We start from the raw sequence: 72,089 nt of genomic DNA on the forward strand, positions 1-72,089 counted from the left end.
TGTCCTATTGTGTTACATCTTGGGGTCAAGCTGCAGAAAACCACAATTAAACCACTAGGGTGTTTGTTGCAAAGGAGCCATACATAATCTGGATAAAAAGACAATTCAGTATCATCACTGCAGGATACTAGAGAAACATCATCTTTGGAGATTTGAGGATTTGAGATTGTACTCAGATGTATGCTTTGAGTATTACATTTTAAACAACAGAATATAAGGATACATTTGCTTGTCACAGCAGCAATACAGGAACAAACCACACGGTACAAAAAATAGTGTTAAGTACACTTTGCCAAAAGTTACAGAAATGTAACTGTACGTCCAGTTATCAAGTCTTTGCGTTACTTTTGGATGGACCGGAGAAGACGTGTCAATCTACGCTCGTTACATGCATAGTGTCCTTTCAAAATAAACTTATATTTTCACAGAAAGTTAGGTTTAGGCAACACAACCACTTAAATAGGGTTAGGAAACCGTCGTGGTTGATGTTAACTTCACTGACTAATGTCTCACATGATTCACGGGAGTGACGATACTGACGAGTCACGTGACTAAAGACTGATATGGTCTCCTGGTTCAAAGTCTTGTGTTTATTTGACCCAGTCAACGACCCTCCCACTCGTCCTCAGCAGATTCTAAAGCTATTAATACTACGTCTCTTTGCTCTGACTGTCGAACTCTCGACCCACCAGTTGGGTTTACATTGGAGTTAGTTGAAAGCCCGGTTCATTCCATACTGTTGCTAAAGGGTGCCTCAGTGCGTCGGTTTTCGATGCCGAGGGGCACTGACCAAACAATGGTATTTTTAACGAGTTGGGAGTGAAAACGTTTTCCTCATTTCCTCCCGGTTTTACTTTTCATTGTTACTCTCCCCTCCCCTAGCCTTAAGTGGGTTCGTAACAGTTGGGGGCTCGTCCGGGATTTTGAAAAGAGGAAATGAGGAAAACGGAGGTTGATGAAACAGCAAAGAATGTTTATTTAATGTAACAGAACCAAAACTGACCACTACACAACTTAAAGTACTTAACTAAGAACAAGCTTAAATGGGTAGATAAATAGAAAAACACGTCCTCTTGCGAGGAGCGAGGAACGGTGCAAGTCGGTCCACACCCGCACAACCTTGGACTGCCGAACTGGCACACTGGCCCCGCTGTCTCCTCCTCCGCAGCCTTTTAAACTTCACCTCCGATTGCCAATTTGGAACACCGGTGCCGGAGAGGGGGGAAGGGTATCTGCAGGGGAAGAGAGGCAGAGGGCAGGATCACCTCAAATATACACAAAACGGCTCCACGGCCGTAACAGGATGCAACAACTACTGGATGAAGTGCCATAAAATTTGACCCAGACATTCATGCGAGAGTTTAAAAAGTTATGATAGCGAGGTAGAAGAGTGTTTTCTGTTCTCTCTTAGGCTGCATCACTGATGGATTTTACAACTTATGTTGCCAATGAAGCCTTAATGGCCGTTGTTGGTGCGAGGTACGCTTGCCCCCGCCTCTCGTAGTGAAACCACTGATACGTTTCCAGATCAGTTTCATCATTTAACATTATTAGAGAGCAAATTCCTAATTCCTGACACCTGTTTTACATTATCCGAAAGAGCACAAGCACTGAACTCGGGACGCTCACTTAATTCCCATTTGCTCACATGCTGTGTCTTGCTGGATATTAATTTATTGATCCAATTAGTTGGCATGAGTGAACATTGGAAAATACATGGAGAGATTGTTGGTCAGAGGATTCTTTAACCTCTTTTGTCCTAAGGGGAAAATAGCTTTTATAGATTTGTTTGTTTTTTTACATGATAAACTTTAACAGTGTTTCTCAGTTTATTAACCTGATTTTATGCATAAAAGACAATTCAGATAAAAAAAAAGTAACACAGTGATCTTAGAAGGCAGTACAAGGTGTGCATTTAATCTCTCTCTGCATCGTTTACGCTGTGCTGCTCTTGCCTTTATGTTAATCTGACGGCATTCAATTCAAATTTATGCCGTATTGAAAGTGATACAGAAATCTTACGCGGTCCGCCCTAGTGAGATTGCCGTCATTACCTTTACATAAAAGTGACCACGGTGCTTTTTCAGACATGACAAATGGGTGCATGTGATGTGTGTCAGTCCTGTGATAGTCTGGCGACCTGTCCAGGGTATACCCCGCCATCGCCAAATGTCAGCTGGGATCGGCTCCGGCCCCCCCCCCCGCAACACTGAACAGGATAAGTGGTTACAGATAATGGATGGATGTCTCAAAGGGCGTTAAGGCTAATACCTGCAAATGGCAGTCCCATCAGCTTCAGTTGTACTTTGGTTCAGTCCTAATTGGCAAATGTTAGCATGCTATCATGCTGAACTAAGATGGTAAACATTATATCTGCATAACATCGGCATGTTAACATGCTGGCATCTTGATGTAATTATTTAATTTACCTGCATTTGTTGTCCTTGCCTGGTGTTTTTTTTCAAGGTCTTTCCTCTCCATATGAAGCTCTTCTTTTTTTTAAATATATAAAAGAAAGCAACGTCAGAGTCCTAGTGCAATACAGTACTAAAACACCATAGCAATGACCACTTAGGAGCAGAGAAGTAGTTGGATGGATGAGCGAGTGTGTGTGGTAATTAGCCTCTGTGTGTTTTGTTGAATTGCGTTTAAATGAAGCCACCCTGCCATGAGTAGAGAGCTGATTGCATCTCTCCTCCTCATCACCCCTGCACTTCTTTCACTACATTAGTATGAATAGTGTTTGCTTATACTGGCAGAGGAAGCTAAACATGACCCATTTGAGGCCTTTCTATGGATGCAAAGCATAAACAATTCCTTCTGTTTCTTTCTCAGCGGAGACACATATGTTGGGGATGCAAAGGTTTTGGGAAACTCATTTCATGCTTATTGTTTACCCAATCAGAAATTCTAATTGCTCAGTGAGACTAATTAACTCGTGAAAAAGTAACAGAAGTATTATGTACCCCCATGTCATCCTGTTTGTTTACGTCCATGAAATATTCATACCATGACAAGCCAGTTTGGCAACTACTCTTTCGCTGTGATGTGATTTTGTTTGGTCTCAAGTCTCTTGACACTGTCACCATCAATTAGCCTGACAGGAAACGTGAAACAATGTCAAAGGCGCACGTCAACAACTGCTAAACAACACAGGGAGTTCATGCAACAAGAGAGAAACAGACAGAACATCCTGGAGCGGAGTTAGACTCTGCCATGTGGCAAAACATGAGGAGCTTTATCCAAGTGGCTGTTTTATCTATTAATTAATACATTTTCTGCAGAAAAAATGCTCATAATAAAGGATGAGGCTGGTATTATTCAGTATTTCCTACGGTCAACAAATTAAAAATGATAAGAGTAAAACCAAAAATGTGTTAGTCTGTCTCTCAGTACTGTCTGACTCCCCTACTCTGTCTGTGGCACTCAGCTCAAAGCCCATTGGTTCCTACTGAACTGACGTAAATCTTTAAAAACAACTCACAAATATATAGCTTCAATTTTTAAAAAGGGTCAGTCATTTCCTAAAACAGCTGGTCATTGTAGTTTTTAAGAAATGTAACTCAAACAGGAGGCGATAGTGCTTTTGTTAGGGACTATTTTTAGCGGCGGATTAATCGACATTTGGTGCTCTAGTGAGTATTTGTGGCAGCAGTATATGTAGGATTGTGTCAGAATAAAACGACACTACTGTGTGTGTGTTCATGGTAATGAAGGAACATGTCATCCAGTGACACAGTGAGGTGCATTGATATGTTTTTAATGGAGCTGTATGGCACAGAGGAAGAAAATATCAGGCTTTGAACACACCATACTTGTTAGTATGATACACTGACAGTCATTGAAAGTTTGATCTGCACATGGGATTTGTTGACAGTAACAACAACATAGGAAAATCACCAACTTCATCCTTTAGAAAGCTTGCTTCAAACATTTTAAAGGTACTTTTTTATGTCTTTATTCATTGTTTTTGTTGCATGTTTTACATTTGGTGAATTCTGGGTAAAAAAAAGTTTAATTCTTTCAGAGATAGTATATGTTCATTGTGCATTTGCATTAAAACTATTAATATGTCGTTCTCCTTACCAAGGATCATTGATGTAGCATTTGCAGCCATTTGCAGTTTTGCATCCAATCAAATTAAATCCAAAAGTGTCAGATGTTTATTAGTAATAATTAATGAATCAGTATTAATTAGGTTTAATCATACCAACCCCAGTTTTGATTCTACTCATAGCCATCATTGTTTCTGCAATAGTCTTTCATAGTCTCTATAGGGGAGGGCGGTATACCGGTTTCATCACTTTCACCGGATTCATGTATTTTGTAATACTGTCATTACCGTGATAAACACACACACACGTTTTGGTTTAGCGCACACACACGACGGAGATACAACACCCGATAAACTACGTCACACCCATACAGGATGTCTGTGGTTACGTACAGGCTACCGCCGTTCCGTTTCGTCGCAGAACCTTTTACTTTTCATTTCAGTGCCAACGTTAACAGGTTAGAGCAGCCACAAACACCAGGTGAGCAGCGCGTCTGCAGCCGCTCGTACGTGTGTGGCGTCCACACAGACAGAGTTGCTGCTGCTGAGCTGCCAGCCCTCAACAGATGTGTTCACCGTCTATTGTGGCTGAGAACTGCTCGCATCACTTGGAGAAATCCAGCAACACACGGTGGAATCTCTGGATGAACCGACCGCCTGCTCACGGTCCATGTGTCTTCTGTACAGGACCGGTCCAACAGCGTGACTCTACGCTGGATATTTTCAAACTCTTTCCTCATGTGGGTTAAGATGTAAAAGATTCAGTCAGCTTTCTGTTTCTTCAAAGATGTAAATTATATTAAATGTAATGTAATACCCAGTTTGGCTGTGGTGGAAAAACTTTGAAATAATAAAACAGCAGGCTAAATATGTGAAAAAACAACATTTTCTTTTCCAAATATTCTTTATTGCTGAGATCCAGGTTTCTACAGTTCACTTACAACTGAAAACAACAGCAGGACTCTTATTAATAACTCTGAATGAATCACATTACATTTATATTATGGGGCAGGCTACTCCTCCAAAAACACATGGAGGCTTATAACTCATTTTCAATTTGGAGCCAATGAACACATCGGTTATCTTTTCTTTCTTAAGATATGTCCCCTTACATTGCCAATAGAAAGAAAAGAGGTAGAATCATGTTTTCAGTGGAGTATCCCTTTTAATTTTGTAATTCCGTGACATAATACCATCACTGCAAAAACCAAAAGAAATACCGTGATATACATTTTCGGTCATATCGCCCACCCCTACTTTATAGTAATGTTGTTAACGATGATAACTTTTGAGCTGTATCTGGGGAAGCATGTTTTTTTTCAGTGACTACTCCTAAAACAGTGCAGTTCATTGTGTTCAAATCAAGGATTCCGTTATGTTAGAAATTGGGTACAGATATGTTCTCTACATTTCAGCCCTAGGTAAAGAGTGCAAAAGGCGGATAATGATCACCGACAACCAGCTCATGCTTACTGAAGATTAAAAAAAAAGATAGCACGCTGGCTTCCATTGTTACCCAGGAGAAAAGAAAAAAAACACACACAGTTCCACTTTGCTGACATTTCTCTTTTCATACTATCACAGGTGTTTTGGAAGAGGATGGTCACTGTTGGATGTCATACTCCAGATGTGACCTCTCCAGACCTCCCAGCAGGTGCGTGTTTCACTTTGTAGCATCATCGCTGCCTTTGACCACCCTCCACTATAAATTACAGCCCTGGAACTGCAGACCAAAGTGCCATGGTAACCGGAGCGTGTGATCCTTGTTGTTATTTCCCCTTCCCCTGCACTGTTCACCCCCCATTGCAGGCTATAAAGCGAGGCACAGCTGAGGACGCTATGCAAAAGGTCTTTATTAATATGAAAATTAAATCTGTGATGACATTGCTCGTGACTTTAAATTTAACTCACAGTGCCTAGAGGAAGGACGACGTTCTGCAGACTCAGGGAGATGAGCCTTTTGGAAAAAAGGGGCCATATAAATAATGACAGAATCACATAGTGAAATAGGTATTATGCAAAACTGTCATGATTCATAGAACACATAGGAGTTAGAACACGGAAGCCTCGCAGTCACTTTTTGTTTTCAACTCCTGATAAGACAAAACACTCTCTGAGCCAACTTAAAGCACCCATGCATTTGCTCTTGGGGTGTTTACTTACTTCCCTATTTGAAGCCCATCCCTCATTGTTGGGAGACAAATGTCACCTCCCTCCCTCCTCGCCCGCAAACGCTGTCTAGTAGCTGACAGATGTCTCGTATTCATGAATATTCTGTGCACCGCCAGGCCCCGACGATGCCGACGCAGCTTTGATCTTCATTTCAAAAGAAAGTTCTGTCTGTGCCACTGCCAGAGACTTTGTGACTCGCTGTGCATTTGCTGTTGTAACCTGTTTGTTTGAGTGCAGTAATAGAACGGCGACTCTGCGATCGTCAGGGTTGACAGTCCGAGGCGTGACCTCTTCACATCCGCCCGCTTCGAATGAAATCAGCTGATTGAATGGCCCTCTATTGACTGATCAGCTGTTCCTTCTGTTGGCGTCTTCCCGTATATTCCCGTAACGCGTGAATGCTTGTCTTCGTTTCCGGACAGCATGAAACATGGCCAATACTAGCTCATGTCGAAAGAACAATTTAAACCCGATTGAAACAAAGACCTCTCTCCATTTTTCTCTTGTAGATGATTAGATGGCCAAGACAACTTGTTATGTTTCCAGTTCGCAAGCTCTACTTCTTCTTCTACTCTGTTTACTGGCGGATAACAGCCACGCATAGTCTATAGCATCGACTTCTTCGGAAACACGGCTACAGTTAGCAACTGGCTAGTGAGCATAGTGGAGTATTTAACTGCTAAAGAGCCAGATCTTTTTCTCAGGAGTTGGTGGAGACCAAAACAGAGCTAAAAAGAGAGTGAATATTGGACTTATAGGTCCCCTATCTTCTATGACGTCGCAAAGCGGTGCACAGCGCAGCGCAACTGTCATTAGCTAGTTTCAGACCAACGCAGTTGTCATTTTTACGCCCACATTGTGTAAGTAGCAAAATATACTTGCGCCCATCTGTGCAGTAGCGCTCCTCCTCCTCAGTTAAACAAAGTATCGGCGCTAGAACAACCTTTTTATGTATGCTAAGGAAAACACAAAATTCAGGTGGCAGGTGACAATTCAAAATGTAATGGAATATAATGAAGCAAGGCTCTCAGACATTCTGTATTGCGCAACCTGCAGCGCGCTCTCAGCACTCCTCTGGTCATGGTGTGACCGCTGTGAGTAACCGTCTCTGAAATAGCGTGGCCGGATGAACTTGTCTGGGGGGGCCGCGGGTTAAGAATTTGTTGGCGGGTCCTTTAATTATTTACACATCAAGGACATATGCTGATTTTAAGAGTCATTTCTGTAGGTGAACTTGTAAAAACCTATACAGCTGTGATGGTCTGGTTTACAGGATCATGTCTAGAAGGTAACTTGCAAATTGCGAAATCTGATCTGGAATCTGAAAAAATCTCTTGCAAGACTTACCTTAACTATTCAAGGTCAATGCCTTAACCTTATATATTCAAGGCCAATGCCTAATTTTAACTATTCGAGGTCAATGTCTAACTTTAACTATTCAAGGTCAATGCCTAACTTTAAGCATCTCGCAAGAGTTTCCCAACTCCAGCTCCCTTCTAGACAGGACCGGTTTACGGTTGTGGCCATTTTTATGTTGCTATTTTTCCCCACGTAGGAAGACAACATCATCATTTGTAATTGTACTGATTGGTTGATGTTTCTCCATCTGAGAAAAACAGCTGTCAATGATCAAAACCCCAAATTTGAATTGCTGTATCTGTGTGTTCTGATTTAATTCCTCTCATTCCCATTCTGTCTGATGTAAGTTGTTTTTTTTAAACCTGTTTTCACCCTTTATCTTTTTAAACATTTTTGACTATATTAACCCAATATTTAACAAACCAACATGTCATCAAACTTTTATGGTTTATAATCCAACATTTATTTACTGTCCCACATTGATAGATTGTGAACGAGTACTCAAAGTCGTGATACACTTCACGTGGGAATATAAACCCTGTAAATAGACTGCTTTCAAACAAAAGCTATTCCCAGGCAGGTATTCATGTAGGTGAACAGCTTTATAGAAAAGAGAACCCGCATTCACACAATGTTATGAGAGTCTGGCTAAAACAAAGAGACGCCACCATCTGCAGTCTGCCAGCGTAGTTACAGCGCTGCCCCTCTTGACCTCGGTGAAAACCCATCGGGCTCCATTCACTGGCTGGCCTTTTCAGCGCACATACTCTTGCATTGCCAGTAATGATATTGGTTTCTCTCAACGCGCCTTTTGAGTGGTGGCCGGGTCTCAGGACTCTTTTGTTGCATGGCCTGGATGGAGAAGTATCTCTTTCCCAGTCTCCAGCCACATACAGAGGGAGAGTACAGAGAGCGCAGAGCCCCCTGTAGACTCTAGCATTCTCTTTATAGACCACTGCAGCTCCACTTCCTCCAGAGACAGGCGCAGTGGGCTTGCTCTTTCAAGCAGATGATTAATCTTCTCATTATCTGACATCACACTTAAAGCAGCACTCCAAACAGGATGCTGCTCCTGCTGCTGCTGGTGTGCTAAAATTCAGGGATATCTGAATGTGCGGAGCATCTGGGAATTTGCGAACATGAACGTGTTTTGCTTAACTAAGCCCCAGTTGATTTAGAGAGCATTGGACTTCATCCATGTACATATACCGGTAATAGAAAGAAAAAAAGATATATGCAGCATTTCAGCACTGAGAGTAACCTACATTGAAATAAGGCTTCTCTACAGTATGTGACGAAATGATCTCAATTCAAGAACTGCATCACATGCACCAACTGCATCTTCATCAGCCGATGGAACTGGTGTCATCATGTGATACAGAAATTAAATGTAAGTCTTATGGTAGCAGGTTACCAGGAATACACAGGAAATCATTTTTAAAAAGGATTTTCTTTTTAAAATGAAGATGTGATAAGTTGGTTGGGCAAAAATGTTGGACCAGCCAAAAGGGTAGTTTAAGTGTTTTGTCCCGATGACCTAACTTGCAGATCCATGACCATTTCTTCTAGAGATTTGAGGTCTGCGCGGTTCACAGCAAGACAGTGAAAGTGACAGTATATTGACATCATACCAGCCTACATACATACATTACCACAGTTTCAATGTCTATAACTGTAGAAAAGTAAAAATTTATTTTTAAATCAACACTTCCTGATTTTGTTTCAAAATAAAAGCCTTCAAGCATGTTTTCTGCGGACAGAATTCCTTAATTTGTCAACAGGAGGCTTTTATTCTGAAATATTTACAGGACAAAGTTGTAGAAAATGCAGTGACTTGCAGAGCTCCATGGATTAATAAAGTACCTTGTTTTAATTGTGGATTATTACTATTATTTACAAGTGAACCAATGCTTCTTAACATTTTCTGTCAAAAATACATATAAATGACATTTATAATGAAGTGAATTGGCCATTATGAAAGGCAAACTCAATGTAGAAAGAAAGGGCTGGCATCAGCAGCAGAAACGCTGCAAGTGTGGACACCAAACGTGTGAGAGACGCAGCAGATCAGCGAGGCAGCCGTCACGCACTGCTCACGCACCCTGTCTGTCCCGGCATTTAGTTTAAAATGCAAAAAGACACAAGGTAATAATAATAATAAGGGTTAATAACACAGTCATTAACTTGTCTGGCAGTACGTTTTCCTATTCATTTTTATGGAGTGGCTGGTTCGAAGAACAACTTTGCACAAACGCCTTCCTGGAGAAACATAACTCCATTTAATAAAATGCATATACTCTGCTGGTGAAGTGTGTATGGACAAAGATGATATACTGTATAAGTATACAGTGCAGAGTGAGGAGGTGGAAGAGAATGTGAGAGCCGACAGCCTTCCTGCTGAGTCTCAGCTGCAGCACCCATGGGGAGATCAAGTGCTCTTACTTACAGAAACCCCTTCAACTTAGGTGCTTTAGCGAAGGCCATTTGTAAACCTCCACAAATGTATGGTATGTGAAATATCACAATATGCCATGCACAAGGCCAGTTTAGTTGTCGTGGTGATCTCACAAAGGGAAAAAAAGGTACCAAGACCCTTTAGATCCCTTTTCTGTCAGTGAATATGATGACATACTTTTGTGGGCAGAGCATCGGTGGAGGCAGAATAACGGATATTGATTTTTTTTTAGGTGATCTTTTCTTTTAGGTGTCTAAAATCCGTTTTTTCTGTTGCCCCTGTCCACAGATGTACATTGCTTTGTTACTGTGCTGGTACTCCAGTCTGTTTCTCCAAACTGGCCGATCATCATCTTCGGTAGGTAATACACTGAGTATGGATAAGTACTTCCAAACAGCCGAACTATTCCTTTAATATGTGCCCCCCTAATGTTGAAACAAAACCTACGCTCTTGCTGTTACATAACTGTGAGCCATAAGCTGTCTGTAGGAGGGTGAGCTATTTAAATTCTCACTCTGTGCATTTAGCCGAAGCTCTTGTTCAGTGTGACCTAGAACGAACACAGATTGCAATTAAAGTTCAACCAGTCGACCAACACTACTTGTCACGTAATCTGCAGTCACCTACGAAGGAACCAATGCATCGGTTTGTTCTTGTCCTTTCATCTTTATATTAGTCTAGTAGTATAATAGTTGGATATTTTGCAGGATGTCCTCCCTGAAAGCATGATGAAATTGTTCCCCAAGCAAAAAAAAATGACAAGCTCTTTGACATAAGCCTCAAAAATTGAAGCTTATATAATTAGGCTTGGCAGAGCCCCAGCCATCAAAGCGAAGGATGGTGCTGACTAATTGAGCAGACAGATTAGTGGTGGTCTGACACGGCCAAAGAGTACTAAAGGAGGAATGAGGTAAGACTGTTTGGAGGACAGCTGCCTGGCATGGACCTTAAAAGGGAAAAATCCATCCTCACATATTACTGCATATATATCATCAAGCTTCAATGTGTCATACATTCCGGGAGTTATTTTCCAGTGGAATCTTGGCAATTTACTTCCTTTTAACATAACTTTTCTTGTACATATAAATATATATTTTGATTGCATTCCTTACTGCTGAGGATACCGCTGATAAAATCTCAACATGAATCAGAAATGTTGGGCGGTATTAGGAAACTCTTGACACTCCTGACACAGATGATTTGTGAGATCACTATAAAATGTTATGCTATTAATTTTCACGTGATTTCTGTTTGACTAGAAGTTTAACGTAGATAAGAGTAAATGGACAGTTATAAACAATAAAATGGACCCAGAAATGGACAGATCCCACAAAAGCCAAATGAGCAGTCTTTGATGTGCTTCCAAATGGATCTCACTGGGACGATAAACTTTCGAGTGCACCAGAAAGCTTTTTTTTTGTGTGCAGAAGAAACTCTTTCTGGTAGAAACTGGCAAAACAGCATTATGCTTTTCTGAGATGGCAGCAGACCTGGATATTCTCACTGTCCTGACAGTAAAAAAACATCAACCAACTAATAGATGAGAACGCAAATCATACCGCTGTCAACTCAACATGCTCTATAGGGAAATTCAGTGTGCACTGGATAGTTTCTATGTGCACCAGCCAGATGTGGGACCGGGTCATTGTTTTGCAAGGCACAAGTAAGACAGCGCGCTTGGTGGATCTTGTTGGGTCTCTAAACTATGGTGTATGGTCTAAGACCTGCTCTATATATAAAGTGTCTTGAGATAACTTCTGTTGTGATTTGACGCTATACAAAAATAAATGTTATTGAATTGAATTGAAAAAGTCACAAGTCTAGACAGGCAAGTCCAAAGTTCTAAACTTTGAGTTTCGAGTCCTAAACTATCACAATGCACTCTTCACCAAATGTAAGGCCATTTTAACAACAGAGTTATAATATATAAAATTATACCGTGAGTTCCCCATTCCTTGTTTCTCATACAATGTGTAGCTCCAACGTGAAAATGAGAGTTCCGGAGAAGCTGGCACTTGACTGAAGATTCCTCCAGGGTTGGAGTCTGACATCTTAGAGAAGCTAGCCGAGGAGATTTTCCACTATACGTCTAACAATGTAAAGAAACCTAAAAAAAAAAGGCTGAAGTCAATGTGTGTCCTTCACACTCTGCTTGGATGAAAGCCTTGAAAATGTGAGACTTGAACTGTTGAATGATGTCAGACAAAGAAACAGAGCACTGTGTGTAAGAGAGAAGATGTCAAAAACATTCTCCATGAGAAGAAAATAGGTGGTGCAGGAAAATCCAGCTGCTGGAGTGGTTGAAGCTATAGAGCCTGGAATAATTTGCAAGGCACAAAAACACATTTTCACTAAGGAAATCTGATGATGTCTTTAATGAGGCAATAGTGGCATACAGGTTAGAGAAGCAGGCTGCATGACAAAAGGTCACTGTAAAGGTGCCAATTCAATCCCCAGGTGAGGAAAGTGAAAGAGCAGCACCTGCCTTGAGCAGGGCACTTAATCCTCAGTGGTCAGCAGATCAGACTGTGGTTGTACGAGCAGCTTCCAGGTGTGAAAAAGAGAGCATTGCTCTCAGTGGAACTTTCCTGGATTAGTTAAAATAGTGCTTGCGCTTGTCCGCATCTCTATTATGTAATGCTTGTCGTGCCTGTTTGTCTTACTGCTTGTGTATGCTAATATTGTTCTGTTGTTGTATTGCCTGCTACTGCCCAATGCCTGTGCGCCTGTCTGCATGTCTTTATGTAATGCTTGTCGTGATTGTGTGCCAGTAATGGGTGTGTAGGACATTTTACAGCTAAACAGTACATTACAAGATGTTTCTGAAAACATTTGAGGAGAGAAATAGGCATTACGGTAACAGAATATTGATTCATATTTGATCAGCGCTGCCTAGTTTGACTGTTTGGTTGGAGTTCGCGAGTGATTGACAGCTGGCTCTCAGAGACGGCAGACTCCAGATCAGCTCTTACTGCTTGTTTTCCTCCGGTCTGTGAAATCCTGCAGATACCATTAGGAGCACCAGAGGACAACGGAGGACACAGGGGAACATGATTGTTTCAGATTACCTGACTCATGCACTACTGTCAGGATATAGTGAGATATAGTTTTATTAAAAATAACTTTTTTTAATCATATTTGCTCCAATTCTACCCACTGCAGCTTTAAATAAAGTTTAAAAAATCACAATTCACTAACATTCTTTATTTAAAGAGGGCCGTCCGTTTACAGTACAGTATGTATAATGAAGTTAGTGTGTTACCACAATTTGGCAATATTCTACTATCTCTATATATTCACATTTGCTGTCTCGTATTATAGAAAATGTTTTAAGATCCTCATGCCACCTGCCCATTAATTATTACAATATAGAAAAAATGGCTTTGACAATTTAATTTAGAGGGACACTTTGCAAAAACAAAAACAAACCTGATCTCACGGGAAGGCGTATAAATAGCACATTATTTAAAGGACATTCCACAAGTCATGATAGCGTATTTTAGGCTTGTCATTACCGTGAAACGGTCGTGTGTCGTCTGTCTGTGATCAGGCCCACCACAGCTGTGCTGTCAGCAAATTGGATGATGATGATGATGATGAGTACAGCAGGGTGCCCAAAACGCAGCCCTGGGGTGCTCCGGTGTTAAGGATGAGGGTAAGTAAAAGGTTCATCCATCCCCCCTCACCACCTAGGGTCTTCCCATCAGGAAGTGAAGGATCCACATGCACAGTGAGGTGTTTAATCTCAGGTCCAGGTGAGATAAGGTGGTGTGTGGTAGTCTTGTCCTCTCTTTTTTTTTTTTTACGACCAACAATACACACATTGATACACACTCATGAACAGGAATATGCAGAGTACATTCTATAGGGAACCATCGATTCCTATGCTTTCTCTGTATAGGCAGGATTTCCTTCCGTGTCGCCACATTTGAAGACGGGTACTTTACATATCACAAGAACAGGTTTGGTTCTTTGAATATATTCCTTATTTTCAATCCATTTTTTTCTCTGTACATGAAACAATCCAATGTTTCCCCTGGAACTAGGAAGAAATATTTTATTCAGCGAGTTCACGTACCTGCACAGGACACATCCCTTCCCTAAAACAATTTAAAAGGGGCAATTTCTGAACCGGGGACTACATGAATAATAGAGGATATGCTAATATGATGCTAGAGAACGAGGGGTTATCTTGTTTTATCCACACTGTCGAAGCGCCCTCGGTTACCGCTGCTGGCTGTTTGTGATTCCGCCAGAGGGGCTCGCCTTTGAAACTCTTAATGAAGATCTTCTACTGACAGGAGGACTGAAAGAGTGACATCTGTTGCACTGCAAACATGACCACATTCACAGATGACAGGGAATGCATTATGCAGCGCGTGTGTCTAGGTTAGGGCCCTCTTCCGAAATCCGCCATGCCTCCCACTTGCTGTCTCCTGTTCCCGCTCATTAATTTAATGAATAGCAAGCAGCTACAATCAATGGTGTGGTTGTTAGGGATGAGCAGGCATACGCTGATACATCAACACTGAGACCTGATTGACAGCACTACAGGCATCAATACCACAGCTAATAATGATGATCAGCTCGTACTGAAGATGTCCAGAGCAGCTATACAGTGTAGTCTTTTTCACGCAGAATTACTAATCCTGGAACAACTAGAGGATTCTTTGTTCCTGGTAATACATAATTTGTCATGTAGGCCCATACTGTACACATTGGTAAGTCATAAAATCACATTGGTCACCCTCTGTGCATTTTCCATTTTCACCATCTATTATTAACCGTTTCTCTGAATTGCTTTTCAGGGTCCTGATTTACAGGCAGACAGTGTGAAAATAAATATCTGCAGCAATAAATATCTTAAGCATTCTCCTTTTCTTCCCCTTCATTCACCCAAGTGCTGCCATAATGGTTTCAGTACAATACAGCGAGGTGCTGGAAGGTAGATCAACCCACTTAGGTGCCACATCCCGCTTTGAATCATTTATAGATGAGCTGTTTGTTTCATCACAGAGAATATACTGATCCAGTATGCCCCGGGAACTGTAGGGAAGAAAAATATCTCCTGAAGAAAAGAGTGGCCCTTATACTGTTGGAATATCTGAACACTTCTGATCAAATGGGAGACTGAAAAAGAGCTTTTCTCCAGCATCAGCAACAGGTCAAACATATCTCTAAGACATTATCGCCTTCAAATGGGCAGACAATGCACATTCATGCTTTCCAGAGGATGAACCCTTCACATCATACAAGATGTAACGGTTAACATGAAGAATTTGCTGATTTATTGTCTAATCAATCAACTAATCATTTCAGTTCTATGTTATGTCATTTTTGTGACTAACCTTTATACTATGTAATATGAAAAACAGTCAAACTAGGCAGCGCTGATCAAATATGAATCAATATTCTGTTACAGTAATGCCTATTTCCCTCCTCAAATGTTTTCAGAAACATCTTGTAGTGCACTGTTTAGCTGTAAAATGAGAAAGTTTGTGACCCAGCAGCCATGTTGAGATCAGGTTGAGGAAATACCAATGCAATGAATCACATGATTGTCCATAGTTAATCACAACTAATTGCAAATTAATCACACATTTTGTATCTGTTCAAAATGTACCTTAAAGGGAGATTTGTCAAGTATTTAATACTTTTATCGACATGGGAGTGGACAAATATGCTGCTTTATGCAAATATATGTACATATTTATTATTGGAAATAAATTAACAACACAAAACGATGACAAGTATTGTCAAGAAACCCTCACAGGTACTGCATTTAGCATAAAAAATATGCTGAAATCATAACACGGCAAACTGCAGCCCAACAGGCAACAACAGCTGTCAGTGTGTCAGTGTGCTGACTTGACTATGACTTGCCCCAAACTGCATGTGATTATCATAAAGTGGGCATGTCTGTAAAGGGGAGACTCGTGGGTACCCATAGAACCCATTTTCATTCACATATCTGGAGGTCAGAGGTCAAGGGACTCCTGTGAAAAATGACAGTTTTTCCTCGCCAATGGACTCCTTAGGTTTTCTAGTTTCATATGATACGAGTATCTTCACTCTAGCTTTAACCCTAAAAAGACCCGCAGGTCCGGGGGCGACCCCAACCGACTTTACTGTCTTTCAGAGGCTCTAGCAGGTTCAGTTTTAGGGCTAAAGTGAAGCTACAGATAACATATGAAAAAAAAAAAACTACAGTAAGGAATCCATTGGTACCAACCATGCTAACAGCCTAACATGCCAACATGTTGGGAAGGAGGCTAAATAACGCTCCAAAGTTGGACTAAATTTTAGCGAGGAAAATCTGGCATGTCCATTTTCAAAGGAGTCCCTTGACCTCTGACCTCAAGATATGTGAATGAAAAGGGGTTCTATGGGTACCCACGAGTCTCCCCTTTACAGACTTGCCCACTTTATGATAATCACATGCAGTTTGGGGCACAAACTATGCAGTTCTTTTCATGCAGTATAAATGTGTTATTTTTGCCTATTCTAAAAATGTATTTGAATATTTATGCATACTGGGGTCCATAAACAGTCTTGAATTACATACATTGGGTATCACTGTAAAGCTGAGACTCATGGATTCAATGAGCCCAACTGTATTCATGTGTGATGATGTTAGTCCCCATAGTGGCCATTTCATAGTAGTGAGACCATTTTATGTGACTCGACGTCACTGTATAAAATGACCTGTGGTGACCTCTAGGATAACCACAGCCTCATGAAACTTTACAGCCACAGGCTACAGACCTAGAACATTCAGAGGATGGATGTACTTCCTAGCTTGATTGACAATAAGGGGGTTTCTGAGCAGTTTCCAGAACAGAAGTGCTCGCCATCCAATGGCTGAAAATGCAATTCCTGCAGATATGTCAAAATGTCAAAAGTTTTTGATCTCAAATCATAGCATGGCTTTTTCTATGGTGCTCCTCAAGGTCTTGGTGTCTTAATGTGGTATTTTGGATGGATTATTGATCACTTTTATCAATTCTTGATAGGAATGGTTACATTCAGTACCAAATCTCTTTAACAAATGGTATCAACCCAAAAATTGGTTGTGAAAACTCTGTAAGTGGTGATTGGTTATTAAGTTATTGATTAAATATAACAATTCATATTTTCAATGTGAAACTGCCCTATCCTGCTCCGTACATATACTCAGAAAATGATGTGCAGATGAGAAAATTTCTTTGTCTTATTCAAATAAAACTGAACATCCGTCTTGCATTACTTCATCAGGAATGTGAAACCACTGCTGAACCTGAGTGAGGAAGAAGAACAGTAGCAGCGGTTAGTCATGAATGGAGCAATTGTGATGATTTTAATGGCTGTCACGGCTTGAGAAGCTCGTATTGACGACAGGGGTGAGCGAGAGGTCAGACTTGCTACAGCTGATCCCAAAAATCTGTGCAGTTCAGACACACCACCGTGGGGTAATTACGGAGTTAGATGGAGCAAAAAATTGGAAACTCTTTCTTCTTGGTTTTTTTTTATTTTCCCAGCATGTTTCACCACAACAATCGTTCAGATAGGGTGGTTATCCAAAAGCAGGTTGCTGGGTTGTGATTGGGACGGGAGGTGGAAAGACAGGAGCTAGCTCTTATCCTGTATCCTCTGCAGTCTGAGCTACCAGAGAGGCTTAATAATATCCCAGAGGCACAGATGAAACACTTTCTCCACAGTGGCTGTTTACTGGAGAGTGTGTTTGAAGTTGAGCTCAAGATGTCTTCATTTCTGTACCAGAGGAATGTTCCAAGGGGAAAAATTGTAATTCAGATATGGGAGCAAGAGGGAAAAAAAGGGAAAGTGGGGGGGGAGGGAGCAGACAGACAGAATCCAAGTGGTGCTTTCTGCTCCTGTGCTACATATAATTCAAGACAGAGAAATGCAAGTAGACTCATCTGCCACTTTCATATTTTCATGCTGTAATATCTTAAAAATTTACTGAACCACGTTGAACAGGGGGCTTAGAAACCCCTTCAAATTAAGAAATGCCTGCTGTTGGCACCAGCAGGACCATTATTTATTCATATCACTCAGCCTGCTCTTGCAGAACTGCACTACAGAAAATCCTACGGTTTGGAAGTGGAGCTCTAAATGTCCAGTCCTTTTTCTACCAATCTCTCTAGAAGTTTGCTGTCGATGCCAAAACAACACAAAGGATTATCGATCTTTTCTTTGCACAGAAAAATAACACTTCAGTTTTGTAGTTTGAAAAACAGAACAAAATGTGACACGTGTCTGCTAATCCCCCAATCATCTCCTGAAAATACACAGCAAATACAATGTTCCAACATTGGAGAGCGTCTCATACAACGTTCGTTGCTACAACTACGAAAAGTAATGCACTGTAATTTGTATATATATATTGTATATAACGGTTTTCTGAAGGTTTTTATCAAAGGTGTTCCAATACCATTTTTTTCCTTCCTGATACTGATTTCAATACCAGAACTTGCGTATCAGCTGATTGAGTACCGATCCGATACAAGTGCGTTAAAGGGACTATTTGTAACTTTCAGAAATGCTTGTTAAACAGCGACACCTGTGGCCGTTAAGTCAACGAAATTCAGCGTCGGGCTCGCGCTTGCTCGCTCTAAATAGACATGAACGAGCATCGCTCAAAACAGTGAGGCGACACACGTCAGCTAAAACCACAATATCACTCTATATTTCACCTGCTTGGCAGTAATGTTAGCTGACCAGACGAAGGTCTCTCCATGAATCACTGCTGATCCTAGTGTTGGCGTTTCCTGCTTCAGCGCAGGCTGAGGCAGCGGGGCTCCTCAGCGAGTAACGTTGTCGTCTCTGCCCGCAGCCGGAGTGAACAGAGGAGACACTGGCACCCGGTCGGTAACGAGACGACAACGTTTCTCGCTGCGGAGCCCCGTCACTTCACAAGACACGGGAAACCTCTGTTGGTCTGGAGGAGCTGCAGCAGTTATTTCTGCACAAACGTCCACTGTACATTCACTAGATATTCTCAGAGCTAAACTAACTCTTCTGCAGTGTGGAGTGAGCATGCGTTCACGTCTAGAGGTGGAGCGAGTACACGAGAACACGCACGCGGTGTATGAGTGAAGGCAGGCAGGCAGAGGAGCAGTGGCCCCGGCCACACACGAGCGTGCATATGCGAGCGCACATGTGTCCCGACCCGTTACATTTATACGCTTAAAAAGTTACAAACAGTCTCTTTAAAAACAAAAATAAATATTATTATTATTTTTCATTACACAGCTTTGTTGATACTCGATTCCGATTAGTAAATCACGGCGTTCTATGGTCTGTTATTTCTATCCAAGAAACTAATGCAGCTGCACGCCGTTGTCGGCAGAACTAACACATGGTGCACCATCAGTTGTGATCTGACAAAATAAATTGATCAGTCTGTGACATTTGGTCTTGTCTTCAATTAGTTCATCAGCCTCACTTTTTCGTTCACCTGCATTTCCATATTCATCTGTTAGGTCAGTTCAGCTGCAGTTAATGCACAACACGGACATTATCTCTCTGGTAATGGCTCAGCATATGAAGTAAAGATAGACTCATGAGATGTAATAAACTTTTGACCCGCACACACGCGTACCTCTTTGATGCCGGCTGGCCTACCCACTGCAGACAGCATGGGACTGTTTTTATCTCATTGGTGTTGCTGGACTCATCGTTGGCCCACAGGTCGACCGGCCCACCGGGAAAACTCCCACTCCTCCAGATGGCCAGTTTGCCACCGGGCCTGACTAATTACAGTATCTACTGTGTGCAGATATAAAAAAAAAAAAAGACATTGAACTGGCATAGCAATTTGCTGGATCAGCATGAGATGTTTAGTATGGCAACACAGGAAGGATTATGTTTCTAAAATGAGCAAGGGTGAGTCTTTAATCAAATGCCAGTGAGTATAATAATTTAAAGGGTCGGTTCACCTAAATTACTGAATCACATACTTTTCTCAATTACCTCTAGTTGTATCTACAGAAGGCATTGATGAAGATAGTTTGGGGTTTATGTTCCCAGGTTTTGAGCTTATGAGACATGAGGAGGTGCAGAAGTCTCTCCGAACACTTGAATTACAACATGCTGAAAGGTTATTGTTGAAGTTTTTGCCCAATGATGCCAAGAAATGTTTGCCTACTGAAGCTTTAAAGCCCAAAGATGAATTTATCATTCTGAGTCAAAAGGCTAAAGTCCAAGTGAAGTCACTGGCATGTTTCTACAAAACATTAAAAAGGAACATTTATGATATAGAGGGGAGCTTTAAATTGTGTCTGCTCCATGAGATTCTCAGCTTGTGAGTCTGTGTTTGAGTCATCACGGCAAACTCCTGGTCCTGGAGACACCGACTGTAGCGGGAACCACCACAGAGCAGGTTTTGAGTACTTTGCCTGGTGTTTTATTTTGAACTTTACAAGTGTGTAGCTGCGATCAAAATGAAGGCGGAGCTCGAAGATGGGTGTGGTCCGAGCAAGGGCGCCAGAATTAGAAGGGTAGGAAGTGGGGAAGGGGCCATTGACCCCCCCAACTTTACGTCCCAATTTGGCAGCGTGGCTGGTCCAGTACAATATCCAAAAAATGCCTGTAAATCACTGAGGAAAAGGTGTACTTAAACGTGAAGCTCCAACACCTAAATACAACTTTTCATATTGAAAAATGGAGTTATTCAAAATAACATCAACAAATAACATTTTTTCACATGGCGTTTTTTTTTTTTGTCAAATATTGTATGCCCACACAGATGTAATGCATGATTGTGACTTTACACTGCACCTGAAAGAAAGGTTAGGTTCCCCTGAATCATATGATGTATAACACTTGATACTGACTGAAAGAATAAGATCAGAATTGGCAAAAAAAAATAAAACTATGTCCAGGTGTTTCTTTGTCAACCTCTACGAATCTTTATTTTAACCATGAGAGTATGGAATATATATAAAGAGGTACACAAAATGACATATAGTTGTTACGATTTAAATCTATAACGTGTTTATTTTTAATTGTTTTCATCACTTTTGCATACTAAATGTCCTTACTGCAACATTACAATAATAGTAATATTATTAATTTATATATGTTTAAGACATTTAAATCAATTTACATCAAGCTTTCTGCATAATTGTAAATACACAGTACTGTATATGAAAATATTTCGGGATTTTCTCTACACCCTGAAAAATGTAGACAGTAACCACAGATGTCAGCCTTCATCCACAAACAAATCTAAATATGCTGTGTTTTGTGACAGATATTGCAATTCTAATGTCTTAACTGCAACAGTTTATGTTGCAGAAATGACATTTTTTGCTAATATTGCAGATGAATGGCAGCTAACAAGGTCTGCTACGTAAGCTTTGTCTCTTAGCATAATATACATGAATTCAACAGTAATATTAATCACTAAGCTGTATGGTGAGGACACACAATAACTACTTCAGAAGAAAAGGTGATCTCAACCTTGTTTTTCTTGATCTTGAGGGTCATCTATGTGGGCGGACCAACCTGTCATCTATGTGCTCACCTGCTAACTTCTGTTTCCATAGAAACTACATTTGTTGCGGTAAGGTGCATTTAGATGAAAAAAAAAATATCATATAAATGATTTGTAAAGTAAAGTATATGTGTAAAGTAATATGTATATGAAGCAATTCCATTTGAAATAAGGTCATAATATAATTTAATTAGCTCATTTTACATATCTCAACATTGAAACCACAGTTGTGGAACATGAAGAAAATTGGTGTTTGGACCCATAAAATGCTTCATAAATTGTATTAAATCGCATTATTTAGTAATTATTTTTTATGGTAAGATGGGTAATAACACTGTGCATATATTTATCAATAATTGCACTGCAAATTTTAACAAAAATTGCATTGCTGGGACTTAAAAATGCCCGTATTTGCAGAAACACCCAATATAAGTTTTAGGATAAAATCAAAGTTTTTTTTTAATTGTCAAGTCAAAAACTGAAATCATTAGATCCACAACTTGAGTCCAAGTTATGTGACTTGTACATTTCTTCGATAGAGGATTTTTACCAGAAAGCTGACAGTGAAGACTGTGGATGATTTAGATCAAATTGGACATTATCTCTGGAGGGATTTTGTTCAATGCTGTGAGCACCACAAATGGAATAGTATTCACCTCAGTTGTATCGGGGGTTGAGGCAGAAATCTCAGAGAGATATCTCAAAACCTGAACAAACCAAAAGTAACTGCATAGATACCAGTCGACAAAATGTACTTTAACTATTTTGAATAGGAAACGTGATAAAGTATAGTAAAAGTATAGTATAAATGAGAAAAAATAGTAACATAACTACTAAATAGTACAAATGCAAGACTGATTTTCAGTGTGAACAATGTTTTTCATTCACATTTCCGCTCAAAAACAACCCTCTGATTCAGTTTGCTTCACCAGCTCTGCGGGCTGGCTATCAGGACCAGCTCCAGCAACAGCCCCGTTTTCGCTCAAATAAGCACTAATTAAGATGGCCATCAAAGCGAAAAAGCACGGCGCACTCGCTATCTCCGGAGGTACTGAGTGTGATCCGCATTGTGTTGCAGTAGAAGGGCGTTTTGTCGCCGCGTTGTTAGCCATGTGGTGCTAACAAGCTGTGTGGCTTCAGAGAGCACAATGAAAGGCTGTGGGTTTCTTAGCGAGGGGATGCGACGGAGGTCATTTGCCAAGAGTGGCCTCTGTAGTGCTGCTCAGAGCGCGACGCATCCTGGCAGCCTCTCTCTCCGACAGCACCGGGAGGCCGCTGATTAAACACAACAAGAAAGGCTGGATACAGGAGGGGATGAGAGAAGCAGTCAAACTGTCAGCGTGGTCGTAAAACAGCTACTGCAGAGGCACCATTCACTCTCTGACAGCTCTCTGCGTCTTTCTCCCCCCGAGGTGAGCTGAAGGAGGGCGGGCGGCGGCGGCCTCCGTGCTCCGCTTTGGTGTCGAAGCTGACATGCTGAATATTCTCAGTCTGCATGTATTTGAACTCATGGCCAACAAGCTCTTCACTTGCCACTTCACTCCTGGAACAAAGCGAGTGCCTCCTATCTCATTCGGAGCATTATTTGTTTCTATCTGAGGTCACAGAGGTCAGTGACGGAGTGATAACATCGCTCTGTATGCTGCTTGTTGCAAAGTCTTTGATATATTATGAGGGTTGAACACAGAAATTAAACGATAAAATCAAAGTTGATGAAATATTAATTGAACTGATAAATTTGATCAAAACTTCTTTTCATATCGTCATTATCAAAGCGATCATCATTCATCACTAATCTGTTCACTATAAACTCTGTATTTATCATTCCCTTCATAATTAGCGAGGAATCTCTATGTGTGTGTGTGTGTGTGTGTGTGTGTGTGTGTCCTTCACATGTCTCGAGAACCGTTCATCTGATCTACTTCACACTTGGTGGGTGTTTTGCTGGGGACCCAAGGTTGTGCAGTGTCAACGTTGGTGCTATTTGGACACGCGACACGTTCAATGTTAACCATCTTTGAATAAACAAGCGAACAACGCTCTATGCATTAGCAGGGGCGGGGCTTCAGGGTGCCCCCACATGTCATCGAGCATGTCATCCACAGCGGGCCTTAACAGGCCGCGGCTCATTGACTGCAGTTAATTTCTACTGCTGGGTGTAGGACATACTGACGTTACCACGGCGCTAAGAAATGAAGCCAATGTGAAAGTGCCAAAAACTGCAGTTCTTCGAATGGCCACTTGAGGCTGGCTCCAAGACTTTACAGCAGAAATAAACATGTTTTACAGCCTGAGAAAAAAAACAGTTTTGGTCTCTTTTGCTAATTTCCCCGTTCATGACAAGTGTACGGGGTGAATTTTTATATAACTCACCTGTTTAACTTTTATTATGGCTTAAAGTAAGGGATAATGAGGGCGTGGCCTCTTTGAGTGACAGGTGGGTGCCGTACTAGGTCACTAGCTGCTAGCTGTCTGCTCTGCTGCGTCAGCTCCACAGTGTCATTCAATGAACTGCGGACCTCTAAAATTAGATTTTAAGAAAATAATGTCTTGATGTACATATGACAATAAAGTAAATGGGAATCTTTTTTTTTTTTTTGCCTAGTTGAATATGAGTGAATATCTGAAAGTAAAAAAAATATAAATATATAAAACAAATAAAAAAAAACTAAATATATATGGAAGATTGTGCATGCAATTCATGTATTTAAACATAAACAAGCATGTTTGAAAAACATTTACCTTATCTATAGACAGCAAAAAAAAAAATATATATATATATATTTGTGATTTATGTCTTCCCATGAATAGAAGGGACAATATACCAGGATTCCAAACAGACTCAACAAATGACACCAAAAATAGCAGAAAATTTTGCAGAGAGAAACTTCGACCTGATCTGCCACTTTGTTGAATTAAATCGGTTATGAGCAAATACTCTAACATATCCCAGTATGAGAAATTTCAAACAACACTCAGCTTTCAGTGGCTTTTAAATATACATAATCATATCCTGTTGTTGAGCTTCCAGGAGGCAAGGCCGATTCACCAGCCGGGCAAAGCATAGCAACTGACCTGTAACTGACCCCAATGGTGAGCCAAAAGGCCAGAGTTCAATGCATTACATTTAGTTTTGGGAATTTAATGGACTACAGAATATGTTGGAGAATTTGCATGACTAAAGAGCAATATCATCCAAGGCTGGTCCTGCATTATTAATGTTAATATTGTGTATCAAATTACCACAAATTCAGTATTATTTCAGCATGGAAGTACTGGCCTTAATGGGGACCAACAGAGTGCAGTAGGTGGGGGGTCAGTAAGAGCAAGCAATGTTTTTTTTTTCCCCCAGAGGCCCTATAACATGTTAATCTGGCTCTGATTCTAGGGGCTAAACTTAATGTTCTTCTGCATTTTCTTTTCTTTACAGTCATATTTACTGACACACACCCACATGTCAGTCTGTTAGCCAGGGTGTAATATAATATTCATATATTTCTGAAATAAAAACGCCACAACAAAACAGTGAAAAGATGGCAAACTAAACATTTTTCTATTTTAAACATGGCTGCACAGCGTGACTACTTGAAGCTCTCTAATGGTCCAAACATGTGATATCCCTCTGCAGTAATGAGAGGCTGTCACATTGTTGGAGCACACACTGATCTTGAAAGCATTCGACGACATTCATCATTCTCCTCGCACCCTCCTCCGTACCGCTCCCTCCAGCTAACATGCACTACAACATCAACACAGTATGCCTCTTCCATTACACGAGTGGCACATATCTTCATTTTTAATTCCGTAAGTTGAGGCAGAAGTTTTCAAAGTGCCCCTGTTGCCGGATCCATTTCCTTCTAACAGCTTAATGTCATTCAATCTTAGGGGATTTATTGGCACTCCTCGCCTTTTGTTCTAAGACACGTCCCTTCAATACATGTAGAGGGACTCCAGAAAGAGAATAGCTCCTTTTGAGCCTCAGCCAGTGTTAGATGAGATGATTGATGGATGCAGGTCTGTGCTGGGAATACGAATGGCAGGTTTTGATTCCAGCTCCCTTTGGGAAATGGGGGGACTTTAGCTTTCATGACAGAGGAAGCTACAGGAGAGAGACACAGTGCAGTGGAGCTCAGAGATGGACACAGAGGAAGCACGCAAACCAGTTGTTTGCTTGAGTATCCCTACAAATCAGATTTTTTAGGTGACTGTCAAACATCTTCCAGAGCATATAGTGGGGCAGCTACAAGCTGAAATATTCATAACAATACATTTTTCGATAAAAGCAACACATTTGGCACAGACGTAGGTTTATATGTTATGAAAAGATAAAGATATCGGGGAAAATTTGGCCCCCATTTTTCGAAATGGCTGACAAATAGGCGTTAAATATTCAAAGATGCTGCAGAAACGGATATTATCAGGTGATTGGATCAGATGTCAGAAGATCACAGACATGCTTTTTCCCTCTATTTTTAAAGGGTGCTTTTTAAAAGCTTTTAATCAGAGAAAAACGTGAAAACCAAATAAGAGAAGCATGGTCACTTCAGGGTCAAACTTCAACCCTTTGCCTTCATGATAGAATGACAACCAATGCACCTTTACGGCAAGATCTTCAGCTTTCCATCGGTGCATTTATCTTTTCATGAGCAGTAAATTTGACAGAGATATCGCTGGATAAAGTTCAGGACTGCTGGTAACCTCGAGTCACAGGTCTCATGAGAACTGTTTAGTCTGGGTTAAGTGATTCAGGTTCATACAACAGAGTTTTATTCCTTGAATGGCCTTCAAATCTGAGTAAGGGAACTGCTATTTGTTTGGTCTCTAACCTGTGACCAGGTTGAACCTATAAGGAAACTAAGATCAGTCTTCTTTTGGAATATCTCACAGGGTCAAAGAAACACTCAAGCTGTGTTGTTGTGCCTTTTTATTCTTTTCTTTCTTTGCTATTATTGTTTTGCTTTCTGCCTTAGTTGGTAATGAAGCCTCTTATATCACATATGTATCATCCACTGTATAATGAATATGAAAAATTTAATAAAAACTCAAAAGCTAATCCACAACACATAGCTTAAATAAAAACACATAACACATAGCTTCATAGCAACATATAGCTTCATAAAAACACATAACAACACATACTTTAGCTTCATAACAACATATAGTTTAAATAAAAACACATAACGCATAGCTTCATAGCAACATACTGTATAGCTTCATAAAAACACATAACAATTTATAGCTTCATAAAAACACATAACAACACATAGCTTCATAACAACACATAGCTTAATTAAAAACACATAACGCATAGCTTCATAACAACACATAGCTTAATTAAAAACACATAACAACACATAGCTTCATAACAACACATAGCTTAATTAAAAACACATAACGCATAGCTTCATAACAATACATAGCTTAAATAAAAACACATAACAACACATAGCTTCATAAAAACACATAACAACACATAGCTTAAATAAAAACACATAGCTTCATAGCAACACATAGCTTCATTTCTACACAGAGCTTCATAACAACACAAAGCAAAGAGTTGAAATGTGTTTTTACAGTAAATATATATCTGTTTTGTTTTTTGTCAGTTACATTATTGTATGGACTTGTTTAAAAAGTCTATCTCTGACTTTGTATTTGCTGATATATGAGACGTATAGCTCCTGAACAGGACACACAATGAGAAAACCTGGACATGATGTGAAGCACAATGTGAATCTGACAGCTGCTTGCATTGAACTTGTGGTAGCTACTGCTGTTATACTACCGTTATATTTCATTACTGATTATATAAAAAAATAAATGAATGTATCAACATCTCAGGAGTAGGAGGGTCAAATGACAAAACAAAGAAGAAAAAAAAACATTTATCTCCAGTTTTATCAGAATTCTTTTTTTGTAGATACAAATACTAATAAGCATGAATAAATGAATATAATATTACTCGACTGGTTAAATTTAGAGGGGCACGCCACTGATTTCACACGATATTCAGTTTACTAATCATAAGGTGTATACAACTCTAACCTGACCTGCCAGATGGTTTGTTAAAAGTTTTCTCCTTATCTCTCACGGTGTGTTCACAGTGTGGTTGCAGCATATTGTTTTTGGATCAAATAAATTCTGTGAACCATCAGTTGGAGAGTTAGATCATCATTCCGCCAGGGATGCTACAGTACAGTATATAAATATGGAGTTTCCATGAACCATTGAACATGGGGAAGTAGAAGTAAACACCAGTTTTCTAACACAAGACTGGTTCTCTCTGCACTTGAGGTAAATAAAGGTCATTTACAATAACTTCTTCCCCAAAAACAACCGAGTATTGCTTAAACGCCTTGTAAGTCTTTTGTCCTTGCCGACTATGGATCCACTTGCCAGCAGCATTGTGTGCTCTTGAAGAAATATTGAGGAGCGTACAGACATTGTCACGCTGGTTCAATGCCTTGATAATTGACTCGCAGACACACACGGTGACAGCAAAGTGTGTGCAAACGTGTGCGCTTCACCCGCTGTAAAGTCATCGCCGGTGTCGCGCCACGAGACACAGCCCCCATTTTATTTTCATCACAGCCTCCCCCAGCTTTTGTAATCATCCCTCCTTTCACCCGCTGCTTCCACGCTCCAGCCCGGGAAGCAGGGGGAGAGAAAAATATGATAGGCTGCTTCCCACTCTGCCCAGCATGGCCAGTGGAGAGACTTGTGGGGCCAGTCAATACTGTGTAAAGGCTCCATTTAGCACTGACGTGCCTGCGAGACAGGCCCTCCGGAGTAAGTGGAGGGGGGAAGGAGGAGGAGGGGGGGGGGGGGGGTTCTTGAGATGCTTGCCTCTGACAGAGATGGATGGTCTGAAGCTCCACAGCCAGCAAGGACAAAGGGACACCCAGCCTAGTTGGCCTCCTCCATCCGCCCGCCCAGAACTAGCGCTTTCACTCACGGGATCCTGAGCGGAGGTGAAAATGAAAGTGCTGCAGAGGGGAGAACTGGTAGAGAAGGAGGAGGAGGAAGAGGTGGAGGAGGAGGAGGAGGAGGAGGGGCGTCAAAGAGCCCAAGCATTTTGCTGATGAAGTCGTGTCTGGTTTTCTGACACCGTGCGTTTTGTCACCACGTCGGAGCAGCTGAATAATTCATCACGGGAGATCCAGCAGAGCAAGTCGCTGTCCGTTACACACATTTCTCCCAATCGCTGATAGGAAAGGAAGTGACTACGCGCTTTCTTTGATCTTTAACCTGACAGTACTGGAGGGAGGCTTTGCTATCGGGACATCGACAGTCATCCCATTTTCATGTAATGTGTGCTTATTATCTTCTTTTAAGTTTCATTCTGGGGAAGAAAACATGACTAAATCATCTCTCAATATATTTGAAGTCCAGAATACCCCATTTATCAATTGATGGAACAATGAATTACCCATAATTCCTCACACAATTTGCCCTCCTTCAGCTGAGTACTTTTCTCAAAGTGGCACTAAGGGCTGAACTTTTCTTTTACAGCTTTATAGGAGTATGCAGGTTGGCTGTGTCCAATAATCACCATCACCTCCCACTAAAATCGCGGCACATTTCAAAGTCCCTGTAAAAAAAAACAGCAAAACACGCAAACAAGAATCTTTTGAAAGGACGCAAACAACAGTTTGGCACATTTTTATCACAGCATCCTACCAGTGTTAGATGGAATAAATGTCATCAGACTTGTGCAAAGAAATCTCAAAGAGAAAGACTGCCAAGGCTCTCCTCCTCTCCTCTTCCAGTGTGAGCGACTGCAGTTTTTTTTATTGTCTGCGTGTAACAATAAGAGCTCTTTCAAAACTCGACACGCATTATGTGTGATGCTTGGTGTTATGGTTAACAGTCTTTTCAAGGCACTTTGAGCCAGAACACATACAGTAAGTGGGCTTTGGTTGGAAATATCCACTTTGATATTCCACCTTAATAAAGACATTATAATATGTGATGAATTATGAATAGAGCTTTGGTTTGGTTTCATCATTATTTAAATTCTGACTCCTAATGAGTGCATTTTAATTGCTTTTTACTCGCTCGCTCTCAAACAGCAACAGAGCTCATTTTCCTAAATTACTGTAGTCTTCATTCCACAATATTTCTTCAAAGCAATGTTGTATGCACAGACTGTAAAATATAGTAGTATTCCAGATCATATAAAGGCAGTAACTACACAAACAGTGAATTTTAGAAAGAGAAGTGGTTTAAGTTTTTAAGCTGGCTGGCAAACTGTCTTCAGATGAACAGGTTGTAATGCCTCCGTTTTAGCTCTTCGAGGCAGATTATTTAACCCATAAAATTGGCATCGACCATATGGTTTATAAAAATAGAAATACTTCTTTTTACAAACCTCAGGAAATGTGCAGAGAAGCTACTAAAAACAAGATCAAGAACAAGAACCCTCAGCTTTCAGCAAGTTTTTCCACCTGTTCATTTGTAGATTTAAATTTAAATTTTGAATGTACATGCAAATACAGATTTAAAGATAGCAACCAGACCACTAAGATACCAGGTGCTCATACTCGGCTATAGTTACCCTTTAGCAGCTGACTATTTTGTCTGTTTTTCTTTCTTCTGGGCTCAGTATGATTGGACAAGATGTCCCTTATCAATATTGATATTTTTCAATTGCAGATGGGTAAAAAAGTAGAAAAAAAAGAAAAAAAGACCAGATGTGTCATTATATTGTCAATATTTTACATTACGCTTAACGTGCCCGGCGAGGGCCAGGCAATGCCGCTGAGAGGTCTCACGATTGGACAGACTGCTGTTGAGAATTGTTAAAATATTTATTTATTTCTACTTATTTATTTTTTTCTATCTTTTTTTAAAATTTTTATTTATTTATTTTTTTACATGTATGTTTATGCGTGTATATGGTGTGTGTGTGTGTGTGTGTGTGTGTGTTTATATAAATATACACACACCATATACCATATACTGTATATATCATATACTGTATATACCATATATACGACACACATATATTTCTGCTGCTACCAGCCCTTTCTTTCTACATAGCCTTTCATAATGGCCATTTCATTTCATTATAAATGTCATTAATACTTTTTTTAGACAGAAAAGGTTAATAAACGTGTGCTCATTTGTAAATAATAGTAATAATCCACAATTAAAACCCTGTACTTTATTCATTCATGGAGCCTTACAAGTCACTGCATTTCCTACAACACTGTCTTGCAAATATTTCAGAAAGCCTTGTGTTAAGAAATAAAGTAATTCTGTCCACAGAAAAAAACACCTTTGTTTATGAAATGAAAGCAGGAAGTGTTGATTTAAAAATAAATCTTTACTTTTTTTTTCATGTCCGTGACATATTCTACAGCCGCAGACACTGAAACTGTAGTAATGTTGCTGGTATGATGTCAATATACTGTCAAACGATCACTTTCACTGTCTGTTGTTGCTGTGAACCGCGCGGCTCGCGGTAAAAATAGGCGAGACTTGGAATCTCTAGAAGAGACGCAGCTGACAAGCAGCCGAGCCGCGCTGCTCACGCGGGCAGTGTGGCTGCTCTAACCTGTTAACATGGACGCCGAAATAAAAAACACAACAGGTTCCGCAGCCGCCATGCGCTGCTGACATTCCCTGTATGGCCAGGGCGTCATATACTATGGTAACGCTTGTATTTGGTAGGCACGTCCTGATTGCCGGGCTACGTTTATACAAATCTCAGTGCGCAAACACGTGCATGTGATTGGAGGTGAGTATTACCCATAGAGTACAGTAAAGGACTCCGCTTGTGCTTATAGAACTAGGGTTAAAATACAAATACAAATCCATCCAAAATGTCAAAAAGTCAGATTCTGGTCTTAACCCAATTATGATCAAATATGTTACCTAATTGCTGTGTTTTATCAGAGCGAGCAAGGTGTTGCAAAAGCCAAAAACTGCATCAGAAACAATGTACGAACACAATGTCCCAACCACATCCCTCCCATGTTCTGGGGCTGCTTATCTCCCTTTGAACATTATGTTATATTCATAACACCTGTTTAACTGACAGTGTTGGACCCAGATACAATAAAGGTAATATCCCCCTGAGACCCAGTCTTATTAAAAAATAATGGTAATCATCCAGAGACAGAGAACAACGAAACAAGCTGGTGACCCCCTGGATCCTGACTCATCGTTTGAGAAATGCTGCTCTGCGGATGTCTTAATTAGCCACTTGCCTTTAGAAATTATTAAGACGGTCCTCCACACGGGTGTTGCTGTTGTCTCCCGGTCTTCCGTATGCAGCCTTAATTTAGTAAAAGATTACAATGAAAGTCAGAAGGCACAAGTAGTGAAGTAATTTTAATAGCCGCTCTTGATTTAGCGTGTTCACCTTTGAGGAAGTGTAATTTAAGCAAGCTTACGTATCTGCCGTCTCGATTAAGTTGAAATAGAGCTCATATTTTCCAATGAGCGCCACATAATAAATCTGACCGTGTCACCCACGTAATGGCTTTGAAAAAGAAAGAGAAGACTTGGACTGGAAAGCGGAGCAGTCGCGGACTTTTATATCATCCTCTCATAATTTGGGAACGAGCAAACCCATAAAATTGTGAATAATGTGAGATGTGATTTTCCTCACTATTAGACATTGCACATCGCATGGTCTGTTAAAGCCAATGGCTTGTGGAGGAGTAAATGTACTGTACTCCACCATGTGTCATCCATCTCCTCCAGGCTTTGCAAGTTTGTATGCCAGCTGTCCACAAATCTCCCCGTATCACACTCCATCATTTGTCATTTCTCTCCAGTAAAAAAGCAAGTTGAATGGCACCACGCAGCCTGCAGTGTCAGCCGAGAGCACGCTATATGAAGCGTCACTGCCTCACAACAGGTCACCCACCGGAGGCATCTCATTCCCCAGCGGTGAGCTTCTGAGTTACGCTTTTGGTTCCCTGCCATGGTGGGCCATTTCGTAGAGGCCAGCCAGCGTAACCTCGTGGTGGATAGCTGGGCGTTTTTTAAAGCCTGCAGGGGGATGAGAATCTTCCCCCAACGCCTCCGCTGTGGATACGGGGTTGCCGCATGCATTTCCTCTCTCCGAGGTGAGTGCACGTCTGCTGCAGGTCACATGAGTGATCAAAGACACAGCGGGGCAGCCCGGAGCCACCGGTGTCTCCTGACTGCAGGCCGGGTGATGGAAAGCAGAGCCAACAGGTGGGCACCAGACAGTGCAGGGATAAAAGGAGCTTTGTCTGAAAAAACAAGATGGAGACACGCAAAGGGGCTCGAGGGAAAACAGAGAGTAGAAGGGAAGGAAAAGAAACAGGCAACAGCAAACACTGAAGGTAAAGATGCTCTGCAAATAGACTTTTTTTTAACAGAGTAAAGCACTCAAGACAACAAGCGTACATCTTAGTAAATGATACAGTAAACAGCTGTATGAGAGGCATATGGCTAGAGTAAGCTTTTCCAAATAACACCAGTTAAAAAAGGACAACTGTTACTTCTCTCAAGACTTTCCCACACAGAAACACAAGCCAGGTATCGTGTTGAGAAAGTCCAATGCAGGGTAAATTGGATAAGTGAGATAACAAGTTTAATTCACCATATGTCTGTGGGATATCAGGAGGAACTGTATCGGCTCAACGGAAGAAGCCCATCAACGTGTGTGTGAAAATAATTTTGCAGCAATACAAAGGAGAATTTGCTCAAATTGATCATATGGAAGTGATTAGTGCTGATGTGACGCACACACTGAACTATTGAAACAAATTTAGAAACACTTATTCCCATTCTCTTCATTCCAGAGGTGGAGGAGTTGGAAACAGAGCACAGAGGAGTCAGAGTGACTTCCAGTGTAAAGGCCTTTGCACACAAAGTCCGTAATTTTCATCAGGTTAGAGCAGCCACACTGCCCGCGTGAGCAGCGCTGCTCGGCTGCGTGTCAGCTGCGTCTCTTCTAGAGATTCGAAGTCTCGTCTATTTTTACCGCGAGCCGCGCGGTTCACAGCAACAACAGACAGTGAAAGTGATCTTTTGACAGTATATTGTCATCATACCAGCAACATTACCACAGTTTCAATGTCTGTATCTGTAGAGTATGTCACAGACGTAAAAAAAATGTAAAGATTTATTTTTAAATCAACACTTCCTGCTTTCATTTCAAAATAAAAGCCCCTAAAGTTTTTTTTTTGTGGACAGAATTCCTTCATTTGTCAACACAAGGCTTTTATTCTGAAATATTTGCAGGACAGTGTTGTAGAACATGCAGTGACTTGCAGGGCTCCATGAATGATTATAGTACCGGCTTTTAATTGTGGATTATTACTATTATTTATAAATGAGCACACGCTTCTCAACTTTTTTCTGTCTGAAATAAATATAAATTACATTTATAATGAAATGAAATGGCCATTATGAAAGACAAACTCTATGTAGAAAGAAAGAAAGGGCTAGCAGCATCAGCCCAGCAGTAGCAGAAACACTGCTGGTATGGACGCCACACATGTGAAACACAAAGTAGTTCAGCGAGGCAGCTGCCACGCGCTGCTGACATTCCCTGTGTGGCCAGGGCGTGACACTCTGCCCCCCTGCTGTCCTGGTTCTGGTTCTCCCGTGTCTCCCTTCCCTCCAGTGGGCTCAGCAATACGGTCAGGGCCTCCAGCAGTATGGTGTCGGTGCTGGCTCTCAACGGGGACCGGAGGAGGAGCCGCTGCTGCCGGGCGTAAAGTTCTCCACCTCCCGCTGGAGCTCTCCACCTCCCGCTGGAGCTCCGACTGCAGGTCTGGAGTCTGAGCTGAAGGATTCTCTCGAGAACCGGCATGAATTTGTCTGATTTTGCACAGAATCCGACCCGGTGGCACCGACGCATTAAGAACAACTATATAGAAATATCCAATCTTCTCTCTGATGGTCTCGTTTGCTTATGTAGGTCATATAGAGGCATCAGGATTACATTGAGTTTCATAACCAGTTAAAAGTTCCTCATAGTAACTTTAACAAATACACAGTAAAACCAGCCATTAATGGAAAACCGCATTTTATTGTTTCAGACATGTCACATTGCCCCAATCAATACATACATTGTTGCAAAAAAAATGGTGTGTAAAGGTGTTAAATTTGGGAGTTTGCTGACATATCATAAACTGTATTTATTTATTATTTATCAGTACAGTGATCTAAATGATATTCCAAATACATGATGGAATTTAGGTCATGCTTTATGGGCATGACATATGGTGAATATTATGCAACCAAAGACTGTAAGTAGGCCTATAAATTGACATGACAAATGGTTAGAAATACTAAACACATGTTCAGATTTGGGTCAACAATGATTTCTTCTGTCTGGTTATCCTTCTGTCTGTGTGAATTTGTGCCAAAATTGAGGGAAACAACCCAATGTGAGAAATATTTTTGTGTTTCTGTAACAGCTTATGATTAGGCTAAAAGAAATCCCCAGGTGTATTTTTTGATCAAGCATTTCCTCATGTCAATGGATCTGCGTGAAGTCTGCCTTATGGCATTTTCTCACATACAGTAGAATAATGTTTGTCAGAGATCAAGTGTTGTATCGTATCGTTCCTGCGCTCAGCGTTGGAAATGAAGAGCTGGCTCCAGTTGTTCGGAGGCGGAGAAGGTCAGTTTTCCACGTGATGAATGGCTTCGGCTACATCAGAGTAATCAATAAATGTAAATTAAATGTGTATAACTCCTGCAGGGTGTCAGAATGTTCACCGCCATGGTAGTGTAGGTACGCCACCAAGCTGGACACACTGCCACTCCTAATACATCCATTTTTATTTAGCACTGAGCTAAAACTGCTGGTGGGCTGGAAGGGGAGGAGAGCAGAGACTGCTTCAGAGTAAAACGCTGAAGCTGAGAAGGCTTGTGTGCTGGACTCACTGTGTTAGAAAGCAAAGCTCACTGTTGTTGGGCCACAATTGAAAGAAATATTTTCATGACTGTTTAGAAAAATAAATAATTGCATTGCAGGACAGATTGGTTTGCACAATTCTTGTTCCAAATCATTATCTCGCTGGAAGTCATGAAAATCTTTAAAATCTGCAAATTGGTTTGCTTTTGTGCCAGCTGGAGCGACACGGCATCGGCTGACGGATGCAAATGGTAGAACTGAGAGGGACAACATCCACAGATAGATTAATGGACAGCTCTGCTGCCTGAAACTGGACTTCAATCCAGCTCCAGAAGGTACAAAACTGCTCAAATGGACGAATCAGTAGCCTTTAAACTAAAGGTATTCCTTTAGCAGGGCCAGCCCTTGAACATGCCCCTGGTGCCCTCATGCATAAACTAAGTAAGTCACCTGGACCTGCTCATTATTACTGTGCAGTGTTACTATGAATATACACAATTCTTAGAGCTAACTCAATCTTTTTGGGAATGTGGGGTACTAAAAATGACCCGAAACATTAAGCAAGGAAAAACCAAGAAAGAACTACTAACTTCAGGGCCAGGTTAAACCACATGGGGTTGTGGGAGAAAACGGGATGTCGCACCCCACCCCCGTTATTAGCGAGTGATCAGTATTTTGTAACAACTTAATGCAGGTGCAGTGTGTAGGATTTGGCGGTATCTAGCAGTGAAGTTGCAGATTTCACCCAACTGAAGCTTCTCCCGTGTGCCAAGTCTGCAGGAGGATTACAGTGGCCGACGCAAAAACATGAATGGCTCTCTAACTGGAGCCGGTGTTTGGTTTGTCTGTTTTGGGCTACTGTAGAAACATGGCGGCCGGACGGATGACAAAAACATTATGCGTTTCACTTTCAGTTAATTTTGCCATCGGAAAATATTCTCAATATAGAGTTCACTTAAATGGATATCTTTTTTTTTTAGGTGGGTGAAATACGTTTTTCTGCCGCCCCGTCCATAGCATTGTATTGCTTTGCTTTGGTGTCGGTACTGCTGTCTGTTTCTCCAAGCTGGGGGCACACCGACTGTCACCTACTGTAAGTAATACACCTACTATGGATAAGTACCTAATACAACCCCACTTGTAAATGCCCAAACTATCCCTTTAACCAAGGACTTTTGTTGCCTAAACCTAACCAATCGTTTCACATTTCACATATACTGTATGTTTACATTTCGCGTTTCTGCAAGCTTGATACGAGGCTGATATGAAACATATTCATGAAATGTATTTTTGATTCGGTAACGTTGTCAATGTCCTTTGAGAACAATGACAGAACAGAGGAGCTGATCAACATGGTGATGCATTCATTTGAGAAGCCTTCAGTTATTAATGTGCTTACAGCAATACGCTTTATGAGCAGCAGTAAGTGCTCTGTGTTCCTTTTTTTTCCCCAGGTTTTATTAAACTGCTATTCCTATGGAAACAATAACTGCTGTTAATTTGCTAGATTGATATAAATGTATATAAATCTAGGAAATAGCTGCTGCCCTGGTGGTGGTGATGGTAACAAGGTTCTTAGCAGTCACATTATATATAGGCTAATTCATATTTTTGTATTTATTCTAAACCCCTATTACCATGAATATTTTTTTTTAACTACCCAAATGCAATCAGAAGGAGACTTTCAGACATGTTATATGCAGGCGACAAATGGCTGTGAGGGTGCGTGCTGTTGAAGCGGCTGATGGATGGAGAGTCAGGTCTGTATGACACCAGCCCTGCTCGGGACCCTGAGTTCAGGGCATCTGCCGTGGCAAAAAATGGAGGGCTGGCATGCAGCAGTTCCCCCCGCTGGATCTCTGGAGGAGAGCGCCAGAGCCAGACACTGGCTCATGATGAATGTGAGCTATGACTGAGAGGCGAAGTCAAACTGCATCTGCCCCGAGCCGCGCTCCTCGATTCACCATCACAACAACACACCCACCTCCTCCCACTGCGGTCCTATAGGGACTTCCACTGAAGAGTACTCTGCTGAACGCTACTGTCCAAATGTGTGGACAGCCAACGGAAATACCGAAGAGCTTCCCCCCTCCATTCAGCCTCTCTTCGGCAAACAAATATCCTTTAACCCTTTCGAACCCCAGGGTGTTCTTGCTTTCACTTGATTTATTTACAGGCATAGTCAGTGCATGTCTTAGCTGGGATTGCTATTGTTATTTGTTTTTTTTCTGGATAAGTTAGGTTACTCAGATTTGACATTATTTGGCCTGTTAGTGGTACTCACAGTTGTTGTGTTCTAGAACTTTTTTTAGTAAAATGTTATTTTCTGTAAAATGAAAAAAGCAAATTTCATCTATTCTGTCAATTCTGTGTTGTTGTTTATTTCACATTTCAGTTTGGGATGAATATGTTTTGAGCTTTGGAACTACAGTTCCCACCGTGCTTTGTATGATACAAACAGAAAGTATATTGTTTCCATGGAGTCAGTAAGTTAGGTGAGCCCTACACCTGAGCCTTGATGTATATTTGGTGAATCTGAAATGTATGTCATGCTGCATTAGCTACTAGCAGTTCCTGTTTGCACTGTATCCATGGATACAAAAACAGCAATCTTCTAGAATACATTTGATTCTGAAGAAAAAGTCAGTGATTATGAGATTTCATGGGACTAACTCTTAAGTTACAAAGAGCTTCTTTTATTCAAAGTAGATTTATGGACGCCTATCCTCAACAGACATCTGAGATACTGCTAAATCTGATGCGTTATGATAACATATGATGTTAGTGCTTATAAGCCCTTGTAATCAGCGACATCAGAAACACAGTGGAAGGAGTAAGTTGCACTCAATCCAGTAAATTGGGTAAAAAAATTCATGGTTCCCAGGAGGATGAATCTTTCTGACTTTGGTGATTCCCTGGCCTGACTTTTCTGTATGTATCTGGCGGTGAGGTTGAGATTGCAACCAACTGAAGCCTCTCCCGTGTGCCAAGCATGTAGGAGCACTCTAGAGCCAGTTGTTGTAAGAGCAGCGTAGGTCATTTGGAGCAGAGCCAGTGCTTTCAGTGTGTGTGTATGTGGGAAGTGAGTGGTGGAGCAAGAGAGTGAGTGAGTAACGTTATCGACTCCGACCCAAGCAGGAAGAGTTAACAGTGTTTGGTTTGTCCGTTCTGGGCTACTGTAGAAACATGGCAGACTGTGAAGAGGACCCGCTCCCTATGTAGATATAAACGGCTCATTCTAACGGAAACACAACGATTCTTATTTTCAGGTGATTATACATGAAAGAAAACATACTTATAGATCCCTTTTTGAATGATGAATACAGACTACTGCCACCTGCTGGTGTGGAGAGTTATTTCCTCTCACGCAGGCACAGGATGTACGTGATCGTTGCCCGTTGGCTGTAGTCTTTGTGGTGTGTTCAAGTACAACTTTTTGGCCAAGACACAGGCGACGTGAGGCCTTCGTCGCCGCTAGTTCTCTGATGTCGGTTTGGTGTGTCTGGACCTTAACTACTAACATTATTTCTGCATTGCCATGGTGATTTTTCTATGAAAAACATCAGTTGTAATGCCCATTTTCATTTCGATTCAACCACTTTATATCTCATTTTATTTAACTCTTTATTATTATAGTCAGCTATACACAACCATATTCTACGCACATACTGTAAATATATGCGGTACAGCATGCACTTAGACAAATTATATATAATTGATGCTTCACAGCTATAAAAGTGTTGAGTTGAAATAAATCCACACTGATGGATAAGATGCTTTGCTGGTTACTCCCATTTCCATTTTCAGAAGAGAAGTAGTGCGAGGCACGAAGCCTTGAATAAGATCCACAAGAAACACGGCAGGTCAGCTGATCTGCTCCCTGCTGCTTCAAAAGCTGCTGCTATAGATTCACCTCGCATGTACCACGCTTTCCCTGAGCAACAGCTGTGTGTGGGAGTCTACGCTGTCCTATCTGCATTGTTTAGCTGCTCCTCCGAAACTCCAGGCACTCTACAATGTTGTCTCCTTAGCAACAATGCAAAGCACACAACTAAAATCTATTGAATTTCTTCCAATGTAAGACGGATGGGGGGGGGGGGGGGGGGTAGTTTAGAGTTGGTGGTGTCCAAAGTGCATGGAACACGAAATCAATATTCTACCTGGCAGAGAACTTTAGACGCTGTGTTGTTTGCCCGTTGGCTCATCGGTCAGGGGGTCAACTCTTTGAGCATCCATCATGGGCTTCCGCGTCCAGCCGGGAGCCAAGCCGTGCCCAAGACAAGCTCCAGCCGAGAGGGTCGGCCCAGGGAGACAGATGGAGAGGGGTGGCGGGTAGGCAAATGAGCTCACTGGAGAGATGGGTCGCCTATGTTAAATAATCACTCTTCTGCTCAGTCGGGTGGGTGGAGGAACTGTTTGAATGCCGCGTTCAAAGGCTTGATTTACATTGCAGTTGAAAAGGCGTGCTTGATTTCTTTATCCTGCCTCCTCAGGCCTCCTCTCTGAGCTCTAATTGCCTGCTCCTAAACACACACCTTTTGTTGTGCGCTGATAAAACTAACACTCTCCATACAAATTGGTTGTCGGGAGCAGTAACACAGACGCACTCCAAACCATCCTATTAATTGCCTCATTCTTTAATGGACATAATTGTTGTCTCTCTGAAACAAACCCTTGGACATACATTAAGATAATGAATTGTGTTATATTTCATTAATGGAAGGGAGGATAAGGATGTGGGAAGTGTTATTTCATTAACACTGTACTAAGCAGTGTTCTAAATAATTTGCCAAATCAGTTTCATTATGTATAGCTAATTGTATCTTTCTCTCAGAAACACAGCAACAATCAGAAAGGCAACAAAGGCGTAGCGGCATATGTGGTGGCATCCTCTGGCAAATGCTAATTATGATGTCATGTGTGTCTCGCCACGCTTCCCCTTTTTTTTTTTTTTCAAGCACGCGGGGTGTTTTCTTCAAAATGGTATGGCATTGTGCTGCAATGTCAGAAGTGAGTGGGCTGAGAGTTAATCATTTAGAGATTGTGCGGAGATTGCTCTGAGGCTAATTTCTTTCTTTGCAGTTGGTGATTAATGCCCGGTCTGTGAGGTCATTGGAGATAAGGCCCCGGCCGCTCCGTTGGCTCCCAGTGAAGATAATGCAGAGCAGACTTTATCAAGGGCACGGAGGCAAGGGGAGCACAGAATACTGGGGGGACTCTCCATGCATATGGCCATAACGAGATATTATCGCCCATCAAGCAGCACAATCAATTACCTCATCCCTGCAGGACTCCTCATGGTTGGATAGAGAAGACAGAGGGCATGATATGTCATAGGAAATCTTTAAGAATTTTCTTATGCTGGTGACCTGCTTTTCCTAAAGGGTGTTTTTGTACAAAGCCAGAAAAACACACTTTCACGTAACTTTCCCCAAGTAAAGGCCTCGGTATGCTTAAGATTAAGTGCATCATCTAACAACGTCTAAAACCCCTGTTCCTCTGGGTTTAGACACAAAACCTACATGATGTAGACTATTAGCAGGAAACACGAGGTGAACAATGGTCGTCCATGTCAAAGTCACACATGCTCTGCACGCTGATCTGCCACAATATGGTTGGGTTTAGGCACCAAAAATACTTGGTTAAAGTGAGGGTAAGATCATTGCGGTGGTATAGTTAAGGTAAGGTGTTTTTGTACATTGCACAAGTGGGAAAAACACAGAAAACATTAACAGAAACATTTCCTCTCCCTAAGAGGAAAACTGCTTTTGTAGGCAACAATAGCGGTAAAATAAAACAGTGATCATTGATTAAGATAAGATAAGATAAGATAAGATAAGATGGACCTTTATTAATCCCCGGAGGGAAATTCAGGTGTCAAAGCAGCAACATCAGCAAACAGAGTGAATCACAGGAGAGGTAAAGGTATACAAAAATTCTAAAGACAATAATAGAGATATAAAAGATACAGAGTGAATGGGTGAACATAGTGTGTACAGTCCGTCAATAAATAAATAAATGTAGTATGTACAATAAATAAATAAATAAATAAATGTAATATGTACATATGTGCAGTCAGCAATGAAGTGGTATATAGGATGTATAGTGTAAAGTGAGTGTAAAGTGCGCCAGATAGTGCATGTTTAAATTTCTTAAAAGTCCTAATAGTTGTCATATGGGGGTCAGCCTTGGTTGTGTAGCCTGATGGCTACCAGCATGAAGGACTGACCCAGGCACTTTGTGTTGTGCCGAGGAGGGATGAGTCTGTGGCTGAAGGTGCTCCTCATCTTGACTAGCTCATCATGGAGGGGGTGGAAGGGGTTTTCCAGGATAGCGTCCAGCTTCCTCCTCATCCTGCCCTCTGCCACCACCTCCAGACCGTCCAGCTCAGATCCAACCACAGAGCCAGCCCTCCTCACCAGCCTGTTCAGTCTGTTGGCATCCCTTGTGTTCATGTTACCCCCCCAACATACCACAGCAAAAAAGAGAACACTGGCTACTACAGACTGGTAAAACATCTGCAGCAGCCTATTGCATACATTAAAAGACCTGAGCCTCCTGAGGAAGAACAGTTTGCTCTGTCCCTTCCTGTAGAGGGCCTCGGTGTTATCAGTCCAGTCAAGTCTACTGTTCATATGTACTCCCAGGAACTTGTAGGTGTCCACCACCTCCACCTCCTCCCCTCGGATGGTGATGGGAGTTGGGGGCCTCGTGCTCCGCCGGAAGTCCACCACCAGCTCCTTGGTCTTTCCAATGTTGAGCTGGAGGTGATTGTTATCACACCACCCTATGAAGTTCTCCACCAGGGCTCTGTACTCCTCCTCGTTGTCATCTGTGATGCAGCTGACGATGGAGGAGTCATCGGAGAACTTCTGTAGGTGGCATGTACCCGAGTGGAAGCGAAAGTCGGAGGTGTAGGTGGTGAACAGGAAGGGAGACAGCACAGTTCCTTGGGGGGCGCCGGTGTTGCTCACCAGCACATCTGACAGGCTGCCCTGCAGTCTGACATACTGTGGTCTGCTGGTGAGGTAGTCCGTAATCCAGGCCACCAGGCCATGATCTACCTGCATCACTGAGAGCTTCTCAGCTAGCCGGAGTGGCAGGATGGTGTTGAAGGCACTGGAGAAGTCAAAGAACAATATTCTTACAGAGCTGTGCGGCCTCTCCAGGTGAGTGTAGGCTCTGTGGAGCATGTAGGTGATGGCATCATCCACACCGATGTTTTCCTGGTATGCAAACTGCAGGGGGTCCCGGAAGTCGCTCACAAGGGGCTTGAGGTGCTGCAGAACCAGTCTCTCAAAGATCTTCATGACGTGTGACGTCAGAGCAACTGGCCTGTAGTCATTGGGGGTGCTGGGGTGTCCCTTCTTGGCCACCGGGACGATGCAGGAGGTCTTCCAGAGCTGGGGAACCTTCTTCAGCCTCAGGGAGAGGCTGAAGAGGTGCTGGAACGCTGCTGCCAGCTCCCCAGCACACGCCTTGAGCACCCTGGGGTTGATGTTGTCTGGTCCCCTGGCCTTGTTCATGCTGATCTTTGAGAGCTGCTTCCTCACCTGGCCCCTTGTGATGATCAGGGTGGATGTTGCAATGTCTCCAGGTGCAAAGGACATGCTGTGGATGTGCTCCTCAGGGTAGGTATGGGGGGGGGGCAAGCTGCTGCTGCCTCCTGGGGATGGGTGCTGGGGGGAGGAGGAGAGGTGTGGAAGGGGGGGGAGGAGGGGAAGGAGAGGTGTGGAGGGGGGGCACTGGTGTTGGTGAGTGAGGACCCAGGCTGTCCTGCTGAGCTCATGGGGGTTTGTTGGTCAAACCTGTTGAAAAACAGGTTTAGCTCATTTGCATGTTCCTGGGTCCCCTCAACACCAGGGCTCGGCTGTTTGTAGCCAGTTATCTTCCTGAACCCCCCCCACACCTCCCTGGAGCTGTCGGCCTGTAGTCTCCCCTCCAGTCTGTCTTTGTAGGTGTCCTTGGCCGCCCTCAGCTCCTTCTTCAGCTCCTTCTGGACAACCTTGGCCCCCTCAATGTCCCCGGCCATGAACGCCCTCTTCTTCCTGTTCAACAGGGCTTTAATGTCCCCATTGATCCAGGGCTTGTTGTTAGGAAAGCAGCGTACCTTTTTGGTGGGTACGATGCTTTCCTCACAGAACCTAATGTAGTCTGTGATGCAGTGGGAGAGTCCATCGATGTCCTCACCGTGGACCCTGTCAAACAACTCCCAGTCTGTTGACCTGTAACACTCCCTCAGCTCCTCCTCAACTTCCACTGACCACTGTTGAACAGTCCTGGTGGTGGCGGGCTGCCTCCTGACAACAGGCTTGTATGTTGGCACAAGCCTGATGAGGTTGTGGTCTGATGCGCCAAGGGGGGGGGAGAACAGTGGCGCTGTATGCCTCCTTAATGTTGGCATACAGCAGGTCCAGGGTCTTATTGTGTCTGGTGTTACAGGTCACATACTGGGTGAAGTTCGACAGGGCTCTGGAGACCCTCACATGGTTAAAATCACCATTTACAATGATGAATGCGCTGGGGTGCCTCGTCTGTAATCCCGCGACGGTGGAGTGGATGACGTCACTCGCCTGCGCCGCCACAGCACTCGGTTGAATGTAAACAGTTACTATGATGCAGTGTGAGAACTCTCGAGGCAGATAATATGGCCTCAAACTCACAGCCAGCAGCTCAATGTCCGGGGTACAGATGCGCTCCTTTACGGTGATGTGTTTGGGATTACACCATCTGGAGTTAACAAAGACAGCAAGCCCTCCGCCTTTCTTTTTACCGCTCTGTTTGTCTCTGTCAGCTCGCACCACCGTGAAGCCTTCCGGTTCCACTAAGCAGTCTGGTATAATCCCCTTCAACCATGTCTCCGTAAAGCACAGCACACTGGACTCTCGGTATTCCCGTTGGTCTTTCACCAGGGCTGCTAGCTCGTCCGTCTTGTTGGCCAGAGATCTCACATTGCCCATGATCACTGAAGGCAGGACGGGTTTAAATCTCCTCCTCTCCTTCTCCCTCCTCCCCCTCACGATCACACCGGCTCTTGATCCCCGTCTGTGTCGCCGTATCTCGGCAGGTAAATCCTTTGGTGGCGCTGCTACTCGGTCCCGAAAGGCGAGGAGCGCTTCAAATGAATACACCGTCCGTTGTCCGATCATGTCCGTTTGTCAGGCTAACTAAATATAATAACTAAATAAGACGGCTGTGAAAAAGGAAACTATTTACATAAAGTGTGCAGTATACTATCACTGACAAAAACTAAGCGCAGTAGAAAGTTAAAAGTAACGGAAAAGTAGCAAAAAAGAAGACAAAGAAAGTAGAAACACGGAGAGCTACTAAAGCCCGGGCCACACAGCGCGCATCATGCTCGCGTGACGGCAACGTCGCGTGTTGTTTTTTATTTCGGCGTCCATGTTAACAGGTTAGAGTGGACACACTGCCCGCATGAGACGCACGTCAGACGCACGTCAGACGTGCGTCTATTTTATAGAATAGAAGGCTCGCCTATTTTAAGCAGTTGTCTGCTTGCAGGTTTCCATCAAGTTAATATAGTACAGGCTTTTAATTATGTAAACACTGTAGTAGTCATAGCAGAAACCCTACATATGCTATACATATAATAGACTGGGTTAATAGGTTATAAGAACATCAGGTGATAGTTGGCAGTATTTTTCCGATGCGCTCTCTCTCTCTCTCTCTCTCTCTCTCTCTCTCAACAAACACCACGTAACTTTATTGTTCTTTCTTTTAGAGGTGTTATTTAATTTTTTTAAAGATATTTAATAATAATTTTCGTTTTCTAAAGGTTAACAAATAACGAAACTGTTTATTTTGCTTTGTTTTATAATAATAATAAAAAAACACTTTACTTATATTTATCATTCTGAAATACTTCAGGTGTTTTTCTCCATCAAGGCGCAGTTCAGCAACAAGGTGGTGAAAAGCTCCAAGTTGCCTGAGATGTCGGAACATCAGCATTTATAATGTAAATTGCTGTCCCGCCCCAGATGTAAATTAAGTCGTTTTCGATAAAAGCCTCAACCTGGAATGCTGTAGAACAGGAACCCGAAACCCCCTGGAAATGTTGTTTAAAACTGTGCCAGTCAAAGTGAAGAGGGATTGCTGTAGGCTCTCTCTTACTACTAATGTATTTATTTATTTTTTTGTATTAATATATAGCCCACAGAAATCCCTCTTCACTGTCAATGAAGAGGGATTTATATATATATATATATATATATATATATATATATAGCCCATAGAAATCCCTCCTCATTGTCAGTGAAGAGGGATTTATATATATATAAATCCCTCTTCACTGACAGAAAAGAGGGATTTATATGGGCTATATATTAATATTTATGTATGAATTTATTTGCTTGTTTTTAATAATATTTACAAATTACCACACAGTTCTTACCCTTTTTTGTCTTAAATAAATATAAATCACATTTATTATGAAGTTAAATGGCCATTAAAAGGCAAACTCTATGTAGAAAGAAAGGGCTGTCAGCAACAGCAAAAACACAGCTGACAGGTAGCTCCGGGACGCTCCCGAGACGTGGGTAACTCGCGTCTAGTGTGAACACCCTAGGTGGGCATGACGCGGCCACGACGTGACGCTGCCGTCACGCGAGCATGATGCGCGCTGTGTGGCCCCGGCATAAGACAGGCTGCCACTCGCGTCGGCGCCTAGCAACCGACAATAAAACGACAAATAAAATGATTAATGGGAGGAAACAACATGTGAGGAGCCGTCGTCAATATCAAAGTCACATACTTTGTGTGCTGATCTGCCTCAGTTTAATTTGTCAAAAACTTCTTGGTTAAGGTTGGGGAAATATTGTGGCCATGATAGGGTTAAGCCTCCGACTTTCCGCATTCTGCGTACGCGGACAGCTGCAGACTTGGTCCATCTGGCGTTTGGACATTTCCCAATAAACATTTCATTCCAGTTGGTGACGGTAATGCACCATAACGCTATTCGCCAAGAGCTCAATGCCATTGGGCTGTCTTTGTATTCCATTAAAAACAAATTATATAACAGCGGATCTCCACGAACAACCTCTCTTCAAAACAAGCATCCACTGGTGCATAAGCCACCAACTGGACAGGAGTGTGGAACATCGGGAGCATGAGTGTAGGCAACACTGAACCTCACAGATATGGGCGGATGACGACATTTACGTCACGCAGACCAAGTCGCAGATCATCGCGGATTTTAAAAGGCCTTTAGGATTGCTGCTGACCTGCTGAAAAACAAAATACAGTCACAGAAACATTTGATCTTTCTTAGTAAAGGCCTCTCAATATGCTTAAAATGGAATGCATGTTTGAACTTCTAACAGTGTCTAAAAATCCCTTTCATTTAGGCACAGAAACTACTTGTTAATTTAAAAAAAAAAAGATCATGGTCGTTGCTAAGAGAAAACAATGTTGACTATTGACAAGAAAAAATAATGTGAAAACCATTCTTCCATGTTAACGTCAAACATTTTGAACCCTGATCTGCTGAGGATTGGAAAATGTTTGGCACAACTTGACTCAAGTTCGGGAGAGATCATGGCCATGGTTAAATGAGAATAACATTTGCTGTTTTGTAGGGGATGAGATGCGAAAAGTAGTCTCTTGTATCAACATCTTGGCATGCCCAACCAACCACCTGCCTCAACCTCCTCCCTAAAGGCCTCAGTATGCTTCAGATGAAGTGCTTGTGGTGTTGTCTAACAGAATGAATCATCATTTCGTTTGGGTTTAGGCACAGAAACTTTGTTAAGGTCGAGGAAAGATCGCGGTAATGGTTAAAAGAAAACAATGTTGACTCAAGAAATAAGAAGTACACAGCATTCAAACCATGTCAAAGTCAAGTTGGTTCAGGTTAGGGAAGGACTGTGGTCATGGTTCCCCCCCACACACAGGCCTTTTTTTGCTCTGTACAGCTTGCCAGCTAGACATTGGATGGTTAAATGGGGTAAATTAATTTACCAGGGGCTCTCCTTACACAAATGCTTTGGACTAATGCAGCGCCTCTTATTGAGTCAATCAGTCCATGTGCTTGGTTATTTCAGGTTGAGCTATCGCATGCGTGCGTAACCCTCCCCGACGCAAAAAAACACTTTAAGGTTATTCACTGAGGCTGAGGTCTGCTTCAAGCCAGAGCACAGCTTGAGATAAGGCTTCCAGCGGTGAAAACAAAACAGTGAACTCCTCTGCAAATTCTTGCATGTTTCATGTAAAAGTGTCAAGGCTGTCTCGAGGATGTGCAAATCAATTTATGACAGAAAATGTGCTTTCATGAGCACATTGGGGATTTTGAGCCATGTATTTTACTTGATTGCACACATGTTGTATATGCAACATAATGCATGATATATTCAAGTTGCACACTGTTGCACTGGGTGACATGCTCCTTCATTACAATGAACACACAAACTGTAGTTTATTTTCATTTAGTCCCACATACACCATCCTGCTGCCCCAAATACTTACTAGAGCACCAAATGGGGATTAATACGCCTCTGATAACAGTCCCCAACAAAAGCACTATTTACTCATGTCTATGTAATGCCTGGTGAAAACTACAGAGCCTTGCTGCTTTAGGAGATTACTGAGCTTCTTTAGAAAAAAAAAAAAAGTATTGACCTATAAGGCACGCCTATTTTTTTTTGTTCCATTAAAGCTTCAGTAGGCAACTACTTTTGGCATCACTGGGCAAAAATCCATTATAACTTTTCAGCATATTGTAATTCAAGTGTTCTGAGAGAAAACTAGACTTCTGCACCTCCTCATAAATCTGTTTTCAGTCTTTAGAAAATCTAGCCCGTGATGGGAGACTTTGACCAATCTCAGGTCAATTCAGAAAGAGAGCGTTCCTATTGGCTGTGCTGGTGGGCGGTGCTTGGTATTTCCTCAATAGATCTCATCATGGCTGCCGGATCACAAACATTCTCATATTACAGCTAAACAGTACACTACAAGATGTTTCTGAAAACATTTGAGGAGAGAAATAGTCATTACAGTAAGAGAATATTGATTCATATTTGTTCAGCGCTGCCTAGTTTGACCGTTTGGTCGGAGTTTGTGGGTGATTGACAGCTGCTCAGAGACGGCAGACTCCAGATCAGCTCTGACTGGTTGAATCCAGAGGACACAGAGGAACATGATTTCTTTCAGATTACCTGTCTCATGCATCACTGTCAGGATATAGTGACCATTTTATAAAAATAACTTTTTTTAATCATATTTGCTCCATTTCTACCCACTGCAGCTGTAAGATTCTTGCCAAAAATTAAATTTTACAAGATAACTTCTGAACACATCATGATAAAGTTATAATTTACCTTTGTCCAATACTAATTTTTACTGAATAAGGCTTGAATAGATCATAATGTAACTACATGGAACCTCCGTTAACGGTAACTGTTGGCTCCGTTATTTAAACAAGCAGGACTGTGCTGCCCACGTGTCGCACGCTCGAACAACCACATGTGTAGCTCCTGGCCAGTGAACGAGATGGGAGGGGGGACTGCTTGGGAAAATGTAGCTTGTGTGGACGCTACCACACGACTTCATCAATAAAAGAGCTAAGCTACTGAAAAGCTGATTCTGACTGAAAAATGTAAACTAGTAACGCCATTACTTATACTGATAGTACCACTACATCAAAACAAAATTAATCTTCACTTTTTGCTTTGGATAATAATAATAATATAATAATAATAATATCTCAGCCGTGTGGGAGGACAGAATTCCATCAGACTGCCATAATAATTACAATGTTTCTTCCAACTATGGCAGTCCTTAATGTTATGTTTTATTGTAAAATTGCTAAAATATTTGTTAAAAGCAGACATAAACTGGCCACCAGCAGCATAGGTCAACCTACATAACATGACCCACACCCACTTCTTGTGGTAAAAGTCAAAATCTGTCAGTGGAGGACTTCCTTGTTGCTGGGAAACATTGACTCGGGAAGACATATTCACAACCGGTTACATCTTCAGTAGGAGCGAATGGGTTTGTGGTTGAGCAACAAAGACAGGGAAGGAAGTATTAAGAGATGGAGAACACATTATATATAATATTATCATCTGGTCTTTACAGTATACAGCCCTTTCTCTTCTATTTCTTTTATTAAGCAAAACCATTTGTGCTTTTGGAAAACACAGGATCTAATAAAGACACACTGGGAAAGAAGAATTGTCTCCTCTTAAGAACTCCTGAGTGTTACTCCTCTTCACAGTATGTGTATGATTTCAAACATATTTCTCTAAAGTGATGGAGATGCTCTTGCACATCATGCAAATTAGTTTTGATTACTGCTGTAAAACTGCCATAGGGACATCGCTCGCAAGTGGATATGATTGGAATCAAACTGGTGTTTGATATTTGTTCGAAACCGGCAGGAATTAAAGTCGCACCATATGAAGCAATTTTAATTACTTTACCCAAACACGGGGGCAATGGGACTCCCGCATCCTCTCTGAATGGCAGTGCAGGGTGGAGATTATTTCAAGCCCACAGCACATCAAATTAATGACAATTATGAAGGATCTTGTGGTCAGCGCTTACACATCACGTCAGTGTCTCCAGGCGCTGTGTGAGTGAGCAGTGTGTGTTTGCTTACGCGTATATGGCCGGAATGCGCAGTGAATCCCTTCAAGTATCTCCTAATTAGACCCAGCACGCCCTTCCCGCTCTCACGCAGTGTACTGTTTCACTCCACACCCAATTATTTTAATCCTCTGATTGCTCGGAGAGCACCCGGCCCGAGAGTCTACAGAGACAGACACTGCTGGGGAGATGAGAGCGTCTGGAAATGTGGACACATCAGCCACCACTGGGGCCTCATCACCGGGCCCTCTGCCCCCAGGGCTCTACAGCTCCGGCCTGCTGTGGGCTCCACTGGGGTTACTCTGCCTAAAATAAGATGTCAAGGGATTTTCCATGCTCTTGTCAGCATTCCTACCCGCCCACCAGACTCCTTATTTGGTCTCTCCTCTGTGGATTAGAAGAAGGTACAGTATGATCTATTTACCTAGACAGTCCACTTTAACTGTGGCAAATTTAAACATAAAATTGCCTTTGTTTCTCATATATATATACATATGTTTATGTATATATATATATATATATATATATATATAATAGACAGATAGACAAATACAACAGTCACACACCACAAGTGAACGAGCACAACATCCAGTTTGTATGCAACACAAAAACAGCTATAATGCACAAACAGGTCAATCTCAAAACGATTCAGTAAGAAATTCAAGAGCAATCATATTGACCTAGATTGCCACATTCTCGATCCTTTAAAATGGACTTAAATTCAACCCATACAGTAGTAATCAGCTCTGACTATTCCAGGTCCTTCTGTACATTATTCCAGCAAAGAAGGAGCAGCGTATTTAAAGGCTTTTTACCAACGTCTGTAGAACATTGTGAGAGCGCAGGCCATATTGATTTTGTTTTGTGCACATGGATGTACACAGATACGAAGGAACCTGTCCAATGAGCGATTTAAATATAAGAGCCAACCAGTGTGAAAGTCTGCGGACATACGGAGATGTTAATTTAGCAGCCGCATACAGGGTACAGTGGTGTACCAGATTTCCACAGCCAGTAATAAAACATAAAGGACAATGGTAACCAGTATCCATCTTCTTTAGGCACTGGTCAGGTGCATTAAAAAAAGGTTCAGAGATCAAATGTTTCCTCACCTGAATCAGGACTTGTTTTTCCCCAATTTAATTTACAGCTTGGAAACCAGGTTTGTAATGTGTGATTTGACAGGCTCTCAATAATGATACCTAAATACTTAGAAGTTGTAACCAATTTCAATATCGACTCCTTGAGCAGTTGCGACCTTAAGAAGATTAGATGGTTACTTTTTGCCATTTGAAAATAGCACGATTGTGCAAATTTTGGATTTGTCTGCATTTAGCACCAATTTAAGTTGAGTTAAATGTGACTGAACCACATCAGAGGCAGACTGCAGGAATTCATGGGTCTATGCTACTAAAGGGAATGAGCAATATATAACTGTATCGTCTGCATAAAAATGGAAAGCAGCATTTGATAAATTATCGCAAAGATTGTTTACATATATGGAGAACAACGACGGTCCTAGTATGGAACCCTGGGGCACGCCTTTAGATACAGGGAGAAAAGAAGAAGAAGACCCAGCAAATTGGACATATTGTGTTCTGGCTGACAAGTAATTTGAAAACCAACCTACAGACAGTAACAACCACTTACAGTGAGCTAACTGTGCTATATTATATATAGCTACTGGCATGCAGTTTGGCGGTGCATGGGGACGCAGTTAACAGGCTAACAATGTAGTTGGCTTGTTGGCTGTGTCTTTAAGCATTGCTAAAATGTATGTTAACATTCCCGTTTCGAAGAAAAACATCCCAAGTTTATTTTTCAGTAACATCTACAATTGAAAAAAAGCAACTCTCCACCATCAGGCACAATCTGAGTACACGTCCAGTTGTGCTCGAAACCCAACATCATCTACTTAGGCAGACTCACATCAACATTGGAAGAGCCAAAGCTACATGATGATATGACAGTGGAGGTACAGGCTGTACAGGGCAACTCCACATTCATCTCAGAGTGCATCATCTACTACTGTATGTTCCTCCTTTTCTAAAAGTGGGACTGTGGCGTTCCATGTTTTGTCCTGTCACTGAACCTCTGGTTCTATTTTGGGCCGATGCACAAAGCTCTGAAATGGGCTAGAGAGCGTCTAGTGGGCAAGGAAAAGGAAAAATAAAAATAGGCCCACTGGTTAAAGCATCAGTTGAGATAGTATCTGATAGAGTATGTTGAAATAAAGAAGTGTAGAGAATAGCAACTTTAAAAAAAAAGGAAAACCAACCTACAGCATGCCCAGATAAGCCAACGTCGTAGAGTCTGTCAACCAGAGTGACATGGTCAACTGTGTCGAAAGCTTTTTTGACAAATCAATAAAAACAGCTGCAAAATATTTGATGCAGTCCAGTTCCTCAATACTGTCATTCACCACTGAAATAGCAGCCGTTGTTGTCATATATACATATTTATAGTCCATGAGCCTGACCCCCAAAACATGTCCGTCGTACCAATTTGGAGGGACCATGTCTCATAGTGATTTTTTTAAAGGTCTACGTCTAGTGTTGGAAAATGCATGGTAGCATTGCAGAAATGGTAGATTTCTATGTGCTTTCTCTTCTTTTTTCATCCCTCCATCATTATAATTTCTCCATGTTGTTTTTGCTATTTTACATAAAGATTCCAGTATAAAAGAGGGTAACCAACTCAGCACATCATGAAGTCATATATCATTGTAGAGCTTAGACTATAATCTATCCAACAGTCACATTGTCATGACACTGAGGTCAAGATAATTTGACATTTGACCTCTAATGCTGTAATGGGGAAATTCTGAATGCCACTGCAAAAGCCCTTATAACTAGCTTCATACAGAAACAAAAAATAATACAAAAACTCACAAAACTTTACTAAGAAATTAATTCTCTATCAGGTGTCCGTATATTATACAACAGATTGCGTCATACATTCATCAGGAAATGCCTGTATAATGAAATACAATGGATAATCCCCTCTTGGCCAATTATGATGACCATGCTGTAAATGGTAGTAGGGTTGGGGATCTGATCCCTGCTGGAAGCTGCATACAGAGACACAAAGAAAGACGTCTCACTTCTTCACTGTCACTCAAACGGTGCTAGGACCGAGCACGGTTAAAGTGTCCGTCCACATTCCTTTGTAATTGTTTCTGCGGCGGACCTCAGCACAATGCAAACCATTGTATGCTGTCACATTGCAGAGGATACTGTGTCATTTTTCAACGCTTCTAGTCAAAGTGTGAGTAATGTGATAAAGCAATATATTTTTCATAAATGTGAAACCGGTGGAGTGGGGGGGTACATGATACTCACCTAAAATTCCCACAGAGGCTCATGTAATTGACATAATAGTGTTACACCCTGAGGTTAATAATCCATCTGCAACTGTAGTGTCATTTTCACTCCAGTGTCCCCCAACCCCATTCATCCAGGCTTACTGGGCCACAGCAATTAAAAAAATTCAATTATATCTTAGTAAAGCATGGCCAGAGAAAAAGGTGGGATACCCACACAGCTCTGGTGTCGCGTAATTATCACGATTCTAAGTTAATACTCAGAAGCATCTTATAATTGGACTGATGGTTGGTCTGTTTAAAGTAACGACCGAAGCAACAGAAACTTGAACTAGAACAATATGAGGGTTTGGAGATTTTTGGTGAATAAATAACAAATAAAACTGGTAGGCTGATGCATTGAGATTTATCTTCTATCTCTTTTCTAGTTAGTTGTGGGTGTGTTCCATTACTTTTTAAACACACTCTGCTCAATACAAAGTGTACTCAATCACATGGGCTCAATATAAAGCTGCACTATCAATGGATTAAATGGTGCAATGTGAAAGGTGTCACTTAGAGTGATGAACCCACAGATAATTATCACCTGTCACCTAGCGTTCTTCAGCTCATTGTTTTTGTTTAATGGCCAACAACTTTGGTTCAGTTTCACTGCTGAAATCAATCTTGTTTCCAGCAGCTGCAGGCCAACACATGTTCACTCCCAACTCAAATATGTAGAGCCACTGACCAAATGCTTCATCAGTGGCTCTATACGCTTCAACTACTATGACGCTCTGGGTACACCCATAGCATCAGTTTTGGACGCGTCAGAGATGGCTGTCAGTTTCTCGTTACATGCATACCAGTGGGCTGCTGGTGGCTCCAAAAATTGGAGAGGACAGGAGGAAAACCAACCCACGGTGTCATGTTATTTTATTAAGTTATTTCTATTATTTTGCACTTGCACCTCCATTTTATTTATGAACTCAGGGCTGCTTGATATACAGTATGTGCTCTCATGTTCCTAATGTTTGTATGCCACATAGAGGGGCTTACATGGGATTCAGATTTTTTCTTTTTTTTAGTCCTTTACCCCCCCACAATGCCCACAACCACTTCACACACACAGGCTGCCCTTTCCCCTCTGCCCTGCAGATGTCGCTGTCTTTTCAAAATAAACTTCCAACGTAGGTTTACTTAGTGTTTAGGTTTACTTGGTTAGGTTTAGGCAACAAAGTACTTGGTTAGGTAGAGGAAAAGATCGTGGTTTGGGTTAAAATAAATGTAAAATGGTATTTTACAAGTTGGTAGTGAGGACGGCTTGTGCGGGCGGCTGTTTTAAGTGAAACCCACCGTACACTACCTGCACAGCACCAAACAGAAGCAGTGTCAGAGACTAGCTGGTGAACATAGTGAGGCATTTAGCAGCTAAAGAGCCAGATATATTTTTTTTTCAGGAGTTGGTGGAGACCAAATCAGAGCTAAAAGGAGAGTGAATGTTGGACTTATATTCATTAGATGGCCAGAAACACAGCTCCTAGTGAATGTTGCTCCGTGTCTGCTGGATGAGTAAAAAGGCAATTGTTTGTTAACATGCTATCATAACTTTATTAGATAGTAATATTCCATACTGTATGTTAAGTTTACACTTACCTTTTCTGCTCGTAAGTGGCCAAAATAATCAAGTATTGCAGCTTTAAGGGATTAAGTTTCTTTACAAAACGTTACTTCAGGATTCCGCCTCTGTCCCAATACAATAGAGGTGAATGTAATTTTGTCTGTCGTGCTCACATCATTGAAATATGACATTTGAAATAACCAAAAGCAACTCTTTTCAGAAACCGCGTCCAAAAGACGTGAACTCTAGTCACAGGGACTGTTTCTTTGGGAGTTTCAGACAAAACCATACATAATCACTCTGAAGGGTTACCACTTGAGGTAAGAAAGAAAATATGTTTATTTAGCAAAGTGCTCTTGTCGAGGTGAATACAGTACAGTTTTGTAATAGTAGAACACCAAATTAAATGACACAGATGCCATACTGTCTATTGCACCCATTTATACACATAATGACTGATTTCGATCACCATGCTGTGCTGTTGATAGCATGTAATCTTCTCTTTATAAAAAAATATAGCTGTGTCTTTCTGACATTCTTCATATAATCCTCAGCGCCTCAAGCCTCATAGAACACAGACAGGGACCTAAATGGTAGTGTTGTTAAGTATTTTCAATAAGAAAGCTGTGAGAAATTGATCACTGCAGCAGTTTGAAGAGAAAAGGTGGGATAACGAACGATAGTCTGAACACAGATGGGTTAAGGACTTAAGGACTTGAGAGGGTGACCATGTGGCCACTGCTCTCTGTCTGCACACACAGGGAAACGAAGGCTCTCCTCTTCCTCAAACATTATTCCCCCACTCTGCTGCTTAAGTCATCAGCAACGAATACAATGAAACTGATGCGACCATAAACAGCATCTTGACAGCAGCAGAGAGCGTTACCGCAGTGCTCCGTCTCTTGCAGGGATAGTCACATTAATCTTAAAGTTTTCCGTGTGAATTCATGTGAGATTCCATTTTGCCACGGGAGATTGACTAAAGGAAAAGGCTCATCTGAATCACCTGGCCTCCTTTGTCTTACCTTATGTCAGATGAAGGGAAAAAACATTATCACTGCATGCTGATTAGATCTGAATTGCTTCGACCGATCTGATAGCATGCTACTATGATTATCAGAGACATCTTGACTGAGACGTAAGGGTGACCTTGAACATCATGTGTCCTTTGGAAGCATCCGGTGCTCACAAGTCCCCCAAACTAACGGACAAAATACGATATCTGACATGGGCCTCACAATTGACCCATATGAGCATTTTTATGGCAATATCAGGTATCGACGAATATGCCAGTCTATGCACCGATCCAATATCACGTTATCGTATCATTCATGAGCTCATTTACGCTACACAGGAACAACAACAACACGTGTCACTCGCTACCTGATCTGTACCTCCTGCCCGATCGGTACTGCGCACGTACAACTCTCAGTGGATTGATTGAATGCCTGGTCAAGTAATGCCCCCAAAGTGAAACTCTGCCGATCCTCAACCGGCCCTGCATCACACATGCAGAACGGGGCCCATCTTCCACAATGCCGCTACCGAGTGACAGAAGACCTGGCAAAGGGGCGCTGCCCTGCATGAACCGATCGCAATGCAGAGCCGTCCAAAAAACGTTCAGGTATCGGATTTGGAATCGGGGAGGATAAAATAGTATCGAACATCTCTAACATTAACTAGTTGGCTAAGGAAAAATGGTGGTTGTGGTTCAAGACTCAAGACCAGGTTTTATATGCAAGTGTCATTTGGCCACACCTGAATGGCCACACACAAAGGCCGGCCAAAAAGCATGCTGTCAATGAGAGGGACAAAACCCAATAAATCATAGAAATAGGGACTGGGCCGAACAATTTGTCCCTCAAAGACATTTGTGGTGTTGCACTTTGTACACATGAAAAGTGACGGAAGTTTACTTTTACAAAGTGGCCATGCTTGTCACATCTTTGCTTTCAGAAAAAATTGTCTGAAAAGAGGTCATATTTTCCTGCTTTGTATTGCCGTAGATTGGTCTACAGCACCCACTAAAGTGTCAGAGAGCAATGGCAACTGTCGTGAGCATGTAAAGTACACATTGATTGGTTACGGACAGTGTGCACACCAGCAGAGGAGATGGCGCATGGGTCGCTGCGTTGACCATGGCCGAGAGTTTAAAGGCCTTAGTATGCTTCCATCAAAGTGCGTGTTGGATCCTCTAATGGCATCTAAAATCCCCTTTACAATGACATATATAGAGAATTGTGACCCAGGGAGGAAACCGGGAGAGGGCAATGAAAAACGCGAGTCTCCCGAGAAAATGGGGATGGTTGGCAAATATGATCGGCAGATACTCAATATTAAATAAATCGGATTGGGATCAGGGGCAAAAAAACTTGATCAGGACGTCCCTGTAGTTTTAGGCATTTCAACAAAATACCAATGCACTCGTTTCTCTACAGAGAACAGTCTTACTGATGAATATTTTAATATCACAGCTAACAAGTTCTGTTCATCACCTTAGAACTTATGAATAAAGAGTTTTTCTCTTCAGCTCGACTGAGAGTGAACCCCACATAACCTTCTATAAAGCCATTTTCATTTGCAAATTAAGGCAGTTGTGGATTGAGAAGGCAATGCATGCAGCCTCTGTATCTGGTTCCAGCCATTTGTTTTACAAATTAAAACATTCTAATCCCTTAAGCTATTTGCCACTTCTCACAGACTGAATTTGTTTAGAATTATATTAATTTCAAAGGTTTTAAACCACTCAGCAAATCCATCCCACTGGCCTTGTGTGGAGGAGGGGGTGGGTGGTGGGGGAGTTGTCGACATGGCATGTCTCTGCCTGTGTTTCTCTCTCTCAATTTCTCATACGTCTGCAGCCCAAGGTAAAGCTGCCCCCTTCCAAATAAACACATCAAAGCAGTACAACACATGTGTGCCTTTGAAGAGAGTGTAATGTGTTTTAGCTTCATTTCCCCCAGACTGTGAAGTGTGCCTATGGGCCCTTGCTGGTAGAGTGGTGATTGTGGAGCAGGTAGCCACAGTCAGTCCAACTCAATAATTCAGTGTCAGTGCAGAAGACCGGGGGGCCCTGCTCGCCACCTCGCTTTGACTCGGGGGTCCCCGCCACTGTCGGCCGGCTGGTACCCGAGGGGGTGTCTGACCTCACGTCACTGAGGACGTGGGGAGTCAAGTAGCTTGGAAATGTTCGAAATAAGGTATGAGAGTGCACAAATGACACATAGGGGGAAAGAATATAACATACGCGCACATAGGAATGTTTCAGTGTCAGCAGGAGCTATGCATGCCTGTGTCGTATTTGACCTCAGTGTCACGATATTACCATTACTGTATAGCTTATCTGAACCTGAAAATATATCAATGTATTTTCTTATATATATATGTATATCTTTTACCCGACAGACCCGGTACCGGGTTCGGCTGAGCTGTGTGTTAAAACACTGCCTTTAAAAACTTCATAAAATGCTGGGGTGGTCTTGTTTTCCAAATTGTCTCTAAAAAACGAAGCCTTAACGCTACTAAAACAACACTCCAAGCGAACTTTGTCTGAACAATGTTGGTTTGGCAATGATTTCAATATTTTAGTTACAAAATCAGCGCACAAGAAATTGTATTTTTATTTTTTATTATTTTTGATCGTTTTTTATATTGAATGTCCATACTTGACTTTGAATTCTTTGTTGTTATCTTATTTACATTGTTATTGATCTTATTTGTTGTTATATAAGTTGTACTTGATCATATTTCATTATTATAATAAAACTACTCCATTTGGAATCAAAATTATACAATTTGTATTGATTTTATAGTGTGCACAATGGTAGAATGTGATGATGCACAGGGTAAATGTCATGGCCAAAGGCTCCATTGTGTGCACATAGCCTCCTGTAGTGGATATCAGTAGTATTTTAGAGCCAGATTCCCTTTCAAGAGGTAGAAAACCCATTTGGCACACTTTGGGTATCCAAGTGGCCAAATGGAGAGTCGGCCTGGTCCTATCCTTATTAAAACCTATATAGAATATATGTGCTTTGTGTTATTGCTATCTGCTTTGGCACTGTTGTAGTCAAGGAGTTGCTGAATGAATTCAGTGGCATCTCGTGCATGGAATCAATGCTATAATGGTTTTATCCACTGTCTAATCTAGAAAACATTTTAGACGAGGATAAATATGTAATTTTTTCCTTTGGTTCATCACAATTTACTCAGGTATAGTAACAGAAACAATGTTACTTACACTGGGGATGAATTCTCTGAGGTTTTACCTATCCATAGAGACCATGATCATGCATATAGACCTGGTAGTTGTGGAGCTATTCTTGATTTACTTTGGGTATGTCTGTCTAGGCGAACCACACCCTCCAACACCCTAGGGCTTAAAAGGTTCAAGAGAGAGAGAAAGCTGTTTTCATAATGTGAAATGTTTATATGAACACATAAAATATGTGCAAGCCATCAGGCTGCGGAAATGATATGCAGCGCACTGAACAAATCTGTACAAATCAAGATTAAGAATGACTGACAACCAGAGATATACAATCCTCTGAGTGTGGCGATAGGATTTCCTTTCAACGAAATCCATTAGCTCATTTAACAAAATAATCAGCTTACGCTTGGAGAGCAGTGAAATCTCCAGTTCAAAAATGATGCTAATACGAGTGTGTGTGTGTGTTTGTGTTTTGAATACTGTAGATACACATTCACTCATGAGCATGTACAATCACATATGCATAAACAAAGACACTCCAAACCCATCGCATCAATCTGCTCCGATAACAGCCTCCACTCTTCGGGTCGCAGGCTTTCCACTAAATGTTGGAACCGGCTGGAGCGGTTTTCTCCCATTCAGCCACAAGAAGAAGTCTCGGGATGGAAAGAGCAATGGACTATTTTTATGCATTCATTCATTATCCGTAACCGTTTATCCTATTCAGTGTCACGGGGTGGTTGGAGCCAATCCCAGCTGACATTGTGTACAGACTTCTAAACAATCAGACTTCTTTTTGCAACCAGAGGAGTCGCCCCCTGTTGGCTGTTAGAGAGAATGCAAGTATAAGTCACTTCTGCATTGGAGTTTGCCCCATGTTTCAACCTGGTTTCCAGCATCAGGCAGCTGTTTTCAGCAAGAAAGCTCTGATGCAACAGCTGTATGCTACCTGCCCAGCACCGAACAGCAGTTAGCAACTAGTTTGTAAAGAAAGTGGAACATTTAGTAGCAAGTATTTAAAGAGCCAGGTATTTTTCTTAGGAGTTGGTGGCCAAAACAATATCTCAATAATAAATGAATGCAGCTTTAAATAAAGACAGAAATCAAATGATGTTTCAATTGTCAATTCCTTTCAGAAACAAGTATATTTTCAAGGTCACAACAGTACAGATCAGATATGTGGAAATTACACAAACATCTAAGAAATGCCTCAGAAGAATGTGATGATTAGCATTTTTCCTGTGCAGTGCAGCCAGTTATAGGCGCTCTGTCTTGGCATAATCCCACCATTCTCATGTAGCTAGTGTAATAACCTCACAAGATAGGAGTGTGTAAAATCATGATAGGCACCTTGGGGGAAATAAACACGCTGACCTGAGGATTTAAGGTGACCCACGTCTGGGCAGATGATCCTCCCAGCCCCTCAGGCTCGGCTCTTTCCCCTTAAGGTCATAAACTATGCATTAGCTGGCAACCATAAGTTCAAACCTCAACAGGGACATAAAAGCGGGAAATGGTATAGTTTCCACTCCAAAAACACAACTTGTGTATCGATGCTTTTGATGCAGAGATGGTATGTGTTGCAGGAATATTGCTCCTGAGCTGGATGCATTGTTTTGTTTCCATTTTATTTTCATTTGGGTTGGTTTTGATCCAAGCTAGGGAAAGCACTCCTGTGGGAAAACATTGTTTGTTTCTCTGGCCAAAGGGAGACAATGCAGCAGGATGTGAAGAATCAGCCGTCGGGCACCAGATGGGGTCTGGACGTACAGTGTGCACAGTGAGGGGGAGTGGGGAGAGGTGGTTCTGGAGAGTGTTTGGCACACAGGCAACCTGCTAGCAAAAGTGAAAGTTGATGGCTTATGTCCTCTTCATCCAGCCCATCCAGCACGCTTCTGAATGCAATGGCCTGTGCTCCATCTCGTCCCCATCAACATCTGTCTTTCGGTCTCAAAGGACAGATCATCTCCCGATGCATCGGGCTCTTAACATGATTTTACCTCGTCAAAAGCAGCGGAATGATGATGTTCAAGGGTGGGGAGAGGATCAGTCCTTGGTGAAATAAATTGTGTAGTGAAGCTTGAATGTATCGAGCAATCTATCAGCAAGTGCACCTGGTTCACACATGTAGCTCTCCACTCTCCTTCTATGTGTGAATGCCATGTTCCTGTTCAGTTTATGTTATGTATTTCCCTGCGTATAAACTCTGCAGTCTGGATTTTACCTGAGAGCCTCTGGGGACTATGTTAACCAGTTTGTTTGTAGTCCTGTGAACCTTATAAGACGTGCCGGTATCAAGACAATTAGGCCAATTTTCATAATCATTATTCACTGGTCCCCAGGGAGAGCTTAGATATAGTAAGCTTATGGCTGCAGTAGTGATTTGTCGGGTGTCTGCTAGGTAATTCTTCTATTTATAGAGGGTCATTAAGCTGTGAAAATCTCTCCTCACTGCTAACCCATCTCAGCTATGTCATTTCTTACTGTAAAATTAAAGCCGAGGTCCAGTTCAGTCTGAATGTCCAGACCACTTAAAAGTCCATTATATTCTGCCGGTGTCATTACTTTTAGTGAGCCAGCTCTGAAAATGTAGTTTAAAAAGAGATAGGACTTAATAAACGCTTTGGATATTCCCTTTCTCAAATCTGAAGAAGTGCCTTATTCAAACAAATCTCTTATTAGGCATTAACATATTGTAGATGATATAGATGTATTGTATCCCATATCTCATTCAACATTCGTATTCTTCAAGATAACTGGATTTCAAATACAAGTCTTTGAGGAATACATTTCCATAGGAGGATATGAGAAGAAAAGGCAGCCGACATTAGCAGCGCCAGGTATTCAGATCCCTCCCTGTCCTTTCAGTCATTCTTCTGTCTCCTATCCGTAACTTATAAAATCAAGACTGTACATTTCTCAGGGTTTGTAAAAAGTTTAAAGTTGGAGATACGTGGTTTTAACTCAACAACAGTGACAAAGCTAACTTTGAATTAGCATGCAGTTGGTATACTACGACGGAGTATTAAGGCCACATTGAGAGAAAAAAAAAGAAATCTTGAGAAAAAAGTCGTAATATTATGAGAATAAAATCATAAGTTTAAGAGAAAAAAGTTGTAGTATTATGAGAATAAAGTCAAACTATGCTGTTAGAATAATTTTAAATTGCTGAAATCCACATATAGTGGCTTACATTGTAAACGTAAAGATACCAGAGCAAACTTTGAATTTCTTTAGCAGGTTTAAAATGCCGTTTGACTTCATTTCATATCACTGCCTGCCCACCCCCTTCCAGTACACCTTACTTTGCATTGAATTAGGGATGCAGAATGCAAATGAACACAAACACTGTAAAAACCAATGAACCATAAACAATAGCACCACATAATGACAAATGCTCTTGCCTCTGTCAAGGTAAAGGTGGCTTAGCTGTTTGTTTACTTTTACTCTCCTCTGAGATGTGACTTCCCCGGCATCTGCACATTTCCTGGAAAATCTCTCCGGCCTGTGATATACATGCTTCTAACGATGCTTTTATGTGTGCATGATGTCTACCTGGCGTATCCCGAATTCCTTCAGAGCATTGTTTTTTTGTGCATGCTACAGTTTATTAGAACTTTTATTTGTTTTTATTTTATTTATTTATTTGTTTCTGTCAGTTGACCCATCAATCGCCACTCCACCACTCTGTTGCTGTTTATACTACGTCACCTAGCTTCCTCCTTTGCTCCCATCATAATTACTACAGCCACAAGAGGCCGTCAGCATTGTGTCAGTACATGATAACGGCCTTCTGAACCTACTAGTAGGTGTAGCAGGCGCCATCTAGCCCATATCTATGATCTCTGATAACCGCTGATAACACCCATTCAATCAGCTGATAACATTCAAAGGTTTTCTCATGCTTATTAGCAACATTACCGGTTCACTTTCTGTTTTTCCTCTAAATAAAGTAATTAAAATAATCTATCTGAGATGTTGCCTTGTTTACATATGGCTCACATGCACTTCATAAATGAACTGTGCCCAAATTGTTATATTACAGAATATAAACCTGATCATTCTGTGACACCTTCTAACTAACTAATTTCAGATCTGCCAGCTTGTCTTTGCATAATCAAATGATAAACAAAGAGAACAGAAAAAAAATGGGTTTTTTTTAACATTAAAGCATGTCAACATGTTCTAGTAGAAACCCAAAATGCAAGTATGAACCTGACAATTAGCATAATATGTCTCATTTAATGTTTACTGCACTGGATTGATGCTTTAATTATTTTAGCTATAGACCACTGCATACCACTAGGATAGTTTGTTACCCCTTATTAATGTCCTTTTTAACATTTATAATCACAAACATGATGTTTTATTACCTTTTTAATGATGTATTATAATCATTGACCTATCAGAAAGTGAGAAACTCTTGATCCTCTATTAATGGTTATTAATAATGAATGACTTAACTGACAGAGAGCGTTTTCACAAACTGAAAAAAAAGTTATTAGTTCGACTAATAAACCCTTTAAAGGTCCCATATCGTGCTCATTTTCAGGTTCATACTTGTATTTTGTGTTTCTACTAGAACATGTTTACATGCTGTAATGTTAAAAAAAAACTTGATTTTCCTCATACTGTCGGCCTGAATATACCTGTATTTACCCTCTGTCTGAAACGCTCCGTTTTAGTGCATTTCAATGGAATTTCAACGGAATTACGTTGCTTGGCGACAGTTTGGGTCCACGTTTACTTCCTGTCAGCTGATGTTATTCACATACACTGAAACAGGAAATAAACTGGGACCCATTTAGAATGTTTACGTTTAAAACCGTGTAATGGTCTAAATATTGTAGATTTGTGACATCACAAATGGACAGAAATGCTGACGGCTTGTTTCAAACGCATAATTTCTGAATACGGAATGTGTGTGTTTCTCCGTATATTGAGCGTTTTGATAGTTTAACAGTATTTATAAAGCACTTAAACCTGCTTTATAATATAAAAGACATGAAAATCTCACTTTTTACAATATGGGACCTTTAAAGGGTGATTGATGAGAAAGTTGTACCGATGTTAGTTGTAGAACTAAGTCTCTGAATTAGAGGAATAAAGTTAACCTGTGATGAATCCACTAGACACCAGAGCTCCACATTGCTAAATAATATGGTAATGATCGACCAGGGGAGAAAAGGCTTACAATGCATACACTGAGATTCATACCAGCCCTAATAGTGTAAACACACAGCAGTCTTTAGTCCTTCCACACAGGGAGAATGAGATTAAAATCATGTATCACTGAATGTGTTTGACAATGGGCTACAAAACAGCTGTTTTGAGCTCTGCACAAAATACCCCATTGTAACAGCTTGAGCACGGAGATGCAAATTCCCGCCCACACACTGAACACTCATGTACTCCCAAATCAGCATGCCCATCGACAGTTAGCACTTGGAAGGGCATGCAGGTGCGTTGCGATGAGGCTCCAAGCGTTGCCTTGAAAAAGCCCTCGTAGATGCCGAGCTAGGATTTATTGCTGCGTGTGTTACCTTAAACGGATGGAGCTCTTCTCGTTTCGCCGGTAAGAAGCGAAATGAGAAGAGAAAAGCTGAAAAGACCCGCAGAGAGGCTGAATAAATTAGCCTCTGCTTCTAAATGAACAGGAGAGGCGAGGAGGAAGGAAACATGATTTAGTGTCTTCTCCCCTCACCTCTTTGGGGCGGAGAAGCTGGTCGGAGCTATTACGCTCTCTATCACGCTCTCTATCACGCCGAGTCCCTTTGGACACCGCAGGATGGGCTGCACAGAGCTCCACTGCTCCTCTAACTGATCATCAAGGTGTCGCATTAGAGCCGCTCGCGTATCACAACTGGATAGCAACAGATACAATCAGTTATCATTATTGTATTACAAGCCTCAATGATCCTCTTCAATTATACTAAGCCAGGTAGGGAGCAGAGGCTACAGCCATGGTTGAGCTATTTGTTTACACGCCACTGTAAATTAAACCTAACTTCTATATAATCACATAATCATGTCATGGAATCTGAATCATTTGTAAAAAGGGATTTTGCAGCAGTAGAATATGTTCCGCTTATTGTTTCCAGGTATCAGAATACAGGGCCTTGCTGTTGCCACGTGTGGGTTTCTTGTTGTCAAGCTCAGCAGAGACTATGCTGTGCAAATTGCACGCCAAAACATGCACACAGTTAAAACATGTAGGCATAGTAGGCATCTTGTTTTTTTTTCGTTTTCTGTTTGCTCACAATTTTGTGGTCTAAACATTAGGGCTGGGACAATTCACCTATCTCCCGATTCGATACGATCATGATACTTGGGTGCCGATCCGATATGTTTTGTGATTTTTAAGTATTGAGATTCGATATTGCGATTTATTGTGATTTTTGTTCACTTTTTTAACATTAGACCATGGGGAAACATTGAATTATACACTTCTAGGGACTTTTACTTTGGAAAGTATCTAAATTAATACAGAAACGAAGGTTTGATTTTCAGCATATATTGTAATCAGAGATGACCTGAAGTCAAAAATATCAGTTATTGTCAGGAATTATTATTATAATAATTTTTTTCAGCAACCCATAAATCAAAGAATAAAGTAATTTCCCTCACAAATTAGTGGAATTTTATTTTAATTTATAAGGGACATGTTATGTTTTATGCTTCTGGTGAATATAATCCAATCAATCTTATTTCCATATATGTATTTTGTATATACAGTTCCCTTTGTAAACACCTTATTTTGAAAACCAGACGTAGTCACACGGGTATACTTCCTCATTTCTCCAAAGTGGTCTCTAGCTCTCCCGTCAGCTCCGTTCTCTTTATACATCCATGGTCAGCTCCATCGGGGCCGTTTCAATGCATTTAACATAAATGTCAGTATATGGGTGCTCTACAGTCGTAGCGTCGGCCCATTTGACCACGGAGATGAGAGCGACGGCCGGCTCGACCGCACGTTAACGCAATACGATAACGTTTCCTGTCCGTGACAGAGTCAGCATGCAGCTTTAGCCATGATGTCTAGCTCTGCTTTTCCTGTCAATGTGTGAAACCCAAAGTGTTTCCATACTTTACTGTATGTGTAATGTTTACCACGTTGGATTTAAAATGTGAGGGTGCAGGTCGTATCCACACAGACCCTCTGACGTTTTCTATTTTTTTCATTTCGGCTTGTGACGGCTGGTTGGTTTGTTTTGGTTGACGGATACGGAACGGATATGACGTCACATTACTACAACAATAAAAGCGGTAACTTCCTTCTACCTCCACATAGACTCAAATGAAGCAAATATAGCGATTCTGGCATTAAAAAATCCATTTAAAAATATCTATCTAATATCTAACTATTTGCAAAGCATGTTTAGCATTATAAATGTGATTCGATGTAATGAGGATATAATTCCGTTATCATATATCTGCGGCAAAGTCATCTTCAACAGACAGATGGAGAGGATGGTGAGTTGATGCTAAAGAAGGAAAAATAGAAGCTGAATTGTTTGCCGCAGACTTGGTGTAACAAAAAGTGTAAGAAAGAGGACAATAGCATGCATCAGCTTTGATGGCGGTGAAACCCCTCCTGGCAGCCATGACACAGAATTTGAAATTCTTCAATTGCTTATGACTACTGTGACATGGTTGTCTGAGAGCGGAAAGGATTTTTTTCGGGGTATGTGCGGTGGGTGGATGCAGTCCACCCTCTTCCCATACACACAGAACAATGCTTTTGTACATCAAAGACTGGAAATATGTGTCACTGATGAGAGAGATGACTTTGACGTAGAATAAATAGACAGATGCTGTATACATTCCCTTAAAGGATAACGCTGGTGTCATTATATAGTTTCCTGTTGTCAACAAATCTCATTAAAAATAAAAAACAATGTGTGAGCGCATCTCTCAATACTCTGACTTCCCTACTCTGTCTGTGTAAATCTTCACTTGTAAATATTATTATTTTTTAAAGCCTCAAGAGATTTCCTAGACCGCTGGGTATTATAGTTGTAGTTTTTAAACAAACATTAAAGCTTCAGTGGGCAGAATTGTTTTGGCATCATTGGGCAAAAATTCCATAATAACCTTTCAGCATATTGTAATTCTTCTGACTTCTGCACCTCCTCATGGCTCTGTTTTCAGGCTTTAGAAAATCTAGACCGTGACGGGAGACTTTGGCCAATCACATGTCATTTCAAAGAGAGTGATCATTCCTATTGGCTGTGCTCCGGCTTGTGGGCGGTGCTTGGTATTTCCTCGACAGATCTCAACATGGCTGCTGGGTCACAAACTTTCTCATTTTACAGCTAAACAGTACACTACAAGATGTTTCTGAGAACACCTGAGGAGAGAAATAGGCATTACAGTAATAGAATATTGATTCATATTTGATCAGTGCTGCCTAGTTTGACCGTTTGCTCGGAGTTCGCGAGTGATTGACAGCTGCTCAGAGACGGAAGCCTCCAGATCAGGTTGTTTTCCTCCGGTCTGTGAAATCTTGCAGATGCCGTTAGGAGCACTGGAGGACACAGAGACACATGATTTTTTTTTAGATTAGCTGTCTCATGCACTACTGTCAGGATATAGCGACCGTTTTTAAAAAATAAATGTTTTTAATCATATTTGCTCCAATCTCGCCTACTGCTGCATTAATCAGGAGGAAATAGTGCATTTGTTGGGGACTATTTTCAGCGGCGGATTAATCCACATGTGGTGCTCTGGTGAGTATTTGGGGCAGCAGGACGGTGTATGTGGGATTGAATCAAAATAAACTACAGTGTGTGTGTTCATGGTGATGAAGGAACATGTCACTCAGTGACACAGTGAGGCTCACTGATGTGTTTATTAATAGTTTGTGGACAACAATGGAGCTCTACGGCACAGATCAGGCTTTGATACACACAAACTACTTGTTAATAGACACATTCAATTTTGGTTTGAGTGTGAACATGGAATTTGATGACAATACAACATTTTTTTGAATACCACCAAAGTTAATGGTGCAGTGTGTAGTATCGTATGTATTTAGTGGCATCTAGTGGTGAGGTTGCAGATTGCAACTAACTGAATACCCCTCTGCTCACCCCTCCCTTTCCAAGTGTGTAGGAGAGCCAGAAATGTGAAAGGCTCTCCACAGAGCCAGTGTTTGATTTGTAGGTTGTGGGCTACTCTAGAAACTAGGTTGACCAGATCCCAACAAATCAAATGTGGGACAAATAGTAGGTTTGTGTGGGACAATGTCGGACACAATTTTGACATAATGTCTATCTAACTCAAAAAACAAACATTTCTATTCTGGTCCTTATCTTGTAACATCTCTGTGCTTTGCCCGAATGCATCTATAGATCGACTGGTCTCTTTTGGAGCCAAATGTTTCTTGTGAGACTCACATGAACTGTGTCGCTTTATGTCGCAACAATAACTGGGATAAAAATGCCGTGCAGTCCCTCATAAAGTGGGACACCTGGTCACCCTGGTAGAAACATGGCTGTGCAACATGAAGAGGACCCGCTCCCTATGTAGATATGAAGGGTTTCATTATAAGGTAACAAAAACACAACGATTCTTCGTTTCAGGTGATTATACACTAATGAAAACATAGCTATGAATATGATATTCTAATTCTGCTACTAGATCCCCATAAAACATGCACACTGGACTTTTAAGTAATGAGATCTGGAAGCACAGTGACATCACAAATGCAAAAAAAAAAGTGAATATTGTCTGAAAACATATACTTCAACAAATATAAGAATACAGTTTCCAATAATCAGTAAATTAAATAAATAATTATTTATATTTATTTGGGCTTAAATTTAGTCTTTAAAAGTCCTATTTTCCCCACAATTGGTACCAAATTATTAAACTCTTTCTAGGAACCTTCTTGTAAATGATTTAAACATTATTTAAAAAATTTGATGCATAAAATAAAGAGTTATTGATGGATGCATTGCTTGTAATGGTGTTTCTTGCCTCGTTTGACTTTATCATAACATTTTCACAACATTCATGGATCTCACATCTCAATGAACTTATTGAGTACAAAAAATGACAAACCAAACCTACAAAAAAAATAAGATGCAAGATGTAATTAACTGGAATTATAAGTTAATTACAGTGCAGGTCTAAGCAGCTCAGAGATATCTGTGTGCTCGTTGAGGTTTGAGGTAAAGGGTGTTTGCTCTTCCCTGTGGTCTGCCCTCCAGATGTGAGATAGCATGTCAGTTGTCTCTCAGTCCATCCCTAACAGTTGATAAAGAGATCAGTCACAGCCTCAGCTCAAACCAGGCTCCAGGAATCCCCCTTATGGCAGACATCTGCTTTAGAATACAAGACTGTTTGTTTCTGCTGGTGCTATATAGAACCTTATTAAAGAGGCGGCCCACTGATTTAGTATTAGCCTCCATTATTTTGTCTTTTAACTTCCTATCTACACCCGAAGTGGAACTATTGCGTTGCATAGATTGGCGTGCTGCTTGTGATCACCTTTGGCCTACATTTTACTAAATATCTGTCAGGTTTTATAACATATATACGGAGGGAACAACTGATAGAGCTGAAACTAAATGAACAACTCTGTTCTACAGCAGTCTGACAAACATCAATTGCTATTTACGTAGCAGATCAATATTTCCCCAATGCTCTGGGATCCGATGAATGTGTCAGAATGTGTTGGTGTCTGTGTTTTGTTATGAGTTTACAATAACATGATATAATAACAAAGATCATCTGTCTGGCGGTTTAAAACGTGTTAATACAACATCACAGTGGTAACTCCATTGGTTAGTTCAGCTTGCCTTGACATGGGCATATTATTGTGAACATTCAAAATTACATTATTAATAAAATATTGCATATTAGCATGATATAGTTGGTTGAAGAGTTGCATTTTATAACATATTTTATAAATCATCTTCGAGACCAACAAATCAAAAATCAGCTACTTTAGTGATCATTTATGGCATGTAATGTTAATAACTTGCATTACTGTACAGGTACATGTTACAATCAGCTGTTTGTTTGTGTCCTCTGTTTACAACGTTAATGTCATTTACAAACATAGTAGTTTTAAACCCAACCACGTAGTTCTTTCCTAAACCTAACTATAGTGGTTTTGATGCCGAAAATAAAGTGACGCCAACACCAAGGGGCGTGACGCCAACACCAAGGGGCGTGACGCCAAGAGGGGCGTGACGCCAAGAGGGGCGGTATGTGATGAGTTGGAATGGGAACATGTTGGTTAGTTATAAGCAGGCTGTTCTCGTGCACTGTTCGTAACTATACCTACAAAAAGTAACGAACTATAATTTCTATATGACCCACAAAATCAACTTTTAAAGTGATATACAGTATGTGGTGGATGTGATGGTGTCAGGTCACATGACCTTCTCATAAATGTGGACATGCGTTCCCAACTTTGAGAAATATGCAGCATGCTGTGTGAACCGATCATGACGTGGACTTTTGACTTGAGATTACCATAGCCATTCATATAGCGACTCGAAGATAAAAGACAAAGCCAGAAATGGAACTAAAATGACAGGCAGCCATATAAGGTCAATAGTACTTCCATAACACTGAGACTCACAAGACTTATCAAGAATGGTCAGAATCAATGCAACCAAGCTCGGGGTATTCTCACTTGTAGTCCCTTGTATGGGTCAACCTCCAAAAACCTCCAGATCCCCAACCTCAAGAACACATAGTTACTTCCAAGCTACAACATTATTGAGCGTTAGGAAATATCAAACTTTCAAACCTTCCCTTCAATGACAGCTTTGAAGCTCTACCTTACTTCTGTTCAAGGCCAAACCCCATGTTTCTTATTCTGGTTGTGAAATGTTCAAAACCTTATTTATTTAAGAGCACTGGTCGAAGGGTTATAAGTCCCCAGAACTTGTTCTACATTAAAATTACTCAGTCTCTAAAAGACTCTCCTCAGACTCTTCAGATAGCTTCCTGTCAATCACCAAGCTCTCAAAACCTCCTCATTTTAATTCAAGCAGTGGTCTGATGCATTTCAAAGTTAGGAGCTTTTTACCAAGATGGATCATGTTTTAATCTGATCTGAAACCAGATATTTTTTTTCTTCATTTGCATCCACCATCTGTTCATATAGTTACACTACATGGCCCTGTTTCTGGAATATGTCATAACGGGCCATCAAGGCCTTTTGTATTTTAAGGGCTCCCTCAAATGCAACCAAGAAAAGCAGCCTTTTCTCACTGGAATTTGGAGAGCATCAGTAGTGTTTCTTTTGTGGTATTTTGTATCCAAGAATGCATTGCACGGCAGTCTTTTAGTTCTGAAGTGAGCAGGTGCACACAATCAATTTGAGGTGGCACATGTTCAGCCTACTTGCCTTTAGTCCCTTCACAGCAGGTGGCTGCTGGATGGGACACAGCTAAGCATGGAGCCATATGATAAGTTGGCAAAAGCTGGCCAGTTTTCATAAAATTGTAACACCCCACCATTAACTGATTCTGATTATCTGGGTCCACTTACGGTACAAAATAATTGTTTGTATTTTTCGCCGTTTGCTGCGCACGTATTATGGTCCGTCCCAACCCTACTGCCAGGCTGACTGTTGAGAATGGACGATTCTGTAAAACTTTGGATTGTGTCCAATAACATTAATATTTAATATCTAATGCATATGTTTTTGTTATTTATTTCTACAGTGCAATGTATGTTCATATAGACTTAGAACAGTGGCAGAAGTGACAAAAACTTGGTTAAGATGAACAAAAGAAAATAGACAACAATAAATGTTAAATAAATATTGTGAAAGAAAGCAAACTCTTGCATTAAAGTGAAATTGAGTTCATGCCCATCTACCACCCCAACCTTCACACTCTTACTTTTCACTTCTCTACACCAATTACTTTAATGGCACTGGACATAAATCGTGCACTGCAGAATCATCCGGTATCAATGTAATTGCTTGATCATC

The sequence above is a fragment of the Sebastes fasciatus genome, chromosome 18 (assembly GCF_043250625.1).
Source record: "Sebastes fasciatus isolate fSebFas1 chromosome 18, fSebFas1.pri, whole genome shotgun sequence".
NCBI lineage: Eukaryota > Metazoa > Chordata > Actinopteri > Perciformes > Sebastidae > Sebastes > Sebastes fasciatus.